This window comes from Scleropages formosus, chromosome 1 (assembly GCF_900964775.1).
Source record: "Scleropages formosus chromosome 1, fSclFor1.1, whole genome shotgun sequence".
NCBI classification, from domain to species: Eukaryota; Metazoa; Chordata; class Actinopteri; order Osteoglossiformes; family Osteoglossidae; genus Scleropages; species Scleropages formosus.
This window is the reverse complement of record NC_041806.1, coordinates 24,866,618-24,936,044: the sequence shown is the minus strand read 5'-3', so window position 1 is coordinate 24,936,044 and position 69,427 is coordinate 24,866,618. Positions and strand designations below refer to the sequence as shown.

Here is a 69,427-nt window from a genome sequence, read left to right as displayed (position 1 = left end):
ACCTTGCTATCTCCTGAGCTGAGAAGAACAGAGTGACATCTGCACTCTCAGTGAAACAGATGTGGCTGAAGATGCCATGGAGGCATTAAAGCCAATGAAAGATGCCACGACTTAGTCTGAGGAAAGCAACCCAACTGTGAGTCTCACTGCTCCTTTGATTACACAACTCCTCCAGAACATGACGGACAGCACCGGAGACTCACCAGTGATCCAAGACATTAAGCATGTCATCAAAGCTGACCTCCAGAAGAGGCACACAAGTGAAGGCGAAAAGAGCATTCTTTACACAGCCTCTGCACTTGATCCTCAGTTTAAGGGACTACCTTTCCTCACAGAAGATCAGAGACTGGAGACATACAGACAAGTGACTCCTGAGGCTGCATTACTAGAGGTGATTGCTCCATGCTTCATTTTAAATCTTATTTAAAAGTTACTAAAATGCTGTGTAATTAAGGTTTAAGTTAATATATGCTTGTTTAAGGGGGATTGGTAGATAACTGAAAATGTGCTTACTGCTTAACTGGTTGTTTAAGTTATTCTCTCTTGTGTTCAGCCACAGAGTGTGAGTGCAGAAGGTGGTGAAGAGCCTGGAAGAAAGTTGGTTACAAGTGAAAGAAGGTCTCAGCCTGAGGAGCAATTCCTGTCTGGCCCCCGAAAAAGGGCCTCATCTTTGCTTGCGAGTCTGCTGGGCCAAGCATTCTCTGATGGTCAAGTACAGGACAGGGAGGTCAAGGACATCCTATGATAGGGCAGAGGATGAAATGAAAAGGTACTGTACGGCACCATCCCTGTCTCTCACTGAGGACCCTCTGAACTGGTGGCGTGTTCATGAGGCCATTTTCCCTCTCTTAGCCAAGCTAGCACGAAAATGTTTGAGTATCTCAGGAACCAGCATCTCTGCAGATAGAGTTTTCTCTACAGCCGGGGATGTAGTTAGAGCAAAAAGAAGCAGCTTGAAACCTGAACATGTGGATCACCTTGCGTTTTTGAGTAAGAACATAGACATTTCAAACTTCAGCAACTGAGTACTACCATTTGATACATTCTACTAAAAGTGAAAAGGCTTTATTTTTGCTGAATTTTGTTTTTCCACATAAGCAATACAATATGTCATACTACCGTGGGGTATGGATTATATTATTTGCATGAAAGGCAGCCTGCCACACCCTCGCCGCCAGAGCGCTGAGGCACACCTGAAGCCAGTCTCAGACAGACACATAAAAGGCTGAGGAAGGCAAGGAGCTAGTGCGGAACCTCGTTCAGCCTCCCGAACTCCTTACTCGACCTATGGTGCCCTCCTTACCTCTCCATCCCTTGCCCTGTTCTTTTGTCCCTTGTGATCATTTTTTGGATTATCGACCTCTCGCCTGTTTACTGACCTCATCTTTTGGATTCCCCTGTTATTGACGTTTGCCTATCGGAGACCGTTGCCTGTCTACTGACTACGAGGTTGGATTACACACACACACACATTATCTGAACTGCTTGCCCCATACGGGGTCGCAGGGAGCCGGAGCCTAACCCGGCAACACACGGCGTAAGGCTGGAGGGGGAGGGGACACACCCAGGACGGGGCGCCAGTCCATCGCAACGCACCCCAAGTGGGACTCAAACCCCAGACCCACCGGAGAGCAGGACCCAGTCCAACCCACTGCGCCCCCACGCCCCCCAAGTTTGGATTATCGAAATAAAAGTCCTGTGTGCTGCGCGCTTGAGTCTGGCTACTTCCTTCCGGAACCACACTATGGCACAGCCTTTTAAATTATATTTTTATATTTAAGACAGTGAATTTTCCTGTAATAGAGCTGCTACAGAATTTTGTTTATAATGTCAAAACTTCATTTTTGTTTATATTTACAGTGCACTACAAAAGAGTATTTTGTGTTTACACATACTGCTGAGTAACTTGAAAAATAGACAGGTTGTCATGCAATTTGACATGTTCTTTTGTTTGAAAATAGCTGGTTAATGAAAAATCTGAGAGTTTCAAGTTTGTGTATTATTAATGAAAGAATTGGAGGACAAGTTGCATTGTGAGGCATCGAGAATCGATTTATAATCAAATTGTTACCCTCTGAATCGTAAGGCAAGTGAAGATTCACACCTCCAATGGTAACTGTGACTCTGTCCACTTAAGAATTGTTTGTGGCGTCTTGCTGCCATGTATTGTTTTGGGGTTTTTTTTGTAAATTGGTAAATTAGACAAACATTTCAGTCAGTTGTCAACAATAAAATATCAGTTGTCACATGTTTATGGATATGTTAATGTAATAGTTTATAGTTTTTGTCTGACTCGCGTGTGTGGCCTGTACTTCAGTACCTGTATAGAGAGGGGGACCAATCAAACGTTCTGTTAAAGGAAAAGGTAAATGGAGGTATCTACAAGAGAACCTCAAATGGTTGCTCGGTTGTGCAATAGTGGATATGGAGCAGCTCACAGCTCTCTGTGAACTTCTATTTGGAAAAAATCTCCTGAAAGTCAGTCATTTGATTTCATAGTCACTTCGGCTTTTGGGATCTTACGCAAATAAATACACCCCACAACATAGCAAAGACAAAAAGAATGAATGAAAGCTTTGTCTCATAAAAAGGACAGGTTATTTACACTGAACTAAACTTCGGAACCCTGTCAAGGTCTCTACAGGGCAGCCTAGCGAGAAGCAATGCAGTGGTCAGTATGGTAAAAAGTGCCATCCTACCTCATCACAGTCACTGTTCCCAGAACTCATTTGCCATGCCCAAGAACCTAACAATGACACACTTGAATGACTGTGGCAAGAAAGTGAGAGCATATCCTTGTAATCATGAGGTACTTGGGGATGGTAAAACACCGCAAGAACAGAAATGTCCCCGGTTCATGACTTCCACCGGGTGGCATAAATACAGGGGGTTTTATTCCTTTGGATCAGACATTACAGCTGTGAAAGCTGGTGTATTTCAAGAGCTGCTCCTGAGGGCTGCCTGGTCGTGCTTCCTTGAGCCTTGTGTTTCATGTAGAAGCACCTTGGAAATCAAAAAAAAAAAAATCTTTACTGTATGGCATAAATACCTCTTGGAAGAAAAAGAGTTAATGAGTGAGATTTTGTGTCAGCCTGTTGGGATCTGTGGTTTCTCATAACTTCCAAAGTTGCTATGGAGAGCAAATCAATATTTATAGAATATTTCATGTCAACATATGTAGCACCACCCTCCGTTAACCTGACTATGAGGGCAGTGCCCTGGGTTCTGTTATAAGAACTAAAATGTTTTAAACCAAAACCCCAACAGATTTATTAATTTTCCCAAACTGGTAAATAGAGAAACCAAAGAAATATTCACCCTACAGGATTCCTGTACAATACACCAATGTTAACCCAAAGCACCTTCAACGGATTATTAAAATAAATGAATGCAAACAAGGACATGAAATTAAAAAAAAAAACTTTACAAGTACTTGAATGTTATAAACAAGTAACCCTACTTTTACACCTTCATGCAACAGACTCTGGAAGGTTCTTAGAGAACCTTCCCACTCTGAACCACAATAACGAGTGTCTAAATCACTGCAGAGCATTTTAACTTTAAATAAAACACCCCCCCGTTGCAGGCCTGAATGACGCTTGTGCCCGTTGTGACCATAAAATACAATGAAAGGTCGCTTCACTCTCATGAGCAAGGACAAGAAAAACCCGCAGTTTACCTTGTCCGCTGTCCACACAACAACCAGGAAAGTTGGGATCATCCAGTAGTGGTTCAAGAGCACATGAACACTCCCACGAGGCCTGAAGAACTTCGCGCATTGCCGGTTTCTGGTTCTCCTCCTCGGCTCCATGGCTGCTCAACATGACAGGCTGAAAACTTGCAGTTTCCTAACACAGTTTGTCTCGTTGGACACAACGAGTACAAACAGAAATGTATCTTCCCCAACTCTCCAAACAAAAACACATCAGAATAAAACTATAGTTTCTCTCTTTGGTTATTTCAGAGCAACCACAAAACATGAACTCCCTTCTCCTCGAACACTCAAAAAACTCTTCCAGAAACATCTAAGCTTCTCCAGGTGCAGTCCACCCATCTTCTCTCTTACTGGTTTCCCTCAAGCCAAAACCCAAATGAGTTCGCAATCAACGCAAGACTGACAATATCACACATAGGTTGTACTGTCCCAGTGTAGTGTTCTTGGGGTTTCATATTTAAGCTCCGACACACACGTCTTTAACACTGCTTTATTTTATTGTGTGGGCGCCACCATGTTAGTTTTCTTTATTATACCAGAACGAGGCAAAATAAAAGAAGCACCTCCCATCACATCCCCCTCATTATACAAAGAAAATAAATATCATATTAAACAAGGTTACCTACAAACTTTGAAAAGATCTTTCAATTGAAATATACAGCTGCAAGGTCCGTTAATAATATCCCTCGACATAACGATGCTTCCACAAAAAGTATGTACAAACTTACTCTCCCCCAAGTTACACTGCAAAATGAAAAGCATGAAAATAAACTAATACACATAACATAAGACAAAGCTGTTTCAAAGCTCTGTGAGTTTTTTAGGCCATCGCTGGTACACCACCTCAGCAAATGCATTGAGGACGGGACACCGTCGCATCTCGACCTTCAAATCATTCTGTTTCTCAAGGCTGAAGTTTATGAGGTCAAAGGTGATTGCATGGACGATTGGTTCCATCTCCATGGCGGTGTTGTCCTCTGGATTTGGCAGTCGTGATAGCGTGTCGGTCAGAACCATATGATGCCCTGTCTTATATGTGATGGTGAAGTCATATCCTTGGATTCAGAAGAGCATGCACTGCAGTCTTGGCGGGGCTGTTATTATTGGTTTCTTGCAGATCATCTCCAAGGGCTTATGATCTGTGTTGATGTAGAAATGCCGGCTATAGAGGTAAGTATGGAACCTCTCTATTCCATGTACAAGCATTTCTCGTTCGATGTTGCTATAATTTGCTTGAGTAGGAGTTAGAGTCTTTGACACGAATGCCACTGGACGTCCATTTTGTAAGAGTGCCGCACCCAGTCCTTTCAGTGAGGCGTCAACTTCAAGTGTTACTGGAGTCGTGGTGTCGAAGTATGCCATGCTAGAGTACTCTGATATTGCATCTTTGAGCATATAGTAGGCTCGTTGGTGATCTTCTGACCAGTTGTATGGCGTTTCCCTTTTCAGTAACTCACGCAGGCTTGCAGATTTCTGGCTCAAGTTTGGTATCATAGAACCCATGTATGTCAGTAGTCCTAGAAAGCATTGGAGATATTCCTTGTCCTGTGGGCTAGGCATGTTTTTTTTTATATCTTTTACCTTGTCTGGGTCTGGTGAGATTCCATTTTTGCTGTAAACATTCCCGAAGAATACAATTCATCTCTGCTTTATGCAGCATTTGTCCAAGTTGAACACCAGCCCTGTCTCCTTCGCCCTTTCAAGGAGTGACAATAAGTTTGTCATGCTCTTCTCATGTCTTGCCAAATATGCAAATGTCATCTGCAATTCCAACATAGGCTTCCCGTGAAGCAATAACGCCCTAGGGGTGTGCAGAATGTAGTAAACACCTGTGATTGTTCATCGAGTTGTACACTCCAGTACCTAGCTTTAGCATCGAGCTTGCTGAACCATCTTGGCCCATGCAATTATGGATTTATCTCTTCTAGTGTAGGGGTTTTGTGGGGACACTTTGTTAAGTCTGTTAGGGTCCAGACACAAACGGAGTGACCCATCTTTCTTGAGGCTAGATACCATACTGGAACACCAGTCTGTGTGTTCTCTCACTTTCTTGATGACCCCTAGTTTCACCATGCGTGTCACAGTGTCCCCCCGGAGCAGAAGCGCCGGACCCAAGTGTGGAGCATAGAAAGGTTTCTCAAGGGGCAATCCAAAAGACATAGTCGAATAAACAGGGAAATGGTCACCGATGTGCGAACGAAAGCCGAAGGGAGAATCCGAGAGTCGTAATCCAGTAAACAAGTGAGAAGTTGTGGTAAACCAGGAAGTCGTGGAGATACAGGAGTGGGCACAGGAAAACAAGGAAGAAGGCGAGGGTGAGAACGAGGAGTACAAGGATGAGGAATCAGGGAAGTCAGGAGAGCTAAGGCAAGAAACGAGAGTGGGTAACTAGGCTGAACATTTTTTTTTTTTTCAGAACTGCTTGTCCCAGATGGGGTCACGGGGAACCGGAGCCTACCCGGCAACACAGGGCGCAAGGCCGGAGGGGGAAGGGGACACACCCAGGACGGGACGCCAGTCCGCCGCAAGGCACCCCAAGCGGGATTCGAACCCCAGACCCACTGGAGAGCAGGACTGTGGTCCAACCCACTGCGCCACCGCACCCCCTAGGCTGAACAAGGTTCCACAATTGTGTGCACTCCGCACTTTCCTTTTATACACTCATACCCTGATCTGCCACAGGTGTTCCTCGTTGCGCCAAAGTGGAGGGCGTGACAGTAACCCCCCCTCCACGAGTGGCTCTCGCCACTCAGCAACGACCCTGGGGGTGCCTGGGCGCGGGACAGTCTGGATGGTCTCTGTGGAAAGCTGCGAGCAGGTCAGGGTCCAGGATGTCTTTAGCGGCCACCCAGCATCGTTCCTCTGGCCCATAGCCCTCCCAGTCGACAAGGTACTGTAGGACGCCCCTTTGACAGCCCTAACCTCTTCTAAGAAGGCCAAACTCATCTGGACTGATGAGGTGGAACGTGTCTTCAACACCCTAAAAAAAAGGTTCACGACAGCATCCATCTTCCGCCATCCAGATCCTGATGCTCCGTTTGTGGTGGAGGTGGATGCTTCAGAAACAAGGGTAGGGGCCGTACTGTCACAATGCCAGGGAGACCCCCCTAAATTATACCCATGCACCTTCTTCTCGAAGAAGATGTCCCAGGCTGAGAGGAACTATGACATAGGGAATCAAGAGCTCCTGGCGGTGAAGATGGCGCTCAAAGAATGGAGACAATGGCTGGAGGGGGCTCGTCGTCCTTTCATCGTCCTCGCGGATCATAAGAACCTGGAGTATCTGCAGAAGGCAAAGCGCCTTAACCCCCGACAAGCCAGGTGGGCTCTCTTTTTTTATCCGTTTTAACTTTACTGTTACCTATCAGCTTGGTAGTAAGAATACTAAGGGTGATGCCCTCTCGCACATGCATGACCGAGAGCCCCTAGAGCAAGACCCCGAATACATCCTGCCCCAGTCCTGCTTCGTGGTGCCAGTGCAGTGAGATTTCAGCCCAGACCTCGCCAGAGCCCAGGCCACAAAACCAGAACCACCAGATAAGCCCGCTGGCAAACAATACGTGCCCCCCCGGGATGAGAGCCACAATCCTGCACTAGGCGCATGGCCAGTCACCCAGAGTACAGCAAGACCCAAGCCCTCCTCCTGAAGCATTTCTGGTGGCCATCACTGCCAGAGGACACACAAAACTACATTCGGGCATGCCAGGTATGTGCTCAAGTCAAGCCCTCGAACCAGAAGCCTGCAGGACTCCTGGAACCCCTGCCGGTACCAAACCACCCCGGTCCCACATAGCACTGGATTTCTTAGTGGATCTGACAGCCTCAGATGGTAAGACCCCCATAATGACTGTTGTCGATCATTTTTCTAAAGCTTTCCGTCTGGTACCTCTCACCAAGCTCCCAACAGCCCTAGAAACCACAGAGTTCCTATTCCTCCACGTGTTTCACCTCTTAGATTTATGAGAAGGCATTGTGTCGGACTGGGGGGGCCCAGTTCACATCTAGGCTGTGGAAGGCATTCTGGCAGAAGCTGGGCATGTCAGTCAGTCTGATGTCAGGGTACCATCCGCAGACGAATGGACAAGTGGAGAGACTCCAGCAGGATGTAAGCCGATTCCTACGCAGTTACTGCATGGAGAAGCCTTGGCAGTGGGTAAAGTACTTACCATGGGCCGAATACGCACATAACTCCCTGCCTAACAAGTCCACCGGATGCTCTCTATTTGAGTGTATGTTGGGGTACCAGCCCCATTGTTCCCCTGGCAACCTGCCTCCAGTGACGTGCCGGCGGTGGAAGCGTCATACCAGGCCAGCGCCGAAGTCTGGCGGAACCTTCTGTCACGGTGTCCCCCCAGAGTGGAAGCGCCGGACCCAAGTGTGGAGCACAGGAAGGTTTCTCAAGGAGCAATCCAAAAGACATATTCAAATAAACAAGCAAATGGTCACCGATGTGCGAACGAAATCCGAAAGGAGAATCCGAGAGTCGGAATCCAGTAAATGGACGAGAAGTCATGGTAAACCAGTAAGTTGTGGAGATACAATAGTGGGCACAGGGAAACAAGGAAGAAGGCGAGGGTGAGGACACGGGCGAGGAGGAGGAGGACAAGAATGAGGAATCAGGAAAGTCAGGAGAGCTAAAGCAAGAAACACGAGTGAGTAACTAGACTGAACAAGGTTCCGCAATTGTGCGCTCTGCGCTTTCCTTTTATACACTCGTCCCCTGATCTGCCGCAGGTGTTCCTCGTTGCACCGAGGTGGAGGGCGTGACAATGTGACAGAGCTCACCCTTGATTTTTGGTTTAAGGTTGTTGTTGAATTTTCTTTGGCAATCAAGGTGTGGCTCTGCGTCTTCCTTCAAAATGATTCGTGCTGGGCCTTCTAATTTACCAATCGTGTCAAACTGCGTTGGGTATAATTTTACTAGATCCTCTGTAGCACTTACCTTGATTGGAGCCTTTTCTGTGGCTTCGAGATGGCAATTGAAAGTGAGCAAATTCAGGGCAGTGCACATGGGTGACCCAAGTAACACTGGGCCATTAGCATCTACAACATTGAATTCTGTAAAAAAACAGGGAAAAAAATGCCATACTCACAGACTACAGCTGCCACATCTGCTGGGACTGTATGTTCAGTGGTCCTTTCTATCACCGCTGCCACCATGTAGTGTTCTTGGGGTTTCAAGACGCTTCATATTTAAGCTCCGACACACACATTTCTTTAACACCGTTTTATTGTGTGGGCGCCACCATATGAGTTTTCTTTATTATACCAGAATGAGGTAAAATAGAAGAAGCACCTCCTACCACACCGGCACGTGTTGGCATGCTTCGAACAAACTGTTGAAACCATGAAACTTTATTTAAACCCTCAAAAAAATAAACGAATAAACTAGTAGCACTACGGGCTACACATATATAAACATGTGACTGAAAATTACACATTACTGTAGAATTAATTGGACAGCTGGTTATGTTAGTAAGCTACACTCTTCCCCTTTTAATAGTTTGATGCCCTCATCAAATGTATATGGTGGCTTTATAAAGAGTGGACTATCACACACACACACATTTTCAGAACCGCTTGTCCCATACGGGGTCACGGGGAGCCGGAGCCTACCCGGCAACACAGGGCATAAGGCTGGAGGGGGAGGGGACACACCCAGGACGGGACGCCAGTCCATCGCAAGGCACCCCAAGCGGGACTCGAACCCGGACCAACCCACTGCACCACTGCGCCCCTCTCAGTGGACTATCATCTCAAGTTAAATGTACCACAGCAAGAGCACAGTGCCATAGGGTGACACCACACAGTATGGCTGGAACAGCGTCTGTGATCTCCGTAAGCGCCACAACCAACAAGTACTCCTCTGCTCAGAATGACTAGTGGTCCAACTGAAGGTTTTCCAAGCTCCTCACATGTAAAAGGCATCTAGCTCTGTGAAGTTGGTCCGCCTACAAACAGCACAAATGAAGAAAACATTCTAATTCGTTAGCGCTACATTTGTGCTGTTGTAGTTTTTGAGATATTAACATTTATTTATTTCGGAAGTGACGTCACTCCAGCCCCCCCACAATGCCGCATGAACTCAAATTTGGGCTCATTCGCTTGTGCTATGTTTGTGCCGATTTTTACCGTTCAAACCGCGGTTCTACAGTATCTCTTACTTTTGGAGATAGTAGGAGTTGTTTACATAGCATGTGACATTACCAGCTCCCCCCCCCCCCCCCCCCCCCCACAATACCTGGAGAAACTCAGATTCGTGCTCATTTGTTACTGCTGCGTTTGTGCCAATTTGTGCCATTTAAACCGCCATCTCTTTTACTTTTTTAAATAAAAAAGGATAGTATTTCTCGTGACGTCACCCACATCTGTGAAGTTGGCCCCCCTGCCCCCACAAACGGCACAAATGAAGACAAACACAAATTTCGTCAGTGCTACGTTTGTGCCGATTTGTGGCGTTTGAACCGCAGTCCTACCTCTTTACTTTTGGAGACAATGGAGGTTGTTTAGACTGGAAGTGATGTCACTAGCCCCCCTACAAGGCCGCACACGCTCGAATTCGGGCTCATTCATTAGTGCTACGCTTGTGCCGATTTCTGCTGTTCGAACCACGGTTCCATTTCTTTTACTTTTTAAATAAAAAGGGATACATTGGCGATATTCATAACATGTACATTATGACTTGCAGTCTGTATAATACTACTGCCTTTTGCCTGATCCTGTCCCCCCCCGTTTACTCGCCGGTCCGTGTTGTGGTCGAACACGACGGAAAAACTGCTGCGGTTCAATCAACAGTATTGATTCACCCAGGTCGGCACAACGAGTGAAAAAAACAGCACTGTATAGTTAACTTCGACTGCAATGTGGAGAGGCAAAGCACTCATTTATTAATTTTCTCATTTTGTTTAATCATACAAAGTGTAGAAATAAAAATTTCACAATAACAAATATGATGAATGCCCTAAAGTGAGTAATATTTCCAATCTAACAGCACGCTGGCACAGCAAAGTAATGCTACAATCTCACCTGGGTGGTGAGGACGTGGCTTCGATCCCCACTCAGTTTATGTGGACTTTGCACATTCTCCCGTGTCTGTGTGGGTTTCCTCTGGATGCTCTGGTTTCCTCCCACAGTCCAAAGACATGCTATTCAAGTTCCTCCCTAGTGTGTGAGTGACACAGAGTGTGTTCCACTGATGTATGGATGAGTGACCCATTGTAAGTAGTATATCTAGCAGTGTAAGTCACCTTGGTGAATAAGGTGTGTGGGCTGATAACACTAGAGTTAATTGGAAGTCACTTTGGAGAAAGTGTCTGCTAAAAAGATCAATGTAAATGTTTAACAAGTAGCCTAACTTGGATGTAAAAGTGAGCTTCACTTGCAGTCTTTTCTTCAGAAAAAATGTCCACTCTGGAGCCATTTGTGCAAATTATAAGTAATATGATAGAAACCAGAGCAACATATTCAGTGATTGCAGACAATCTAGTACAACATGGTCCGGTGTGGGGTTGTTCTACGATGAGCGTCCGAAGATTTTGTGTGCGGCACAACATTGTCAGAAGGGGACACTCTCCTGTTGCTTTTGAAAAGCACCTAGTGATCCATTTAATTGTTGCTGTTAACTTGTGAATAACTCGGAGCAAAGCCAACATGTTTGATGAAGCCACTGATGGATTATGTGCGGTTTCAAATTGTTTACATGAGGGTTTTTCAGGAATACCACAAAACGAAATAACTCAAAGTCGAAAAACAAGACAGCAAGAAAGTATAAATGAGGCATATTTTAAATAATTAACATTTTGAGCAAAAAATGGTTTGTAAACATAGCTAATTCATAATTTGTTTTCATTTTCAAATAAAAAAAAACTATTTTTTTGAACTTGGCTACGATGTCCCATCTTATCTGTTTATATTATAGCCTATGTATAGGCTGGCTGTTGTCAGTATATGCATTCAGTTTGAGAATACAGATTGTCAGTTGTTGCAAAGCATTCCCTTCTCCTGTGTTTTTATTAATGACGTCATGAGCGATTAGTCGACGTCAACTCAACTTTCATCACATAACTTTCGACTTTAAAAAATCTGAAGTCGTGCAATCCCTAGGATGCATAAGGACTTCTGGATTCCCTTATGATGCCTGCTGCTAACAGTCCCTGTAGATGACACTGCAAATCATCCAGATCAGCAGGTGCCAAACTACGGGATCTCTTTTGAAATGGCCTATCATCGGTAAGTCTGATCCCATGTTCCACCCCCTTTGCCAAACCAACATCCTACTCATTCAGCAAAACACACTAGCTCATTCAGCTAATTTATTCTTCCACTCTTCAGGAATAGGTGAATTCCCAAAGTCAAACAACGCTGGATCAATCCTTGTGGACTTCTTGACATCATTACTCTTTGCAACAGTCACTGTGTCTGTGACATACAAGTGTGCAGTAATGGTGCCGGCTGGAATGGAAGCATCTTTGCAGAAATCATTGCGCAACATGACCAGAAAGTTGTCTTTGTCCACAGCTGATGAAAATAATACAGTGGACTGTACCAGCACACCGGAAGGAAGCGCAAAAGTGGGAGTTCGCTCTGTAATAAAAATGCTTTTTCCCTATAGATTGGGTTTCTTGAATTTTACAGACTGCAACGTCCTCACCAGCAGCAGTAATGATCAAAGGGCCAGGACCCACCCATCTGACATCAGCCACTTTGTCTCCAGCATCGGGGGGGATATTCCCCATGTGGGCTGGCATCTTCAAGAGCACATGAACACTCCCACGAGGCCCGAGGAACTTCGTGTGTTGCCAGTATTGGGTTCTCCTCCTTGGCTCCGTGGCTGCTCGACATGACGGGCTGAAAACTTGCAGTTTCCTAACACAATTTGTCTCGTTGGACACAAACGAGTAAAACAGGGAAACGTATCTTCCTCAACTCTCTGAACAAAAACACATCAAAAAATAAAACTATATTGTGGCGCGCAGTGCTCTGGTTTGGAGGGACGAAGAAATGATGCAGAGGCAGCGTTCATTTTGAACATTTATTTGAACACCGGCACACAGGGAAATAATTCTCTCGGTCTGAGGACCCCGTGTCTCAAGCCTCAAGCTAGCCTTCCCAGCCTGCTTAGCGCCCCCAGCCTTTCTCCTCTTTCTCCTCGTGACAGACCCAATCACCCCTTGATAGTCCCCGTACATCACCCAAATCCAGCCAATTACAAGGTACGTAGGAAAAGATGTTATACCCCGTGTGTATTTTCCAGCAGCTGTACGCAAGGAGCCAGTCCAACCACCAACCTGAAGTCACAGAGAACAACACCCAGGATAGCCAACATACATCTTCATGCCCTGAAACCAAGATGCTTAACTAACCCTAACCCACCCACAAAACCGAAACTAATCCCGCCAACAAAGACCAAACCAACAAACCAGATCAAACCCACCAACAAATAACCAAACCAAGTCTAACCTACCAATACAAAACACCTAAAGCAAGCCTAACTCAACAAACCAGCCATCCAGCCAACCCACTAACAATAACCAACCACACTCAACAAAGCCAAACCTATAGACAGTCACAACCACCAACAGAAACCAACCAAGCCTACTCCCACCACCACAAAAACTAACCCTCAAACCAAACAAACGAAGTCTAACACATCAACTCAGCACCATCAACCCATACCACCAGCAAAACCAAGTCAACAAACCGAGCCTAACAACCAACCATCGAACCACAGCCACCAAAGTCAAACCAACAAATCAAGTCTAACCACATTTCCCGCTCAAACACAGTAACGCGAATTGTTACAATATTCAACGGCAAAATATGAACCCCCCTTCTCCTCACACCTCGAACACTACAAAAAAACTCACTTCCAGAAATGTCTAAGCTTCTCCAAGTGCGGTCCACCCTCTTCTCTCTAATTAGTTTCCCTCAGACCAAAACCCAAATCAGTTCACAATCAACGCAAGACTGACAATATCACACATAGGTTGTACTGTCCCGACACGTGTTGGCACGGCTTCGAACAAACCGTGTTGAAATCATGAAACTTTATTTAAACCCTCAAAAAAATAAACTAACAAACCAGCAGCACGTCTACGGGGCTACACACATAGAAACATGTGACAGTGAAAATTACACATTACTGCAGAATTAATCGAACAACTGGTTATATTTAGTAAGTTAGAATCATTAACATGATATAAAAAGTGTTTTGAGCTTTTCCACACTTATCCTTGGTGCTTTTGTGAACTCTGGACATATGTTTACGCTTGTGTACATGGTGTTCTCATTCATTGGGCATGTGATGGTGAAAGACTGGCAGGTTGTGTTGTGAACATGATGTTCATATGTGTGCTGTGACTGGGAGTTGGGTTCTTTGTGTCTCATAAAAAACGGCATAAAATATTTTGGTTTGATGCCCAGTTTGCAGGAAGGTGCTGTCTCATTTGCTAAAGGGCAAATACTTAGTTTGGCAAATGTCTTATCTGAGAGCTGCACTTAGTCCGTTGAATATTTCACAATAATAAAAACGGAAGCGATGATGAAATCCGACTTAGTCCCAAGTGCGAACTCTGGCGTCTCTCTCCGAAATTCTCCAGAAAGTGACCGCGACCGTTTCCTCGGATTATTCGCAGAGCGCCCCCACGCTCGAGTGTCCTGTTGGAACCGGTTCGGGTGTCACTGTAAACAGGGCACCAGCGGCGGAGCTTCGGGAGCGTCCCGCCTCGCGGGGGCGGGGGGTGGTTACGGGCACCGCGCCCTATAAATAGAACGTTGCGCCGCGAGCCGCCCGGCTCGCCGCGTGCCACACAGCGCGGGAAGCGCGGGAGTCATGAGGACGCGAGGTGTTTGTCGGGGCTGAAGACGCCGGCAGCCGCTCGCTCTCCGCTCCGCTCCGCTCCGAAAGGTGACGTCCCCGACGCGGAGACTGAAGGCTGCGTTTCTGTGACGCGCATCTCGCTCCCGAGCGAAGTGTCTCTGCGCAAAACCATTTGTCGCCGTAACGAACACAAATCGTCAAATGGAAATGCCCTCGATCTCTTCTATGAGACGTGGAAATTTAATTCATCGTAAATTATTAACGGGGAACGGGAGCAAACGAGAATCGGTGTTTTTCGTGTTGTTTCTGAATGATTTTTCTAATTATTTTGTGACATAGATCATGTTCTTATTACTACTACTAGTTTTCCTTACGCTCGAATTAACTGTAAAATGCCAGAACTAAATAGAAAGGTGGGACACTGTTTTTGTCAGAATTTGAAACTACAAAATACTTTGCTATCCTTTCTGTTCAAAACACTTTAATTATGATATAATAATAATAATAATAATAATAATAATAATTTCTGGGCGCAGCCAGGGAACGAGGCCGAGGGTGTCTGTTTTGGTGGCCGCAGGATCTCGTCTCTGCTTTTTGCGGACGATGTGGTCCTGTTGGCTTCATCGAATCAAGACTTGCAGCGTGCACTGGAGAGGTTTGCAACCGAGTGCGAAGTGGCGGGGGTGAGAATCAGCACCTCCAAATCCGAGGCCATGGTTCTCAGTTGGAAAAAGGTGGATTGCTCCCTCCGGGTTAGGGGGGAGTTGCTCCCTCAAGTGGAGGAGTTTAAGTATCTCGGGGTCTTGTTCACGAGTGAGGGAAAAATGGAGCGGCAGGTTGACAGATGGATCGGTGCGGCGTCTGCAGTAATGGGGTCGTTGTACCGGTCTGTTGTGGTGAAGAAGGAGCTGAGTCGTAAGGCGAAGCTCTCAATTTACCGGTCGATCTACGTTCCTACCCTCACTTATGGTCATGAACTCTGGACCGAAAGAATGAGCTTGCGGATACAAGCGGCAGAAATGAGTTTCCTCCGCAGAGTGGCTGGGCGCACCCTTAGGGATAGGGTGAGGAGCTCAGTCACCCGGGAGGAGCTCGGAGTAGAGCCGCTGCTCTTCCGCATCGAGAGGAGCCAGTTGAGGTGGCTCGGGCATCTGTTCCGGATGCCTCCTGGACGCCTCCCTGGGGAGGTGTTCCGGGCATGTCCCACTGGGAGGAGGCCTCGGGGCAGACCCAGGACATGTTGGAGAGACTATGTCTCCCGGCTGGCCTGGAAACGCCTTGGGGTTCCCCCAGAGGAGCTGGAGGTGGTGTGTGGGGAAAGGGAAGTCTGGGGGGCTCTGCTTGGACTACTGCCCCCGCGACCCGGTCCCGGATAAGCGGAGGAAGATGGATGGATGGATAATAATAATACACACACACACACACACACACACACACACATTTTCAGAACCGCTTGTCCCATACGGGGTCGTGGGGAACCGGAGCCTACCCGGTAACACAGGGCGTAAGGCCGGAGGGGGAGGGGACACTCCTAGGACGGGACGCCAGTCTGCCGCAAGGCACCCCAAGCGGGACTCAAACCCCAGACCCACTGGAGAGCAGGACCCGGGGTCGGTCCAACCCACTGCGCCACCGCGCCCCCAGCTGATAATAATAATAATAATAATAATAATGTTTTTAAAAAACTGGACCATCATATCAGTGGTGTGTGATACTGAAATTTATACTAATTATTGCTTAAGAATAAGTTTTCGTTATATGTGGCTTTGCGTTCCTGTGTCACATGACCTTGAACGATTGCACACCCATACCTCACATTGCGGGATTAATTTGTTCAGTGAAATCCTCCCACTTGGGAATCCCCAATTTTAGGGAGGCGAATTGCCTTTATTTCTCGTGAGGGAAAATCTTTTCTCAGATGGAAAATTGATCAAAATGCAAAACTAAAAGCTATTATATACATGGCAGTGATGAGACCAGCAAATTTGTTTAACAAAAAATTAGCAGAAATATTTCCGTCTGGTCTTTTAATGTTATATTTTGCCTCATTTATTCTTTATCAGTATCTCCTCATGCAGTGTATCTGCTCTTGCAGTGGTCTTCTTTACCCCATCAGCACAGGATATGAGACAGGGTCCACCCTTGACCTCACTGGTATTGATGAAAAGGAAGAAAGTTCACAAGATCTTTTTGCTGTACGGCCTTACGAACAAATGAATGACCTTAGATGACCTTCATCTGACCATGGTATGAGGACTTTATTTATGGAAGTGTCAGGCTATTCATGTTATTTGAACTGCCTGTATGACTTCAATAACTGAGTTGATAGTCACATGTTTCTACACTAGTACCTGAGTTTATAAATGCATTTGGGACCAGAAGTGGGTCCATAACGTCACGGGCAACAAAATCTTAGTAATACACCTCAATGTTGTCGATGTATTCTCGGGGGCAGCTGCTGTTAGAAACATTGGTTTGAGCTGAAATCAACAGGAAATTCCTTGTAAGACTTTAGTGTGTTTTCATCAACGGCGCACACAGTGGGCAGTGCAGCGGAGAGTGTGCCGTCTCTGTGGAGCTTGCATGTTTTCCCTGAGCAGGGCGAGCAGAGAGTGTGTGAGCTCAGAGGATTCGGAGTCTCGGTGTCCGTCCGCCACGAAACACTGGGCTGTGTCTGATGTTTTTAATAGAAACTAACCTGTGAATAAAGTTATGCGTTCAGTCGTGTTATCAAGCTTTCATGGAATGTGCCATAGAGACTGGATTTATGAACATTTACAGTTACAAACTTCTGGTCTCAGTCAACTACATGCGTTGAGGTAAAGTGTAGTACAAAGAATGAAGTACGTGTATGGAAGTAGAATGACGATGTAACGGGTGAAATGCCGCTGTGTTCATTAATAAGCTCATTGTATGAAACATGGATATATGTTTTTGTTCATCGTACAGGACCCTGTTTTTTTTGAGGGCTACAGGTTATAACTTTGCTTCATGCTCTATGAACAGCAGTAGCTGAGGATGGATGGATGGATGGATGGATGGATGGATCAATAAATTGACTCATACTGTTCTTATAAGGATGGGGGTGTGGTGGCGCAGTGGGTTGGACTGGGTCCTGCTCTCCGGTGGGTCTGGGGTTCAAGTCCTGCTTGGGGTGTCTTGTGGTGGACTGGTGTCCTGTCCTGGGTGTGTCCCCCTCCCCCTCCGGCCTTATGCCCTGAGTTGCTGGGTGGGCTCCTGTATGGAACAAGGGGTTCAGAGAATGTGTTTGTTCTTATAAGTAACCCTCATAAAATTCTACCTCGTTAGTAGCTTTCTTCTGACAGCGGCCAATGAAAATTCCCATCCGGGCTGAATTAGCAAGGATTTTTGCTGGGATGTCGAGTCCGATCAGCGTTCGTGTCATGGAAGCTGTGAGCGTCCAACACGTCCAACAGTTTTCTTCAGAGATGTTACAGTTTCAAGTTTATTGTCATAGATACAAGTACCATTTACGTGTATCATGAAAATCTTCCCGAATGCTTCTCCACAGACTATGGGCAAGGACAATAGGAATACTGCACAAACAAACAAAACAGTGTCAATGAGAGTAAATAACTAGCAGCATTGCCTTTTGCCGCATTCCTTCAGGTGCTGCTTTGTACCTTCAGTTTCCCTAGAATAATGAGTCGTTTGCTGCATTTCACTCGTACTCTTATTAACTGTACGCTCTCTGCGCTGGTGTCCTGGATTTCATGATAGGCGAGGGACACGTCGAGTGTGTCGCTGTGTGTTTCGTCTGCCGAGGTGCCCTTGGGCACAGCTGGCCCGTTGAACCTTGGAGAGGGGTCTGAAGGTTTTGCTGTGAGTGGAAAAACAGGCGTTTACACATACGCGCACCTAAAGTGTGTGTTCAGTCAGTGTAACTGAACAATTGTACAAAGTGTGTTGTCACTAGGGGGCGTGATGGCGCAGCGGGTTTACTGGGTCCTGCTCTCTGGCGGCCGCGTCTGGGGTTCAAGTCCCACTTGGGGTGCCTTGTGACAGACTGGCGTCCCATCCTGGGTGCGTCCTCTTCCCCTCCAGCCTTACGCCTTGCGTTGCCGTGTTAGGCTCCGGCTTGCCACGACCCTGCTCGGGATGAGTGGCTTCAGCCAGTGTGTGTGTGTGTGTTGTCACTAACATGACTGTCATTTACCATTTCAACAGTGTTCCTCAGAACATCAGTGAATAGGCGGAACATTTATGAATTACTGCGGCCCTGGCATTTTCAACATCTTCAATAAAGTGTATTGCGTTATGTTTATAATTGTCTAATTTTTGAACTGAGGGGTCACTGTTCTGATATTGAGGTGTATGGTTGCATCTTTAAAATACGCTTAAAAATATTGTTGCTGCATAGAGTAAATAGCATGAAAACCCTGAATAGTTTGCAGTTTATATTTTTATCTAGCAGGAACAGGGGTCTTATATGAGTTTTTATCAGTTGCTGTCCGGACCAGTTAACTCACCTGCAGTGCTTTTAGATGGTTTCTTACGAGACCTGACAGCTTTCAGCTTTTCCTTTATCACCTGGTCTGCCTCCAGATGTTTTTTTTTTCTATTGCTGTGCATCTTCAGCATAGTAACAACAAAAACACAAATCACTGCCTTTTCACATCTTTAGCCTTTGTTTACGCTGCTGTTTGTCACATGCCTTTTAAATGTGACACAGGTCACACACACTACTCAGTCTAAATAAAAAGTCCTTGAAAAAAGAGTATTTTAGGAGATAAAAATTAATCTGTGCATTTATCTTGTGTTATTGCAATCCAGTCTGTCTCAAACACAAGCACGATGGGAAATTATGGCACACATTTGCTCCTTGCATCACAAATGGTGCAGTTGCATTTCTGAAGACACACCTTTTTTTCTGTATATATTTTCCAAAAGCTGCATCATTTCTGTTTTCTCTCATTTCTGTAGTAGAGCGAACACAATCCAGGCAACAGAAGTCAGTAAAACACACCAGAGGGGGGTATGGGACCCCATCAATTCAACTATGCTTCTGAGGTGTTTACTGCTCCTGTCTGCTGTTCCTGAGTTTGCGATTCTATAATAACGCCACTGAGAAGTGAACTGTTTCCATGGAGATCATAGTGCAGATAATAAACAAAGCTGGACGCACTTTGTGTGTCAATCAATCAGTCATTAGCTCACATTGATCAGGAGGCTGTTTTTGATAACTTTTTTCAATAATTTTGATTTAACTGTACTGCAGCTCAAAGCAGATGAAAATTGCTGACTTTTTGATTTATTATACATTTTTACAGAATGTAACCCACAAATAAATTGAGACATCTGTATTATTGAGTGTTTATTGGTTGAGTTACTGGTAAAAGTGGCTTTGGAGTTATAGAACAAGTTATAATCTTCTGGTTCAACTTGTGTTCCTAACCTCAGAAATTTTTGTGTGTGTGAAAAGATTCAGCTAATGAAAAATGTGTCACTGCCTGTAAACACATATCTTGCAGTGTGTGCTTGATTGATTGATAGATTTTTTTCATTGACTAATTTATTTATTTATTCCGTTCGCAGGGTTAAGACTGATGAAGGACTCCGGGGTTAAGCCCCCAGATGGGGGCTACGGTTGGGTGGTTGTGGCCTCTGCCTTCACCGCCATGGGCCTCACAGCAGCTGTTCTAAAGAACTTTGGCCTTTTCTTTTTGGACATCCAGAGGTCCTTCGGTGTTCTGACAAGCACCACATCCTGGGTCACTTCTATTGCCATTGCCATGTTCCATCTGGGAGGTACTTATTGTCATACTGGTTCACAGGATCCGTGACTAGAATATCACGCTGTGCTGGAGTCTTGTCTTGGGCTGGTGGTCCCTGCTCTCGTTTTGTCCCTCGATATACGTTTTCACTACTTGTCCTGTTGAACCTTTACTATGGTATGATTGGTATCCCTCAATCACTGCCTGCATAGAGATGCTCCAGTTCTGCTGACCAGCTGTAGCCGTCTCTCCTTCCAGCCCCAGGTGCCAGCGTGTTGAGCATGCGCTTCTCCCAGCGTGCCGTCATCATGGTGGGGGGGTGTCTGTCTGCCTTGGGAATGGTGCTTGCCTCACTGGGACTGAGCCTTCCCTGGATCTACCTGACTATGGGCCTTCTGCAAGGTAGGTATACTTGTAGCTCTATAATAAGTTCTTCATTATGGTAGCCATTAGTTGACTGTCTTGTTTGTATCAATTTTTCTTGCTGTATGCCTGTGTTAAAGCGCTCTATGTCACTACGTGAGAAGAGCGCTCTATAAAAAATAAAAATAATAATAAATAATAAAATAACTCCACGGCTCCGGAGCTCCGGTTTTAAAATCATTTTATCTTCATTTAAAACCATCATTTAAAAATCTGTTGATCAGGCTGCAGTTTGGTTCTGAGCTGTGCTCTCTACTGCCAACGCTGACGCCCCCAAGCACTGTGGAAATGGGCAACATCACATTTTTGTCCAAGGCGGAATAGTTGAACTGACAACAGTATCTTGGCAGGTCGCTAAATACGCAACTCCTTCCCACCTCTTAGAACCTGCTGATGGGCAGACAGCATCTCTTCCATTTTACTGTCTTGTGTGCAATGGGTTGGCAACACTTGCTGCTCAAGTCCAAGCAGCAGTACTGACTACTGATGTTCTACGTTCAGAGGTTTAGCAGGACGTTTCTTCTGTTTAGGATTGGAGGATTGCTGCTATCCTTACTCCTGGAACTCTGAGACAAGGCAGGATTAATGAAATTAGAACCGTGTTTCATGAAAGGTTCCTGCTTTGTTTCAGGCCATTCAGTCAGGAGCAATTGGTCCAACAATTGGTCAATGACAGGCAATGGCTCGTACTGTTTTTGAGCTGCTGCTCTTCGCTGAACTGTACATTTTCCCTCTGCTTCTCATGTCTTCAGGCTTGGGAATATCGTTGTCGTGGATATCAGCGAACAGCATGGTGAGCCACTACTTCTCCCGGTGGCGCTCCATAGCGTACGCCATAGCCAGCTCTGGAGAGTGCATCTTCGCCATTGCCTTCAGCCCCCTCTTTCAGTGGTTCATCGACACCTTCACCTGGCAGGGGGCGCTCCTGCTTATTGGGGGCCTCCAGCTCAATCTATGTGTGTGTGGGGCCCTCATGAGGCCCCTGAAGCATCCCCTGACCCGGAGCCGGAGCCCTGCGCTCGATACGACGGACGTTCCTGAGCTTGGGGATTCTGACGTGCGTGAGCAGGAGGAGGTGAAACTGAACTTTCAGTGGTCTCTGCTGAAGAAACGGGAGATGGAACTCTACATACTCTTTGCTGTCTTCGCAGCTGTTGGCTTCTTCATTCTCCCCTTGTACCTGGTCCCTTACGCCAGCAGCCTTGGCCTAGAACCGTACTGGGCCACCTCGCTGTTGTCGGTGATGGCGCTGGGAGACCTGATGGGCAGGCTGACCTGCGGCTTTCTGGCCAACGCCCGGTTGATACGCAACCTGCAGCTCCTGGTGGTGGTGGTGACACTGCTGGGGGTGGTCCAACTTCTGCTCCCCACTGCAAGGAGCTACGCTGCCTTGCTGGTATTCTCCTCTTTCAGTGGCCTCCTCTTTGGAGGCATCGTGGCTATTCACGTCACGTCTATCATTGACGTGGTCGGGGTGGATGCGTTTGACAGTGGCCTGGGCCTTTTCATGCTCTTGCGCAGCACTGGCGGCTTCATCGGTCCACCAGCTGCAGGTGAGAAGCTGATGAATCATTGTGAGCATTTCGGCACCTCTGTAAGACCTGCAATACCTTGGATGGTTATGTGCTTTACTGTACAACGTATCGCTTATCCCTACAAGTGGTTCTTCATATACACATGTAGAAAAAAACAAAAATGTGAGCATAAGCTCTGTGAGCGTGATGCCGGTGCCTAACAGCAGCTTCGGTGTTAAGTTCACTTTTAACCTTGACCTTCCCCATGTGTGTGTTTACTCTGTCACAGGCTGGCTGGTGGACAGGTTTGGTGACTTCAGTTCCAGCTTCTACCTTTCTGGAGTCTGTTTCATTGTATCTGGCATTTTTGTGGTGCTCGTGGACCTGCTGCTGCAGAGAAAAAAGGCAGCTGGAAGAGAGCAGGGACTCAACCCTGAGCTGCATGGCTGCCCGTCCACAAAAGGAGACACCGGGGGTTTGTGCAACAGTGGACCAAATAGCAGCTCGGAGGTGGTTGTAAGCCCAGGAAATGCCGCGGACCTGGGGCGTAAGGGGATGTATAGTGCATGAAGCTGCAAGAACCTGCGAGCCCCAGCAACTGTATTTCTTCTAAGGCAGGTTATGTCTGCGTTTTCTGTTTTTATGGTTTCTAATGAGACGGCTTGCTTTGAGGTGAACAGAATGAAATTAGACACCAGCATATTGTAGATTCCTGATAATACTGTAGTACAGGTCAGTACGGGTCATACTTGTCTAGTTCACTTGAATAAAAGAACCCCACAGCAGCCCCACCCTGCCTGCAGGCACGTGTGTGTACCCTCATGGATCCTCAGCAGTGTTCACTGGTTTTATCACAGCCACCGCAGAGCTCAAGTCTCAGGACGTAGATCATCAGTGGCAAGGAAGTTCACGAACTTTCTTTACTTTGTCTTTCAAGCCTCCTATGACTGGCTGCCGTTGGACGGCTGTTTTCTCTCTGACTTTCTGGGTGTGCATCACCATTGGCATGTTTGGTGGGATCTTTGAACGTTCACTTTGTACGAATCATGATTTACTTTTACATTAGTAGCAGGTAGTGCAGTGGTCAGGACTGTCACCTTGCCACCAACGCCAACGTGTTCGAGTGGCAAATTCCACTGTAGCTCTTCCGGGCAAAGTACGTACCCTGACCTGACGGGGTTAAAATTATCTGGCTGTATACACTGGTAAGTAATTCTAAATTGATGAGCACAGTATACAGACCTTCCACTGCAGGTGGCTAAATGGTAGTGGTACTTATTCAGAAAACACACACACACACACACATTTTCTGAACCGCTTGTCCCATACGGGGTCGCGGGGAACCGGAGCCTAACCCGGCAACTCAGGGCGTAAGGCCGGAGGGGGAGGGGACACACCCAGGACGGGACGCCAGTCCGTCGCAAGCCACCCCAAGCGGGACTCGAACCCCAGACCCCCTGGAAAGCAGGACCCGGTCCAACCCACTGCACCACCACGCCCCCCTGTTCAGGGAACATAGTCTTTAAACACTCTTTTAAATTCTCTTTCTCCTTTATTCTGTTTTTTTTATTTCATCCGTTTCTTTTTTTTACCTTTCGGCTAAACTCAGGGTTGAGAAATTGCTCTTTTATTTGGAAGGATAATTCCCATGATTACTCGAGCAGTTAGACAGTACCATGGAGTTGTTGTTGTTATTATAAAATTGGGATGTGCGGTCAGTTGTAGGTTCAATCCCTGTTCAGTCTGTGTGGAGTTTGCATGTTCTCACCATGTTCATTGGAGCTTTTTGTCAGTGCTCTGGTTTCCTCACGCAGTCTAAACACATGTGGCTCTAAATTTCCCATTGTGTGTGAATACTTTGCAGTGGACTGGTATCATGCTTAGCTTATTGCCCTATGGTTGTGGAATAAGCTCCAGACAACTGCGACCTTGTCTTACGATAAGAACTTATCAACAAAGAGTGCGAGTGATGATACTCAGCTGATGCCAAACAACCTCATTCTTCCTTCCTTCCTTCCTTCCTTCCATTTTGGCTTTGACATTGAATATCTTTCATTGCAGGTGAAAGCTTAACTGCTCAGGAAATTGATTCTTATGTTTGCTGAAGGTCTAGAGCATTAGAGACTCAAGCAGGCTTAGAAAGTGCAGGAGAAGATTTATAGATTCTCAGACACATCTTTACTGATGCACATGTCAGCTTATGTAAACGGAGCGAGAAATGTGAAGCTGCTCTGCTGTGAAACGCCAAACAGCAGCACCTTGAACCTTACTGAAGCAATCGTTGGTTGTTGCGATTTCCATATTTATGTATAATTTTCTTAACTGTCAAAGCTGAACAGAATCCATGTTGCAGTGCCTGGAGGGATGGTCGCCAAGGACTTGAGCGGGTTTTCTCTTCGCAGATATCCTGAAATCCAAATTTTAACTTTTATGCTGTGTGAATTTGTGCATGTTTGTCTTATCTTGAGGATATTTTCAAAAAGTTCCAAAAATTCTTGCTGTCAAATTTCATTTTTCAAGTTCTGCTGGGGTGGGATTAGATCTAATTTACTTCATTACAGCTAATCAGTGTGAAGCCTTTAACATAACAGTCTAGTAAATGTGTGTGTCCCTAGGTTAGTTACTACTACCTAATAACAGATAATGATTTATTATAATAGTTCTTAGTCTATTGACTAACATAAAAATAAGTATCACACATGAGATAGAATGAATATGCAAATGAGTTAATAAAACATGCACAATTACTATTAGTGTCTATATCCTCTAACATTTTTACTTTCCAGCAGTGGAGAGATGCGTGTGATTTGAATTATCCTCAGATGTAAGAATTCATTGTTAGAATGAGTCAGTTACAGCACATACAGTTACGTGCCGTTTTGAAGATAGAGGACGGTAAAGGGGTAGTTACCATGGAGCGCAGTGGGAGGAATGTGGTGCAGTAATGGACCGAGGACACCTGGCAGCCGGTGGGGACGGTGGTGGTGTCGGCAATGAAGACGTGCACCTCACCTACTGCTGATGGACTTGCCAGCGGCGATCTCATGCAAACTGCTTGAGAAAATAATTTGTTGAATTATTCTTCAAAGGCATGGAGCTCCTGAGAACACAGGGGCGGATTAAGTGTTCTGCACTTTAAAGCCAGATGGGCAGATTATTCGCATTCCTTAAATGCCAAATATGCGCAGAAACCCCTTACAGAGCGCTCACCAAAAATAACCTGACATTTCTGAACATTTTTGTTTTGCATGGAACCAATGCATTAAATCTCAGTAATATGGAGTCATTTCATTAACTGATACTCCGGATAGTGATCTCTCCAAAGTGTGCCGATGGGAAAAAATAAGAATAAGACAACGCACAGATTTATTTCTGGAGACTATCGGAGCTGCAGCTTCTGACGCTACAGGTCTGAGAGGTGGTCTTAGCAAATGCCTGGGGAGAGCAGTGACCCGAATAAACATGCTGTCCCAGTCAGTCAGCAGGAGCTGAGGATGGTGGGTGGAGGTCCAAGCAGACCAGAGCCCTTGTGATCAGGTCTAAGGGGTGGCCTTCTAGTCCTGAAGCCCCGGCTCTGTTGCTCCCCGGTACCACTGGGGCCCAACAAAGGGCTCGATGAACTCGGGTCTTTTACCGGTTCATGAGATCTAAGATACTGGGAAATCGAGCTCTTTGACATTCACCTGTAGCTGGGACTTAAAAATAAGTCTCTAAATTAGGGCATTAACAGTACGAAAAAGTCCACAACATATCTTGGTTTGTCTGGATCTGAGGGCTTCTTTTATGGCAAGAAAAAGTCCTGAAGATGTATGTAATAAATGAATAAGATGTAATAAGATTTTAAGTCCATATTAACATTAAAAAAGTCCCAGCAGTAAATACTATGGCAACACTCGTTCATTGCTTTGACAAACCAAATGCTGCCATAATCTGGGAGACCAGCGTGTACAGTTGGCCAAATAGGAGTCGGCTCGTTTTGTACCGCAGCGAACGGAGTGAAATAGCTTGGAGAAAAGCATCGGTTACTCAAACAGCTTTGCTCATTCTGGGAACATGTGAGAAATTCCACCACTATAAAGCAGCATCTCTCCACACGATGGCCACCTTCCCTCACAAGTTGAGGCAAACTTTTACTCCTTAGTCACGTGACTCTCAGAGGCACTTCTACTGCATATTTAGTCATTTGATTAAAGTCCAAGATCTTTCTGCAAAGCCCGGAATCTTCCGTGCAGTAACTTTACCATCATACTGTGGTCTTTCAGCTGATCCCAACACAGTAAAAACTGCATAATGCTGTTTATTTCCTGTAAATCATAAAGGGTCCTATCAGTTTTTCACCAAACCATACCAAGGCCTTTTCACTATGGCTTCAGTTCAGTCAAGCCCATCGCTCTCCTTACACACCTTCACCGCAGAGCTGGAAGAGACAGGATGGGACCCAGAGCAGCAATAGGCTTTACAAAGACTTCCAGAAATGTAAGATTTAGTATGTAAGGCTACAGGAGTGAAAAGTGAACACAATGCCAGTCCATGGAACAACCATCACACACACTCGTTCGCTCTACTTCACGCTTTCGCACACTGCAGGCAATTTAGCCACCGGTTTATCGTCAACGTCTTCGCGCTGTGTGAGAACACCCATGTAAACAGTGGAGAACGTGTTTTGTCTTGAGAAATTATTACATTTTCATTTTAAATTAAAAATCGGCACCGTTTAGGTAGACTTTAAATTGTCATGAAATTATCACTGATCATTCTAACAGTAAATCTGATCATTTGTCATACACATAAACAGATAACAGTTTGTAGATAATTTATACATGAATAAAAATTAACCTTTCCTTATTTTACCAGTGATCCCTGGGTTGAACATGAAGTTGTTTAACAAATGTGGCTATATAAAATTTATTTTAATAGCAAAATGCATTTTTTTTTTCTGTTCTTGAGGTTTATTGACTTCAACACCTTTTTCATGTCTAGTATATTTGTTTACTGGGGAATTTATTCAGTTGTTTCTATGGTTACCATGACTTGAGGATACAGTAGTTAATTAGTGTCAAGACTAAATTTACATAATAAAATATTTTTTTAAGTCCATTTTTTTGTGAAACAGTACTAGTTACACTTTGTTTAGGGTTTTTTGCATCGTGTACCATTTTATTCCTCTCCATTAATGAATAACTTCATCCTCTGTGCAGGATCCCAGTGGAATGACACTGCCTTTAATGACTTGTCTATGATTTCTGTTGCATGTTTATAAAAATGAGAAAAAAAAAAAATGTCCAGCCACAGAAACACAGAAGTCATAGATAGTCATGGTAGTGGGGTCTACAGACTCAGTTAAAATGTTAATTCCAGATTCAAGCAAATCATTCATAGTATAAATCAAACAATTAGCTGTAGATTCGGTATTCCAGCAAGATTAATTTTTTATACGACAGCTCACAATTTTCAGGGTGTCCTTTGCCTGTGAGGACAGAAGAGCTACTATACACCCAGCATCATAGATTCACTTGAAAATGTTGCTGTGAGAAACTGATTTAGTCTTATTTCAATCGTTTTCTGTGTCAAGAATCATAAAGCAAATGGCTTCATATTCATTGATGGCTGAAATGAGCTCCTACAAACTCAGTGAATGTTTCTGGGTTCTTCATAAAACGATACAAGAAGGCCCAGCGCTTGGTGTTTGGAACTTTTCTCTTTCATTAACAAAACAATACTTTGGGCAGAATGGAGTCAACAAGTCCCTCCTTGTTCCCTTCTGTGCGCCGCTTTCAGTTCAGACGTCGGAAGTGTCACAATCAATCACTTCAAAAAGGCTGATCCCGGTGGTTTTTGTCCTACAAATATGATTTTAGTAATGGTCAGCGGAACCCTCCGCCTGAAGTGACCTTCCCTGCTTACAGTCTAATAGTCAGGCGGTGGGGCTCCTCCAGACTCCTTGTGAACTGACTTGCACCCACAGCCGTGACCCTGGTGCCGCAGACTTTCCAAAACGTGCTCTACACAAGGGCAGCTCACAAACATTTAGACTAAAGTTTTAACTTTTTTGTAGCTTTGTGTACACTGGTATGACACAGGTCCAAACAAGTCTGGTTAATTGCTGGTGTGTTTCACTGTTGTTCACAAGGCCGCTCCCCTTTCCATTTGCGCCACACAAGGGCAGCGTGCCGTTACTCGTTCATTGTGGACTCATTGCGGATTAGAAGCGCGGATCCAGCGTCAACTCTTGGCACAGTACGGAATCGTTTTGCCCCAACAAAACCTTTAGAAATGTGTAGGTATATTTTGAATTGCTTTTGTGACATAGGTGATACCTTTGAGACACATCTTTACTGGACAGAAAACAAGGATCCAGCCGTACAAGCCAGAGAGCAAAGAGCAAAGGCTGGAATGGAAAGATCTGCCATTGCCGTCAAAAAGAAATTCAGCACCTGGCCCAGGCAATGGAGGAAGCGGTTCATGGGGGGGCTTGTTGCGCAGCAGAAACCCTTTTCCTGAGGACATTCAGAAGCTTGTCCAACATTTGAAAAAGTGTGTTTACTGAATTGTTTTTGACAGTTTGCCAGGTTAACTGTATTTTCTGAACTTTTTTAAAATCAACATATTGTGCATACTTTCACTTACATGACTTCCGATCTCAGTAACAAACTTCCTTTACTGCACTTTTTTTTCCCCAATTTAATTCCTCATCCTTACTTTTTAATTTATCTCATGCTTACAACTTACCTTATCTAAAAACAAAGCTAAACTTGGATGAGTGGTGAAACATCTGCAAGAAAACTCATCCAAGTCCAGTTGCCTTTATTTTAGCTTTGTTTTTAGATATACCATGACCTGGATAATTGACAATCTTCACAGACATAAAACTTACCCTGTTAAGCTACTTACAATTATTTACCTATTTCTACAGCTAGGTAATTTTACTGGAGTAATTTAGGGCAAGTACCTTGCTCAGGGGTGCAACAGCTAGAGATACGATTCAAATCTGCAACCTTTGAGCAGTAGCACAAGGAAGACCAAAAGAAAGGGCATTCCTGTCTCTCGTTTCTGGGAAGGGGGTCTGGTACAGGCAGTTTGACTCAGCTGTGCGCTGCATACCCCTTCAAATCAGAATGGAAGACTTGAGATAAGCAACACGTGTCACACATCTCCTCAGCTGAACAGGAACCATAGACCTCAAACCCTGTTCTGCAACAGGAGCATGTGGTATAAATCAGTGAAGTGCTGAGACTGGAAAACTGATATGAGTTTTGTGATCTGCACCGTATATTGCATTTGTGCCCCATTCCAGTTTAAGTCCACCTTACCTCTGAGTTTAACCTGAGCTGAGATTTACCACACCTCCCAGACAACACAGGAAGCGTAGCGGTTGTCTTTAAAGCTGTGACAAACATTCCTGATACTTTACAGCTTTTGCCCTGAAAATGCTCTAGCGGCTCTCACACCAGTGTTGTGCTCCAGTTAATACACTTCATGGGGCAATTGGGGGGGGGTCATTGCATATGTCTTACGAAATTTGGCTACAGGGTAGAGGAACTGGTCATTCAAGGCTTGCATTTGAATCTTTCCACTTATGCTCCTAACAGCTCCACAGACTCCCATAATGGTTTTCTGGAGAAACCACAGCCTGTACTTAAAGAGGATGTCTGTTCTTACAAAGTGGTTTCCATAGCAATAGCAAATAAGGGTAAAGTCAAAACTGAGGTTAAGTGCTGATGCTGGAGGGAGGTGTTCAGTTCATCTCCATATCGTACAGTGAATCCATGGGCCTGTTCTCAATAATTTAGGATTTGATCTGTCTGCCAAAAGACCCACCTCAGTGTTAACCCCACTGTAGTAGAAAGTCAGTATTTTCAAAACATTTTATTCTTTTATAATCAATTGCTTAAAGTTAATTAGAAAAGATTACCCCTGTGACTATTTCAAAGAACCATCATTGATGTTTTGGTGAAACAGATGAAGGTTAAGGGAACCACACTTTTCAAGAACAAAAAAAAAAAAAAATCTATACATACAAAGTAAGTCAATCAGTCCATGTGTAACTGATGATTCTAGTACAGAGACCAGAAGTTAAAATGCAAAAGTTATTTTTAAATCTGAAAGTGATGATCTTAGGCACTTGCAGTGCACCAAGTGGGAGACAAAACAAATATACAGTGTTGATTTGAATGCACTGTGAGATGACTGGTGCAATCAGTGGCCCTGCTGTCAAGACGAGGCCCTTTCCTGTTCGAAAGGCGACTCATAAATGTCCATGGGTGGGCAGGTGCACACCAGGTGCTGGTCGCCATAAATGTCATCGATTCTGGAGATGGACGGCCAGAATTTGGTCTCTGGTTTCACAAATGGCTGAGGATTTGAGGAGAAAGGGAGGGGGAAGTTACACAGAACCAAAAGAATGTACTGAGATGGAGATAAAAATCCACACATAGGTCAGCATGAACACAACATCCACAAAACGGCACAAACACGGATAACAAAGGAATTTACTGAGTTGCGGTCACTCACCATGGGGAAGGCGGCACTCTCTCGTGTATATGGTCGGTCCCATGTGGACGAGGAGATGCAGGCCAGGGAGTGGGGAGCCATCTGTAGCAGAGGGAAACCAAAGAGCCAGTCAGCTCTAGCAAAGCCTCTGTACCCCCCCATCCAGACACCTAAACATTTTAATAACCAGCTATTTAACCCACTTAATTCCTCCAGAGCTCTGGACTCACCTTCAGGGGGTTTATGCGCGAGTCCATCCTGCCCTCCTCAATTTCAGCGATCTCGTGTCTGATGCCCACAAGGGCATCACAGAAGCGATCCATCTCTGCCTTGTCCTCAGACTCTGTGGGTTCAATCATCAGGGTCCCAGCCACAGGCCATGACATGGTGGGGGCATGGAACCCTGTCCATTGTGGAGCAAGAAAGTGAAATGGGAGGAATTACAGTGATTAAAAAAAGTTTTTAAAAAAAAAAATGAAAATGAAATGCACGGAAACTCTCTGCAAAGGACTACAAAGCAACTCAGGACATGGGTAGCTTCAGTACACCACAATGTGGTGTTCAGCAGACCACCAGCAAGCCCTCCTAGTAGGGCCACTTACCATAGTCCTGCAGCCTCTTTGCAACATCCACAGCCTCGATGTTTGCAGTCTTTTTAAATGGCCTCACATCCAGGATAAACTCGTGAGCCACAAACCCTGAGAATTGCAGGAAGTCATGAAAAACACTGGCGCACCCACTCTAAGTGACCGCACACTGTACATGGAGGCTCCTGCCACAAGGGAGCATCCTGCTTGCCTTAACCCTTGGGTTCTCCATTAGTCTTAAGACTTTATTGCTCACAAATGCATGCTCCTGAGAAACGTAGTACAGGTGTATCCCGAGACACGACAGTTCAAGTTACGAGAATTTGACTTTATAAATTTCCTTTCATATGAATAAATTAGCTTGCAAGGCATTTCATCACTTGTACGAAACTCAGATTTAGGTTTCACGCGCCTCCCTGCATCTGAGTGGCATGAAATCTTGGGAGTTATTGTTTGGATCCTGCTGCATTAAGTTCTCAACCTACATAACCCCTTTTTGTTAGTTTCACCTTTTATAATCTTGGTTCTGTGAATGTGAATTCATTTCCAAAGAAATTTCTAATTTTTGTCTTTACTGTTCCATTGCACAATCCATAAACAGCAAGTTCCACTTTGTGGTGCCTCGCTTTGGCGCTCCTGCAAGTTCGTTTCAGTGACAGCAGTCTTTGGAAATGCTCTGTATTAACACCGTGCATGTCTGAAATGACAGACATTATAGGATTTCTATTATTTAAAAAAAAAAAAAAAAAAAAAAAAAAATTGAAATCTGTGCAAACTACTCCCAACACCACAACTCCCATCCACAGTTGCCTGCCCTGAAAGGACATTAATTAGAGCCGATAAACTCACTGAACTGTCATGCAAAATAGCTGTAATGCAAGGTGCCACAAGGGAACTAATTTACAGATTTCTCCCTCAGTACCATTGTAATCTGTCTGCATTTTTTGTTTGAGCATCTGTTTAAATATTTGCTATACTGAGTTATAACTTGCTTAAGCTATCCATTTTTATGGGATTTGGTGATATTTTAGCATAAATGTATCACTTTTGGAGTTCAGCAATGCATTAAAATTTTGGCCATAGAAATGAACAGTAATGTCTTGCGACAACATGATTTGTGAGAACTCACGTTACTATTTTTTTTTTCCAGGAATGAATTACCATTGTAAGACAGGGGAAAACGACTGTATACAGAGTATCAACATGAAGCAAAATGCTGTACAGTACAAGTAAGTTTAAATGTGACCATTTAACCGTAACACTAAGTATCACATACATTTTCCTAAATGTCACAGAGTATGACAAAGTTTTGATATGGTATGGTTCCGATCATAATTTGCACAGTATTCTGAACACAGCATTAAATACACAGAACTGCTGAGATCCAGCCCCACCTCTCACACCCCTGTAGAGGATCTTGTAGTGCTTCTCCAGCCGCTTAGCCATGTAGTTGGCATTGAGGATGGCCACTTCTGTGGCATGCTTCAGGCCCTTTGCACCCATCATCTACAATCAGACAAGGGAGCAAAGTCAGCGGTGCTTTCTGACTGGATTTTCTCCCTTGTAGTAACAGCACGTCCCACATTCAAGTTTACTATTATTCTTAACTTGGTTGACAGCAGGCCACATGTACACTATGCTACTTAGCTAGTTACTCATTTATAAAGTTGAATATTTTTACTGGAGCAGTTCATCGTAAGTACATTGCCTAAGCATATTGTAACAGAAGATAGATTTGGGTCCTTGACCACCACACTATACTACACAGATAGCACCCCCATGCTACATACTGCATATGAAACTGCTTCTTTTCAAGAACTTGCTATTCTGCTGAATTTCCTAACAACCACTGAATGAGCACTCAAGGAGGTCTTTACCTTGATGTATGCCCATGAGATGGGTAGAATGGCACTGGAGCCCCAAGGGGCAGCACTGATGGTACCCAAAGAACTGAGTGTGTTATCAGACTTCAGAGTCACCACTGGGTGGCTGGGCAGAAACGGGGCCAAGTGCTGCTTTCTAAAAGGGAAGGATAGGTTAAAAAAAAGTCTTAAAATAGGTCATTCATAATCATCTAATTTAATGTTTTCCATTGTTTTAATTTTAATGGTTTTTAGCTGTTTGAGTTCAGCCCTGCATATGGAAATTAACCAAATTATAGATTTTTACTAATCCCAAAAATAACTAATGTGAAACAGCAATTTTCTACCAGACCATCAGATCATAATTTTGCTGAACTCAGTCCATAGCTCAGCTCCACCGCTATGTTCATCTCCTGATATGATCTAAAGTCAGATTTCAGGTTTATTAAAAAAAAAAAAAAAATTATTATTATATATGGCAAAACATCACAGATTGAAAAATAGTCATTTGGAATCTGCCAATTTCCATAGATGTGTTGAGTCATTATGGTAATGCAGGAACTCTTCTCATTGACACAATATTTAAAGCTTTTTCTCCCTATAAGAATTCACTTTTTTGCTTAGTGACATGTTGCAACACTGTAATACAGTATCATAAAGCAATAACACTTTCCATTTGGTATCACTGGTTCCTTTCATAATCCATCATGCAACACCGCAGTTGCTGATTGTCTACATGCAGTAACTGGAGGACAAATTGTCAACTGTGGCATTAGGAAGGGGGGGACTTACACTCCAATTGGACCCATTCCTGGGCCTCCACCTCCATGTGGAATGCAGAAGGTTTTGTGGAGATTTAGATGGGAGACATCAGATCCATAATCACCAGGACGACACAAGCCTACCTGTTAAATAAAATAGGGCAAAAAATTACATACACATTTAAAAAAAAAAAGACATTGTTTGCACTGCATTTGGCAAACATTGCTTTTGTTTTGTAGTTTTCCCCTCCATTAGGAAAAATAATAGAAATCATGTAAGTCAAGTAGTAAGTACATCATTTTTAGGGTGTTACCACTGATCCATTCATCCCTCACCTGTGCGTTCATGTTGGCCCCATCTAGGTACACCTGACCTCCATGCTGGTGGATGAGCTCACACACCTCACTGATGTTCTCCTCAAACACTCCATTGGTGGAAGGGTATGTAATCATTATGGCAGCCAGGTTGGTCTTGTGCTTATCCACCTGGGTGACAAAGCATTGAGAGGTGAATAATATCCGAAGTTTCCGTGCATCTCAGCCAAGGAAATCATTTTAAGTCAGGAGAAATTGAAATAAGACTCAATGCTGAATAACATGGAATGAGTATTCAAACAACCAAACAACAGAAGCAATGCCTTAAACAAGTGATAGGAAATCGAGAGTAAAATACATCTCAAAACAATCACCGCCGCAGGTACAAAATTAAACTACAAAATAACCTACCATAGCCTTCAGATGTGCAATATCAATGTTCCCATCTCGATCCACCTCCACTACCTGGACCTTCATCCCTGCCATCTGGGCGCTGGCAGGATTTGTGCCATGGGCTGACTTGGGAATCAAACATACCTGGGAGATAAGAAATAAATCAGTTGACCCAACAAGCAGAATCTGGAAGAGGATGACTACACAAAGGACATGCAAGTCAAGATCTTGTACTTTGAAACACAATCCCAAAAAAATGCTACCAGTAAAAATGTTTACTCAGTAGTAATGCCAAGGTGAATGAACTTTAAACTAGCCTACCAGCTGAGGGCTGTTTCAAACTGAGCAATGAAGTCTCCAAATATGGCATCTTCTCCTAACCTACAGCCTTCAGAAATCTGATGTCCTCCTTTATTTGCACAACACAGGCAATTTGGACCTTGACTCTTTCAGAAGGTCATGCTACTATCAAAATTTTGCTTATGAAGTACTCAGTAAACAAAGAGCAAGTTACAAAATAGGCCAATCTCACCATGAACTTCTAAAACGTATTGGAGGATTTGTCATTACTTAAACATAGAAGTAACTCCCAACTTCTGCATTTATCCAGATTAAAACAAGTCTAGCCACAGAACTCCAACAAAATCCTTCAAACATCAAATTTAAGCCAAGTTTTGCTAGCAATATGTAATTTGGATGGATTCAGGCCAGCCCATACCAATCTGTGAGTCTCTCCTTTGGAGTTGAGATAAGCTTTGATGGCAGCCAGACCAGCATACTCCCCCTGAGCACCACTGGAAAGGAACAGGAAACATCTGTGATCGCACATCGAACAACACTCATGCCCTCGCTCCAACCACACCCAACAACCCACCCACAGAAATCTCACATACTCCTGTCCCTGGGAGGATGCACTTTTAAATTTTATATCCACAAAGCCTACTGTATTTTTCAGGGTTTACCATCTTTCTGGGGAGTTTGACATGCAGATAGCAAACAGGCTGAGACAGTCAGTTGGGACATAAAAATACCATGAGTCCACAAATTAAATAATTTTAAGCAGTAGCACTGTGTGTAAACTAAACACAGGAACTGCTGTACCAGTGGGGAAAAAAAAAAAAAAAAAAAACACAAGATGGTGGTGCGCACGGATGCAGCTGCTTGGTACTCCAGTCTATAATTTTGTTGTTGTCACCACTGACAAAGTCTTCAAATCAATTCAAAACCCTCTAATCTTAAAAAATTTGCATTGTCAATTTCCTATTCAAGAGTATTTAACCTTGCCAAGCCTTAAAATATGATTATTTTGTATCCAATTACATTTTGGATAGTGTATTTGCAAGATGAATGCCTTTGGCAATGACAGAGGTGTAAGCATTCAAACTTGTCTCCAAACCATCCAAATGAGAACAATGCTGTAGAGTCGTTTTAGTGCATGATGTTGTATCACATGGTTAAACGTTAACCTTTCCCATCCAATCAAAAGAACATGGAAACTAACCAGATACCACAATACAGCACTAATAAGAGGGCAAAGTCGCCTTCTTAAGCCATCAAAAGACCATAAATTTCCCACCTAATACATTCACTTCCTTTGAAATCGTACACAGCTGATCAAACCCTATGAAAAGTGCGATTCTCATCCATGTGCAAATCTTGTCATACTCGTACCCTTCCTTAAAACACCAAAACAATTATCTGAATGAATATATTTAAGCAACCAAACTCAAACATCTTGGATATGCCAACTAAACTATTTACACAATTTAGCCATTTAGTCTAAACAAAGACAACTTTGGGAAGTGAAAATATGGCTAGTGTTCGAACTCAAAAAACGTGTGATTATGTGTCTGCTATGAACCTGTTGGGCTGGAAGGAGATCTTGTCGTATCCAGTGAGCTCACATAAGTCCCTCTCCAGCTGCCAGAAGAGCTGCTGGTAGCCCTCAGCTTGGGCCAGTGGCACAAAGGGGTGGATATTTGCAAACTCCTTCCATGTAATCGGCTGTGGAGAAAGAAGCACTCTGGTGAGGAGATGCAGACACCGATGATGACAACTGCAAAGCACGCACACCTAGGAAATGTACCTCTAGAGATTTGCGCCCCCTGCTTTCAGAGGGACATAGATCAAGTTCAAGTTCTTAATGTTCCTGTGTTTAGTTTAGATAAAGTGAAGAAGGACCATTCACTTACCATGAGCTCAGAAGAACTGTTCAATTTCATTGTGCAGGAGCCCTGGAAAAGAAAGGGACATACATTTATTCGTTTAGCTGATGCTTTTCTTCAAAGCAACTTACAATGTTAGTCTGCCTACAATTCTTTACCCATTTATACAGCTGGGTTATTTTACTAGAGCAATTTAGGGCAAGTACGTTGTTCAAGGATTCTACAGCTAGAGGTGGGATTCAAACTTGTGACCTTAGGGTCCAACGGTAGTACCACTACCACTACGCTACCAACTGTCCCCACATACTGATGCATCATTTTTTTTTTTTTTTTTGGCCTCAAGTAAGAATGTACATTAGACATAATATTTGGCATGAAGCACTCCATTTGATGTTACTAGAGAAAGAAAAGGAACACATGGGAATGAAGGGTCAGCTGGAGTGAACTGAGACTCACCAAGGGGATCATGCTATGTACCAGGGAAAGGTCTTTGTTCTCCAGGCGCTTCATATAACGGATGAGGTTGGTCTCAGAATGATAACTCGAGAAATAAAAGTACAGGAAACAAAGAAAGAAACAAACAAACAAATAAACCAATGATCCACAGAAATTTACCTTATGTCTGCAGTCTTGAGCTCTTATTTACTTAAGGACCCAACACCACATACCTGAAGTACTACATATCACAGCTTGAAAAGTGAAAGTATGCTTCAAATCTTTCTTATGGATGTACAATGCTGATAAGTGCCTTGAACTAGTTTGACATTTAACTTAATTATGATGCTGTCTGTTTCAGGCAAAAGCTTCTACTCTATAAATAACCTGTAACCTCTGGCTGACCTCTTAAAAAAAAAAAAAAAAAAAAAAAAAAAAAAACCCTTTGCCATTATCTTCTGTGTTGACCTAAGCAGCAATTCCTTTTTGGCTTTTTATGACTGAAATAGCTAAGATACCTGTTCAGAAGTGCAACCCCAGCAATTTTCACACATACTGTATGAGAACGGATGAGAAAACATGCTCGTTAGAATCCATCCACCAGGAAGGGGGAAACTTGCTCCGATTAACTAAACCAAAGTGCATGGATTTTAAGATAAACAGAATGTTGAAATGAGTGGTACTGTGGTGCAGGTTGGTCTGTGTCAAGTTTGCACATTTGCATGGATTTCCTTCAGGTGCTCTGGTTTATACGCATAGTCAAAGACAACTGTTTCAGGTTAACTGGTGACTCTAAACTGCCTCTAAACTGCCTTTAGTGTGTGAATGTGTAATAGTGGTGTTTGTTGTTACCCTGTGGTGAGTCGATTTCCCACCGAGAGTGTACGCTACTTATCCTTGCGCCTCGTGACTGGCTCCAGACCACTCTGACCCTGACTTGAACATGCAATTATGTTAAATCACAAACTAGAGGGTCCCGTTCATTTAGATATATTCTGTAATGCCAACTGTAAAGGAGTTACTGATCGACCCATGTTGAACCTACCTATTGAACAATGGGTGAGTGAGGAATTTGCTGGTCCTTTTGAATGGTGTTGCCAGAATGCCTTTGGTCCTGTTACTCATTTTCTCTGCAATCAGCTCCTACAAAAATCCAGTACTGCTAGTTAGCAAACTAAACAGCACTGGTGCTTGACCACTAGGTCACACTAACTATAATAAGCTCATAAAGTATGAATGTTAGCTCACTGATGTGAATTCATGGGCTAGGCCATCGAATGAAAAAAAACAATAATCAAGTAACTTACGGCTGAGGATTCACATCCGAACACCCAGAGCAGATCATCCAGGTCTCTCTCAGTCACTGTTTCATCCAGAGAAACACCAAGCTTGAGAAACAGAAAAGGGAAAATGAGAACCACAGAAACGCAAAGTGCTGCTTACAGACCCCAAATGCGGCTGATACTGCAAATGGAAACTGTGCCTTCACACTTCTCCCTGGTGTCCAAAACTTTCAAACTGCTAAATAAGAACAAGCAGATACTTTGTCAACACTGATAGACTTTTAATCTGGTTAGTCACTAGTTAAACTCTTCACATGTTGCAGAACTGTACATTTTGTTGGGCACAACACAAATGGTTGGAAATCTAGTCAAATCAAAAGATCAAAGTATGAAAATATGCAACATAAAAGGAACTGTTCTCCATCGCAATTCCACTGACCTTTTTCTAGCCAAACAGGTTTGACTGTTTACCAACCCAGCATCCAACTGGAACAATGAAATCTAGGTGGTTTCACCTTACTAAAGAGAGCTGTACAGTAGCTGAAGCAGTACCTACCACTCCTTCACTGTAGACCCGCAGGTTGATCTGCCTTTGAGCAGCCCTCTCCAGGATGTCCTTGGCTGCCACACTGCAGTGGATCTTCAGGGTGTCAAAGAACATCTCATGCTGGAGCTTGTGGCCTGCTCGTCTCAACCCTGCCGACAGCGGAGGAAGGAGAAGGGGTTTAAAAAAAAAAAACACCCCTTAGATACAGGTACTGCAGCTGCTATAATACGACACCTTCAAACTAAACCCACATGCACACCTGTTTTACCATTTTAGACATAGGGCTTATATTAAATTAAAGTATTCCATGAGCTACTGAGATTTGTTATTGGTATTTTAAACGGAGGGGCTGCGGTGGTGCAGCAGGTTTGGCTGGGTCCTGCTCTCTGGTGGGTGTGGGGTTCAAGTCCTTCTTGGGGTGCCTTGCGACAGACTGGCGTCCCATCCTGGCTGTGTCCCCTCCCCCTCCAGCCTTACGCCATGTGTTGCCGGGTTAGTCTCCGGTTCACCGCAACCCCACTCAGGACAAGCGGTTTCAGACAGCGTGTGTGTATTTTAAATGGTTTATTATAGTGAACTTATGGAAACTAACCTCATCCAAAAGGTTTTTTGTTGAATCAGTCTAAACACCACAGAGAGGACCTACCCTCAGCCAGAATAAGAGTGGCATTGTGTGTCCTCTCAGCAATGTGCCTGAGGCCTTGCGGTCCATGGTAGACAGCAAACATAGCAGCCATGTTTGCCAGAAGAGCCTATAGGGAGGAAACAATCTGAGGACAGGTGGCAGGAAACTAACTGGGTTCATCACTTTCTACTCTATGCCAAAGTAAAGTGATCGCCCCTGTTCAGTCTCACCCGTCACGATGACTCACCTGAGCAGTACAGATGTTGCTGGTGGCCTTGTCCCTACGGATGTGCTGCTCTCTAGTTTGCAGTGCCAGGCGGTACACCTCCTTTCCAGCAGCATCTCTGGACAAGGGAAAAGCGACAGTGTCAGTGTGGACAGTTTTTAATAACATCCACTGTAATTATGTCTGCAATGTCTGGTCCTGTACAGTTCCCTTCCCCCCCACTGATTTTCAACCAGAATTTTGAGTTTTGGAATGAAGTTCAAAGAGTAAAGGGTATTAATATCCATATCAGTTGCAGTGTATTCCAATAACTATTACAGATAGCACATTGTGTTCCTATAAATCCTATATAAGGGAAAATATGGTATTTTTGTATAAATGCTAAGGTGAAATCACTGTAAATGAATGGCAATGATACAAAGTTTAGCCTTTTTGGTTGTTGGGTAATTATAAAATTTTACTAAGGATAAATGACAAAGCGGGGGGCGCAGTGGCTCAGTGGGTTGGACCAGGTCCTGCTGTCCGGTGGGTCTGAGGTTCGAGTCCCGCTTGGGGTGCCTTGCGGTGGACTGGCGTCCCATCCTGGGTGTGTGTCCCCCCCTCCAGCCTTATGCCCTGTGTTGCCGGGTTAGGCTCCGGCTCCCCGTGACCCCGTATGGGACAAGCGGTTCAGATGATGCATGCGTGCATAAATGACAAAGTTATGAACTAATATTTCAGATGTGCATTACTACAATAAGACCTGTAAGGAGAAGTCAGACATGCTTCCTTACCCTTTGTGCCAACCAAGGAAAGATGGCAGGTTTAATCACATGGCACTTTAAACCTTTGTTTCAATGGCACAAAGCCCCTATACTTCTATCTGAGATAAAGAGTTTAAGGCTCATTAACTCATGGGAAGGTTGGGATAGTGTACACTAGAAAATCTGAGCACAGCCAACACTACAGATCTTGGTCTCACATGGTGCTGCCAAACTGGCCATAGCTAAACTGCCTGCTGTTTCATACTCAATCTTTCTGATACGAAGACACACTTTGGTCTCATATGGAGCACTAGCCTGGTTTGTGCCTTTTGCTCTTTGCCCAGTCAGACATATTTAACCTCACAACACACACACACACTTTCAGAACCGCTTGTCCCAGACAGGGTTGCAGGGAACCAGAGCCTACCCGGCAACAAAGGGCATAGGGCCGGAGGGGGAGGGGACATACCCAGGACGGGACACCAATCCATCACAAGGCACCCCAAGCAGGACTCGAACCCCAGACCCACTGGAGAGCAGGACTGTGGTCCAACCCACTGCGCCACCGCACCCCCTATAACCTCACAACAGAGATTCATTATTTCAAAGAAGTCCACAGTTAAGGCTGACTGGCTGTACAAAGTTTTTCTTCCTGGGGCATGATAATAATTCTCATGAGAAATTGGTCTTCATTGTACCAATGCCAGTTCCAAGAAAACACACAGAACGCACATACCTCCGACCAGAATTATGCATCGGAATTTCCAAATGAATTAAGGCACTGATTCTACTCAAAGTGAAACGAAAGGAGGGATGCTCAGACATTCCATCAGTCCATAAACACTGGGAATGAGAGACTCACCGAGTGACTCCAACCATCCTCCCGGGCATCATGCGCACCAGATTTTCTTTGACTGAGAAGAAGGCTGCATGTGGCCCCCCATAGCAAAGGGGTACCCCAAATCTCTGGGAGCTCCCCAGAGCAATGTCCACCCCGAACTCGCCTGGTGGGTGCAAGATGCACAAGGCCAACAAGTCAGTGGCACAGCAGGCTAGTGCCTGTGGGGGAGGAAAGCAAACAACCATCTCAGCAAGCTGTGCTTTAAAATACAACAAAAAACCCCCCACACAATCTACACTTCACCTAAAACTTTGTTAAATGAAATCAAAGCTATGAGGTCATGTAACATGTCAGTTCCATCAAGCAAATAGGGTTCTGCCAGTGAATTATGATGAGGACCTCAACGCACCTTCTGACAGCTGACTAAATGGGAGAATATAACTGACTGTGTACAGGAAGCAGAACAAAAGAAGAAACACACACAATGTCAATAACTGACAGCTAGTCAGAAATTCCTCCTTTCATTTCAGTGGATTTGCCCATTAGAAGTAAATCGCTTCATGAAAGAGACATCTGCATTCCCAGGCAGCAAATAATGTCACCATGTTCAGAATCACAAGGCTCTCCTGGAGAGTCCTGCCACTGTGACTTGAGCACAGGGAACTGGGCCATGAAATGAGGGCTGCACGCCAGGACCAACCCCCAAGCCCAGTCATGCCACCACCACCATGCCTTTGTCCACTGTCAGGCACCCCTCCTGCAGAGCACAGCCAGGGGCCAGCCTGGCCAGTCCATCACTGCGAGGGCAGGACCCTGACAAGCCGTCCATCTCATGATAATAGAAACATCTCTTGTTTTACAGATATTAAGTACAGACCAATAAAACTGACTCACAGGCTCTCAGATAAGATTTGATTGTATCTAACAACCCTGTCTCTTATGCAATATTACAATAAGCTCAGGATGATTTAAAAATCACTGCTTGTGACAAACACCAAAACTTCTAATTTTAAAAGTGTTTTTTGTAATTGATATCATTTACTTTTTGGCACTTCACACCTTTATGAAATCAGTTTTGAACGCTGAGGGGGAAAAGGGGAAATGTTTATAACCTTTAAAAATAATACATTTCAGCAGCTGATCAGTCAGTCTTGGTCTTTAGAACTCTTCAAGATGTTAGGACCATTCTAGAGTAAATCCGGACATTTTGGAGAAGGTGGCTTAATGAACATTCTAAATGAAGGCCACCTAGGAACTTGAACCAGTAACTGTCTCCCTGTGCTTGACATGGCTTCTCCACGGCCTACCCCAGCTTTGTGGGCACGATCCACCAGCCCCGTGAAGTCCTCCACTCGGCCTTCGGTGTCCGGGTACTGGAACAGCACGCCGCTGACATCCTTCCCGCTGAAGTCCATCTCATGAGGTAGCTTCAGCACAGCCTTCACACCAATGTAGCTGTCATTGACAGCATAAAAATGTCCATCATCAGAAGTGTGGTTAAAGTCAAACATGGTGTAAGCAAAAAACATTCCCCTAGAACAACCTTGCTGTTGTTCATTCATACAACCATTCAGTTTACTTCTGAATTTAATGTTAAACAGAACTCAGAACATGTTTTACACCTGGTTGAAACCCTAAACAAAACAGGATGTCAACAGCAATTCAGGTAGACTACATAAGCTGCCCAGCTCAAGGAACCACCAGAAGACTAACAGCCTGGTGTAAAACCACAATCCAACGCATTAATTCAAGGCTTGGCCTGCTTCGGCCTGGAGACATCACAAAGCAAGGTGGCATTCCTAGAGACCCTATTTTTTTTAACCATTTGTCACATACCAGTGAAAGCAAGTAACTGACAGGAGACTAAACATTTAATGAGGAATGCAGCCACTTGTGAGCAAGAGGAACCCAGACATATGATGAGGAATGCCATCACTCAGTTCCCTGCCCCTTGTTACCACATCTAGATTTTAACAAGGGAAGCAAAGGGTAAGTCACAAAGATGGAATGAAAGAATAAACTTTTTTATAAATGTAACTGCTTAAAAGGGGGAAACTGTGAAACGAGAAACATTGTTTGCAAAAACATACAACAGATTCTGTCCAGAAACATTTATTTAAAAACTTACTTGGCCCTCGTCTGGACCACAGCAATAGTCTGGGGGTGACACCGTGGGTCAATGTAAAACGTCCTTCTCTTGTTCTGCCTGTGAAAATGCGTAGAAAGAACAACTTGAGTTTAGGTAATGAAAATCAGCTGTTAAAGTATTATGTTTGTAACCGGAGAGCTGCAGGTTTACCTTGGACAAAGGGCACTACAATAGGTACTCTTGAACAAATTTAATAAAACATCTAGAAGACTCACCTGTGGCACAGTTGCATGGCCTCTGCGGCTGCTGTGCCTTCATCCAGTAGCGAGGCATTGGCCACTGCCATGCCTGTGAGATCACACACCATGGTCTGGTAGTTGAGCAGGCTCTCCAGACGCCCTTGAGCCACCTCAGGCTGGTAGGGGGTGTACTGGGTCACCCTGCATGATTGAAATGTGACGCTTTATGGACTGGACAAATGATGCATAAAAACGGTCACACGCTCACTGAATACCTTGTTTTTTTGTTATTCGTTCTTTTCATTCACCGTATAACCACTATAGGAAGACATTCAGGATGTGAGTCATATGTTGCACAAAACCTGCACAGCAGGTCTTCTTTAAGCCTAAACCAACATACTCGATGCATGTTGCCTACCTGTATCTACTATAAATTGGGTATTTGTCAAGTGAGGACATTGTGCTGAGTCTTAATCGCAATAAAAGTCCTCAAAGTGAAAGCTCGTACCTTGACTGACAGGATGTACAACGTTCGTAGTACATTTAGCAGATGCTTCTCTCCAAAGCAACATACAACTTAGGAAACAATAATATTTCACTGGGAGACAGAGAAATACAGATGCAAATATGTGATTCTCCAAGTGGAATTTGTCCAAAACCGAAGTTTTTACCAATTTACACTACAGGATTAGCTGCATAGGAATTGACAGAGTGCAAACTTTTTTTTTTTTTTTTTTTATTATTATTTAAAAAAAAAAAAAAAACACGTAATGTAGTGAAACTTTATTAAGCAGATAAGCGATCAAAAGAGAAGTGGGTTCACAAGAGATGCGTTTTGAGATTCGTCGTGTTCGCCTCGAGTGATTCAGCATTTCAGTAACCTTGCCAGAGTCACATTTTTCTCCAATGTGGAGAGTAAAACTTTAACTGCCTAACAAAGTAGTCATGTGCAGCACAACCACACTTTAATGAGTTCAGCTTATGTAACAGCCTCAGAGACCAAAAAAGACCAAACTCAAAACTGCAGCCTTTCTTTTGGCCATTCATGTAGAAATGTGCACAACTGTAACAAGCCCTACCGGCTATGAAAAAGTCCAGAGTTTAATGGGCGATCGACATGTGACCAACAGAAAGGACAGGGACACCCACCACCCAGAGTTCTCCAACAGGTTCCTCTGTATGGCAGGTGGTACAGAGCAGTTGTAATAGCCCATTCCAATGAAGGACCTCCATATCTTGTTCTTGCTTGCAATCTTTTGCAAGGACTCCAGAATTTCATTCTCACCTGCAGAAGAGAGACCACATGGATGTCGGCATCTACGTTGGCTCTGCAACAAAAACATGGACTGAGCATCAATGGAACAATGTTTGGATGGAACAAGGGACGCAGCTCAGGGAAAGAGGCTTGCAAAATTAGCAGCAAGGCACATTGAGTCACGTGAAATTAAGGGACTGCACCACCACTATAATCTCATAAGCAAACCTCGTGCACATCTAGTTTAGCCCATTAGGCTGTAAATGACAAACCGCAACTCCCTCACATGCACACGGAGGTAAAAATGCAATTGGACAGCAATCAAAAATAAAAACTGGGAAAAGTATCCATCTCAGAACAGTAACAGAATTGGTTCTTTAACTATAGCTCTTCCTTGAAAATATTTAGTTGCTTTAAGTTATAGAAAAGTGAGTCTGTTATGACCAACAGAACAACTACATTCACCAGTAAACAGGGACTGCCAAAATGTAACCTATGATATGAAATCTGCGAATCCAGAAACATTCCCTTATATATTTCGGAATTGTACACACAAATTGAATGCCATACTCTTGCAACATGGCTAGCAGAATCTATCCGTTCACTTCTTACAATTTTGCAATGAATCCAGCAGAGTAATATTATTGGCAAATCTGGCAGCATCGCCTAAAAGCAAATTGATTTCATACTATTTTTGACATACCAAACATAGTCCAATAACAGAAAGAAGTAAAAACAAATCAACATTTAGCTGGTATGGCATACACTGTCTGTAAAAACTGTTTTTTCTAACCATGTTTTTTATCTGTTCATTAAACGCTGTGTGTTAACAAAGTGAGTGTTCAGAGATTTGACCAAACACCATTCTTTTTCAGTTACATCAAAGCACTACTTGTATTAAGGAGAAGACACCAAACTTAATTTTGGGATCTACCACTATTTATGTGAAGCACTTTGACCTCTGACAAGTAAACTGAATGAGGTGTCTGCTTGGGCAAATTTGGGTTTTTTACTGCAAGAATGAGTTGGTCACATCTTCCAAGACTCCACAGCTAAGGTAACTGCCAACCAAGAGGGTATGTCATAGTGGGAAGCAGCCCAGATGCAGTCAACCAAACATTCCTATAAAGAGCCAATGTGAAGCCTTCCAGAGCATCCATTGTCCAAGAGAATCCCCTGCTGAATGGGCAGAATCCAGAGTGCTCCCCTCAAGCCGACCCTTTTGCATAATGCAACCTGACAGACGCAAAGACTGAAAGGAGTGAAACACTGGACTATTTTACTGCATTCCCTACCCCCCAACCTAAATGTCATGTCTCCATACACCACACCCCTTCAACTTTGACCCTAAACAAGAAGACAAGGAAGAATTAGTTTGAGAGAGGCAGGAGTAGAGTGATTGCACTAAGAAGGAAAATAACCAACAAATATAGAAATGAGCATTAAAAATGGAAATATTTCATTCTTTCAATTGGTAAAGGTTGAATTTTCACTAACAGGCTGGTGAAACATTTTCACAAACAGCATCTGATAGGCAGACCATGGGCCATGAAGCAGATTTGTTAATTTACACTAGATTAAGAAGAAACTTTTGATTTCTGAAGATATGAGCAAACTGTGTTGAAACACTGTTCCAGAACAAATATGCAAGACTGTTTTCACCAGTGCAGCTGATTCAAGTTTTCCCACCTGTCTGCATGCAAATATGGAATGCAGCTGGTATGTAGTAATTACATAGGCCAAGTTCAAACATGCACATGACCTGACCAGGTGGTAGTTGTATTCCAGCAGTCACTATTATCGTTCTCCCTGATGCACCGATCTGAAAAATCCCACTAAAGTACAGCAGCAACTGCTTACTCCAGTCTTTGAGAATGCCACTTGCCTCCAAATGGCAAGGCACTACATGCAGGGCAAAATCTGATATTAACCTTTGTTGAAGAATGACCACTGAATCGCTTTAAATCTGTGCTCACAGCTTTCCTGTTTTATCAGAAGGTGAATGTCAACCGATAAATACATAAATTACCTGAATAACACAGCATTTACATTGAAGACTGTTCCACAATAGCATCTGTCTGCGATAGAGTAACAAAAATACTTTTGTAACTAGCCATGCAGTGGCTTTATGCTGGAATCTTAACCAGCGCAGCACTTCTAGCAAATCACACTCACCATCAAAATACTTTGAAAATAAATCATTAACAGACAGGAATATAAGCAACAGTCATTAAGTAACACTTGGTAAAGTTAACAAGAAATACTTGTGTGTCTGAGGGGGCGGTGCGGTGGTGCAGTAGGTTTGGCCTGTGCCTGGTTTGAGTCCTGCTTGGGGTACCTTGTGATGGACTGGCGTCCTGTCCTGGGCGTGTCCCCTCCCCCTCCAGTCTTGCACCCTGCGTTGCTGGGTTAGGGTCTGGCTCGCTGTGACCCTGCTTGGGTCAAGCAGTTTCATACAGAGAGTGTGTGTGTGTGTGTGTGTGTGTGTGTGTGTGTGTGTGTGTGTGTGTGTGTGTGTGTGTGTGTGTGTCCAAGTGGGGATTTTCATGCTCAGATGTCAGAGCTATCCAACCACCACTCTGAACCAAAACATGGTACTGTTTTGTAGCATCTCTCAACAGGACTGATATGGGCAGATTCTTAAATGCTGATTTTGCAGGCCTATTTACATTTACATTGCATTTATTCATTTATCAGATGCTTTTCTCCAAAACGATGTACATCTCATAATTTTTTCCATCTCATATAAACCTTACGAAATTATATGATATTGCACATGCTCTCTTTGAACTGATACTTATTTTCACCAGAATCTCTAAGCTTTTAACTAAAGTAAGAAGGGAGGCCCGAGCCTAAGCAAGGGGGGGGGGGGGGGCGTGTCCATCAATGTTCAGGTAAGTCTTAATACACACATATTGGGGGTGACATTAACTCCACCGAGTACTATTTGAAATGTAACACGAATTAAGCACTGGATCGTCTGCGCGGACCGCTGTTGTCATGCCGGTTTCCATGGTGACGCAAACCGTTAAGTCAGGCAGTCCTGGAAACATCCAATACACCGGATCGCATTATGTCACATCACTGTTGACCGACAGTACTGGAACAGCCTGTGCACTCTTAAGTATATTATTACTACTACTATTATTATTATTACTATTATTAATACATGGCTGACGTATTTGATGTTACATCAAGTCACACATTCCTTCCTGAGTACTTCATGACACACGAAACTAGACTCGTCCGGTATCACCTGGGCTTCTCGATCTCGTCTACGTCGTTTCATTTTACGGCTTGTACTTTAAACTAAAAATGATAAGAGTAGCGGGTATCTGCCGAGCTTTTTGATTTTTTGTACTCGTCAACCGCGCAGCCTTCAACTTCCGGTCTCTGCCCGAGCGCAGCGCAAAAGTAGCTCGTAAGTATTTGCGAATAATTATAAACCGCCCTTATGGTGTCAAAATGTGAGGTGACTGCGGGTTCTTTTCGCGAGCGAAAGTGTGCTGGATCCGTTTTCGCCGTCCGGACCCCTCTGAGCCCCTCTGCTCTGCGGAGAACCGCAGCGATTAAAGGCGTGGAATAAGTACGTGGGACGGAGCGGAGACAGCGCGAGCGAGCAGCTCGTTCCCGCCGGGCGCGCGAGGCCGCCCGCGCGAAGGAAGGGCGCCTCTGATGTGACGCCAGAGGGACAAACCAGATTGAACTGGCCCGGCACGGCGATCCAGCCTGAACTTTACACTCGAATGGCCGTCCTATTAGCACATCGGTGCTGCTCGGTGGGCTTCACAAAAACAACTCCAAATATGTGCAAAGGAAGAGCGAAAAGTCCGCTGGACGCACAGATGCCCCTCGCCGACTCGCTGGCTCTCTGCAACCTACATTTCAACTTCCACTTCAACTCCTTTTGCAGGAGGGAGGATTTTTATCCGCCTTCAGCATCACTCACTGTGAAAATGCATCCCCCCCCCCCCATTCTCAGCCTGCGGTATTCGACACAATAAATATAATCAAAATTAATATTGTCGAAAAAAATTACGTGGGAAATACGCCCAGATTGTATGAAGTCAAGACTTATCGGAAAACGAAAAATGTTCACTTACAAACAGGGTCATCCATTTTTAAACTTCTCTGCAAACGAATAGTGGATGGGATCGTCTTTTCAATCAGCTCGTCGATCGTCTGAAATAATAAAGCGCAGAAACATTAGAATATAAGTAGACCTGACATCACCGACACTTGTGTTAGTCAGGATCATCTGATTTCGGGAAAAAAAATAACATTTTATTCGTTTACTTCGAGGCAATGCCAGATTTTTCCACTCTTTTATGGCTAAGCTATCAATTTATAATGAATACAAAAATATGAAGACAACCGTTCATGTTTTCGCTATTAACTGCACAAGTTACTACTAAAAAAAACATGGGAAATCGGTCTTGCTCCCGTTTCACAAAGAATTCCTGCATTTCATAATTAAGCATTAAAAACAGGACCATCTGATCCATCTTACCCCAACACCCAGTGTGTCCAGCATCTCCTGCTTCTCTTTGTCACCTGGTCCTATATGTCTTTCTGAGAAATCATCGTGTCGTGGCATAATTCTCTCGATTTTCCTCGAGGAGAAAACTGCAGAGCCCCTCAAACCCCGGACAGCCACAAGAACTGGTTTATTCCCGGCGAGTTCCGCCCCAGGTTTGCCCAACGTGCGGCTTCTGCTGCACAGGCTCCTACCCGGCGCGCGAGCGCTCACCGACCTGGCCACGAGAGCCCAGGATTTTGTATAACTTTGCATTTTCAGCCTTAATTTGAAGTATGTGAAGCGTGTAAGACTGATCTGTATTTTTTTTTTTCCCTAGCCACCCCCCCCCCCACAAAAAAAAAAAAAAAAAAAAAAAAAAATTTTGCCGCGTCCCGCTTGTGGCAGGTGTCACGCAAAACTCTCAACAAAGAAGTGGACCAAGTTGTTAAAAGAGTGGTTTATGAATACGCCCCCTTATCACACGGGAAGCATCCAATAGCGAAGCGAGTCTCACTGACGTACCGTCAAGCCCCCATTGAGGGGCGGAGTCACGCGTCCCCACGTGCCCGCCGGGTATAAAAGCGATGGGCGTCGGCTTTCATGTTACAACTTTCCAGCGGGCGTAGGTGGTTTGTGCAGAGTTATCGGTCGGCAATCACAAAGTTTTCCCCCCTAACTACAGTTATTTGGTCTTGGCTGTGATGGAAAAACTTGCCATTTCCAAACGTACCTTTGAGTTCTTAAGAATAAAAGAAGCTGTTGGTCCAGTGTAAAGGGGACAGACAGCAATGTTACGCGGCGCGCATTCCTCCTCAGTCGCAGACTCGTAATTAGAAACACGTAAAACCGAGTATGTGTGTGAAAAAAGTCTGCTTCAGGACTTTTTTTTGCCTGTTGGTAAAGGGAGTCCCGTCCAGTAGCGCGATGGTTAAGGGAAATGATTCTGTAACGTGAAGGTTCGCGGCGCGAGACACTCCCGCCTCCCCCCAATGGACAGTACTAAGACTCTTGGGGAGTTACTCCTTAATCTGATGAAGGTGATGAGTGACAAGTTAGTAATTCTGATCACTGGCCCTTGTGGAGTGACGTGAAGGGTACTTCTTGTCCAAAACTACCTTGTACACAAAGAATAAACAGGAAAATGGTTTAAATGTAATGTAGTTAATTGCGGCAAAGTTCACATTTTTAAGTTGCCTATGCGGAAAGATGAATTACAAAAAATAAAAAACGCCCTAAGTTTTGCAACTGTTAAGGCATCAGATATTTTACATTTCTGGTAGCAGCAAATTCTGGCCTTTCAGTCCTTTTCCCCACAAGCAACCTTAACTAAAATAAACTAAAATAAAAGCTAAGCGAACATCCTATCTTCAAGGAAGGCCACCTAAGTAAAAGGCTGCAGCATTTTCTCTGGGTTTATGTTGCTTTACTCAGATATCCAATAAATTCTTAGTTATTGTACCATGCAGGGGTGTGTCCGACTATTAAAATCTCAGCAGGTAGAGTTACTGGTTTCTTGCTTTTGGTCTCATGCTAAATAATTTGTAGCATGTTTGAACAATTCAAGCTGTAACACAAAATGCTGTTCAGTACACAAAGGAAAGAAAAGGGAAACACCTTTCTAGTTATTACAAAACAGAGCTCTAGTTTGTCAAATTGAACCTAACCCTAAAACTGTCACATTGTCTTGTTTCACACTAATCTCCCAGTCTTGCATAGCAGAATGTGGGTTTCAATGCCCCCAACTTCTTACAGTTGCTATTTGTCTTTTTGTCAGTAGAGGACTAATCTTCACTTGTGTTGTTTTAGTCTTCATAGAATTTTATGAATGAGAACCTGACGACTGGGTTTAAATAGAAGCAGTAGACTCATCAGAACACATGCTCTTGTTTGTTTGCTTGTTTCTTCAGCACATTTAAAGTTAGGTAAAAATGATGTGCTGTGCCTGCCACTTAAATCAGAAAGGGTACTGGAGACCACTAGCTCTGGGCTAGTGAGGATGTTGAATTTGTCATGTTGTAGAGGCTTCTGAAGAATCTGTTCTGTGGGTTTGTTTGGTTTGACAGATGGAGTGAAAGTCTAGAACGCTCAATGTATCAAAGAGGGCTCTTCCCATACCAACCTGCCCCTGACAACCACTCTGGTCCTTGTTTGTGCTGGGCACAGCCATGCTGATTCCTTCCAAGCACCATCCTGTAGGACTTTTCAGTGAAGCTCTCCCAGGCAGGTGCTGTGTGCTCTTCCCGAGGGACACACCTGTGATCTTCCAGATCGGTTGCCCAGTTCCCATACCCACGAGGCTGCTAGATGGGCACGGTGCTTCTCTACCTCTTTCAGCTCCTGTAGTTGCTCTAAATATTCCTGCCTTGGTGCCTTTAGAAAGCAGTAACATCTCCTGGTCTGTAGTTACTCTCCAGGCTTCTGCTGTTGGTGGCACTGCACTGCTCTAAGGGGCAATCTTGTTTTGTAAATATCCGTTTACTGTACATGATGTTTTTGGTTTGCAGTTTGTACTTTGTAGCTCCTGCTGTAGCTGCTGGTGACTAAATTAAGTTGTTGAAGTTTGAGTGTTGGACAGTTCCAGCTAGAGAGCAGTTCAACCCATGCAGCTCCTACCAATGATAGGAGCATACTGACCGCGAGGCAGTCCCACACAAACAAGTAACGAAAAACCATAAACATCTCCAATCTGAGTCTGATGCAATCTCACCATGAGCCAACCTGTGTGGTATTATTGTACAGCAGTTTACATAACTATTTTGTGTAGGGGGTGTAGGTGGCAGTCTTACTGTCCAATCACCAGCACCCTGAGCAGTTAAGATATTCATTTGATAATTACAATTCAACAACATGTGGGAGTTAAAGATCATTCGGTGCTAATTTCAGATTAGCTGGCACCCCCTCACTGTGCAATAGGAAGGGCTTGGCTGTTCTGTAGTCTAGGAGTGAGGTGCAATAAAAGCTGGGGAAGGGAGTGCTGGATGGGCAGGATTCAAAGCATCCTATTGAAACTTGATATTTATTGAGGTCATGGTTTACACAGCAAAGTACCAGGACAAGCCAAGGTTTCTGAGAGCATGCTGTAAGTTACCAGGTATAAAAAAAACATGGTTGCATGTTCAAGTTGCCATAGGGACCGTGCTGTTGTACCCTTAGAGAAGGATCTTAAATTACTCAATGTATTCTGCCGCATGCATGAATAAAACAGTAAGTTCCTGTGGAATAAAAGAGGAAAGGCAGACAATGTCTTCACTTGGCTCCTGGGTGATGACAGGAACGGCCTCAGATGTGTTAGCAGGTGGCAATTATCTCTGCCAACGGGTTACCCTACCTGGATTGCTATTACCTATTCCGAGGCCTCACCCTTTATAAAGTGGGAATGGGTGCGGTGTTCAGTGCGCAGCTGCTGTCTGTTGAAGCCCACCCCACCCCACCCCGGGCGAGTGTGTTATGTTGGCTAAGTCATGCTGTTTGGGTTAAGCACGCATTAAAACAGTCATAAAAGCAACTGAATATTTCCATTGTTTCAGCCTTTGTTTTATTAGCTGTTTGCAATGCTGGTTCCAGTTACTGTGACTCCTAAGGCCTGTTTTCTTCAGAAAAAAATGCTTTTCTTCTTTTCGGGGCTGTGCTTGTATAACATTCTTGTATTCATATCTTTGTCTTTAAGATCAAAGTTTCTCTACCAAGCTGAGAACTAAAATGAAAATAAATGACAAAATTCGTTTGACTCTTAGGATCATGCAGGGCTGAGTGATTTGTAAGACAGAAATAAATGATCTTGAAACAATGGTATTTAGGCGAAAGAAAGGCATGGACTATAGTGTAAAATCATTTTGAAAAGTCATATGAAATTGTTACTGATTGTGCAACCATTGCCCAGAACAAGATTATTATACTTATTAATGTACCTGGACCTACAAAATGATACAGTAATAACCAGCTGAATACCATGAATTAATCACTCAGTTTGTGAAGGGGTCACACGATAACGTCACACAGATGAGTCCTCCTGCGCAAACCTCTATGCAAAATGTTAAGTCATAGTGAGCTGGATTAATTTTACTTTCCTAAATTGAAAAAATGGACCCTAAGATGCAATGGTGTACTTAGCTAAAAAAGAAGTTAATTTCACGGCGATTATACTGGTAAAAATATCAATTATTTTATAATCCTAAATGGAGCAGTTAAATATGGGTTAGAGAAACTATACTGAAATTGAAACTGCCTTGGATTCAACTTTCTTAGGTTTGATTGTAATATACACACACTGTCTGAAGCCGCTTATCTTGAGCAGGTTCACGGCAAACCGGAGCCTAACCTGGCAACACAGGGCACGGGGCTGGAAGGGGAGGGGACACACCCAGGGCAGGACGCCAGTCCATCGGAGGGCACCGCAAGCAGGACTCAAACCCCAAACCCACCACAGAGCAGGACCTGTCCAAACCTGCTGCGCCACCACATCCCCCTTGACTCTAACAGGCAAGAGCAAAAATAAACATCACGGATATATGTTTGTTCATCAGTGTTAACATTAAACAGACAATACAATGGTAATTTCACTGTTAACTAGAGTATCAGGAATTCTCAATAGCAAATATTGCAACAGAAAAGGAGGCAAAAACAGAGTATACATATTATGTTGCTGGAGCAGTCAAAGTAAAAAAAAAAAATTACTCAAATGGTAGGCAAAAATGTTTGTTGTGTTCTTAGCAAACATGATAAATGGTCTTTCTTTGGTCCCACAGGAATTTAAATGAAGCCGTGATACACAGTGCCATTTCTTCCCTGGTAATATTATAAATAGCCCCCTCGTCCACATCCTCCTCCCATTTGAGATATGGCAGTAGACACACCAACCGTTTCATCCAAATAGCGAGACCCGATTCCTGCGGCAGACTTCAAGCCAGACACCTCAGTATGTCATCACAGAAATAAAGAAATTATCATAACATATGACCATATATGAGGATGAAATGGATTTTATTCGGTGGCTTTTTCGACAATCCCCGCATTTGCTGTACCAGTTCTTTTCGATCCCTTTTGCCTTACTATTTTACATCCTGGCCAGACTGGACTGCCTCACCTTGACCCACAGGTAAGTGTCACTTCCACTTCCATTAAACATGTTCCTCTGTCTGTATAAACATTGTTGTTAGTTACAGGTTACCGTAATTTAAACTCATGTTTGGACTCAGAATAAGATAAAACAGTCATTGTTAATTGTAGGCAGTAATTGAAAGTGTTATATCTGCTGTTTAGAATTAATTGCATAATACTGATGTATTTATGTATTTATGAAATACTGATTAACATCAGTTAATTTGATGTTTTAAGCCATCAGAGGCGCTACTTTAGATACAGTGTCAGTGTCCCCTACGGTAAACCCCCGTCTCCTGCATAATGATCGGACAGATATGTCTACCTGATGTCGGGGGGGTGTGTACTGGCTGCCGTCACCATGGGCCCTTACGCCTGTCTGCTGCTGGTCCCTGCGTTCTGGGCTGTGCTGCTTTTCTGCTCCTTACGGCCCTGGAACGTCCACCCCTGGGTGCTGGGCACTCTCATGTGCTGGCAGACCTTCTGGCATTTCCTAATCCAGTACCAGGAGTACTGGCTCCTGCAGCCGTCCAACACCAGGTACCGCATTCACCACTCGCCGTTCGCTCTGAGATCTCCCATTAGGAGTGGGAGGGGCTTCTGATGTTCTTCACCTCCCTGTCTACAACTGAGCCACGGTTATGCCGATCAGACATCACCAGAATCAGAGACAAACCTTTTACTGGTGCCTTGCAGTTATTTAATATCTGTGTCACTGCAATTGTGTGTCATGAAACAGTGTGTTCAGACTGTGTGTATGGTTGCACACACATGCTGCCGGCACAGTCCCCTAGGAGGTCATACCAAAAATAACAGAAAATGTAGTGTAGCATTGCTCAGAGGACAGGTTAGGCTTTCAGGCGTGAACAATCATGTCTGAGCTACACATCAGCGCTGCGATGAGGCACATGGCCATGTAGGCTGTGAACACCTAACCAGAAAGGAGTTGAGTGCTGGGCCACGCTAACAGGGTGCCGTCACTCCCTTGCCCCCCAGGCTGCTCCTCACAATGTCAGCCATGATGCTGCTCACCCAGAGGGCCACTTCTGTGTCCATGGATCTTCAGGAAGGCAAGGCTGTGCCGCCGACGTGCGTGGCAGGAGCGTTGCCGTATCTCAGCTACACCCTCTACTTCCCAGGCCTGCTGGGTGGACCACTGTGCTCCTTCTCTCAGTTTGTGCGCTTTGTGGAGAAAAGTGGCAGCGTCCCCCCTCCCCCTCCATCTCCTCTGCGGCCTGTCCTGCTCAAATGTCTCATGGCTTTTTCTTTGGAATGGGCCAGACGCATCCTCACAGGGTTCCTTGTGTCTCACCCACCGGGCCTGGCCCCCTTCTGGGCCCCCACTCAGGTGCTATGGGTGTGGGCCATGTCTGTGGCTCTGAGGATGAGGTACTACTCCCACTGGGCCCTGAGTGATGCTCTCAACAATGCAGCCGGTTTGGGGTTCGGAGGCCACGGCCACAGCGGAGCTCCGCTCTGGGACAGCATGTCTGACGGTGAGCCCTGGACAGTGGAGAGGTCCAGCCGGCTGTCTGAGTATGCCCGGCGCTGGAACGGGACCACGGCTGCGTGGCTGCGCAGACTGGTGTTTCAGAGGTGCAAAGTGGCACGTCTAGCCCTGACCTTTGGGTTTTCTGCCTGGTGGCACGGCCTCCATCCAGGCCAGGTGCTGGGCTTCTTGGTCTGGGCTGCAGCGGTGCAGGCGGATTACCGAGTGCATCGCCGACTGCGCCCTCTGGCATCCTCCCCAGGGAAGAGACTGGTGTACACATGCCTCAGCTGGGCACAAACACAGTTGGTTATCACGTGGGTTGTGGTTGCCGTGGAGCTGCGCAACATCTCTTCTGTGTGGTTGCTGTGTCGATCGCGTGCGAGCTGGTTTCCTGTGCTCCACATACTGCTGACATTTTTCATGATGTGCCTGGTATAAAAATGTAAGGTCAATTTGCCCCACTTATGACACAATACACAAACACATCCTGCTCCTTGTACCCATTTTCATTGGTGTGTCTCTCTTGGTGGAAAGTTATTCTGGTGCTGTCTTCAGCCCTAGTGTGGTGAAATTACTGGGTCTGTGGAGCAACATGTTTTCTTCTGGTTTTCAAGCCCTCGGAGAAGAGCCAGAACTTCTCCTTGAGGTAACAGACACAGTCCTAGCGGGCACCTCTCCCAGCTCCACTGCAGATGTGACATGACACCTGGGCTATTTTCGGTACATCAACTGCACATAAAATCCATCCAGTTTGTGCTGGGAGTGCAGAGACAGACACCCAGTCAACACACATAGTAGAAATATGTTTAGGTGAATTTACAAGGGAGGGAGTGATCAGACAAACATCAGCAATTAGATACTACTGAATTTTCTGTGACACATGACAGTTCACCGTCCAACAAAGAAGTGTGCCAGTGTAGTGATCAAAAATATTATGTGGTCAATAGAGATTATGTGGCTCCACCTGCTGGCACACATCATGCTGTAAGAAACCTGCTCTTAAATGAGAATGTCATAATACAGAGAATTTATTGACAAGATATTACAATAAGGGAAAACAATAAATATTTGAATTTAATAATTATATTTATTTTTCACTCTGTGCATTTTCTAATGTGTTGTCAATCCTTTTCTTCCATAAATTTCCAGTAACTATTCCTAAGAATAAGAGGAGTCCAAGACTGCGATTAGATGCAAACTTCTTCCAGCAGTCCTCTGGCTTACTGATATTCACTGTGTAAATCTGAGAGAGGAAAAGAGAAGGAATATAAAGGTTATTTAAGAAGGACTGAAAAAGTACCCTTCCTTGATAAGGCAAAATGCATTTATTAGTGGTACTCAAAGTCTTGGGCCCAAGAGTGCATAATACCTGATTTGGAGGTTTAAAGCATAACCAGTGTGGCTGCAGAGGTCACATTTATGATTGAGAGCAGGTTTATCATTTTAGCCCCCCCTTTTTTTTTTTTAAAATTTCTATTTTTTGACTCCACCCAGAGCTGCTCCCACCTGATGTGCCAGATGTACGGCCACAGCAGACACAGCCACGTAGTATGGTAGGGTTTGCTGGGCATTGATCCCAGTCAGGGTCAGCCCTGCTAACATCGCCACACTGAAGGTGCTCAGCCATGGTTTGGTCCACTCCTGAAAGCGCAGCGCTGTGGATCGTACCCCCACAAGGATATCATCCACTTTGTCCTGGAGAATGAGATGCCATGCTTGCCAGTTCTGTCTGTGTTGGCGGCAAAGCATCACAATGGTTCTAGCAGAGCAGTCAAACTCTTGCTGCCTGCTTTACCTGATGGGCATAGATGGTGTCGTAGATCAGCGTCCACATCACACCAGAGAAGTACAGCGGCAGGCATACTGACCAGTCACAGGAACCCATGACTGCAGACCATCCCAGCAGGGCTCCCCAGTTAAAGGCAAGACCTAAGAAACAAAACTGCATGGATTACCATATAACTAATGCTGCCATTTTCAAATTATATTTTTTTGAAGCACACACAATTAATAAATAAAATGACGAATTTAAAAGCTCAGGCGTCAAAATTTCACACTGAAGGACATACCCAGTACAAGCTGAGGCCAGTATGTGATCCTTTTCATCAGGGGGTAAGTGACAACCAGTGACAACGAAGCAGCACCAAGAATTATGCTGCAAAGAAATTATTTTAAGTGTTCAACTATATTGCACACAACCTTTCAAACCCACAGTATGTAAAACAGCAAAAGTTAAGCATCATAGGACCGGTACCTGTAATTATTAAAGCAGAGCAAAACTCCGAGTGCTGCAGTCAGTTGACCTCCCAGGAAGACAAGAGCATGAAACTGGGAGACTTGTCCAGCGGCAATCGGGCGGCTGACTGTTCTGGACACCTGCACATATTAGAACCATTATTGGGTGATGAACACACACAACACACCTCCCCGAGTTGCTGCAGTACCAACATGGCAGAAGAGGCACCTTTTTATCAAAGTCTTTATCCCACATGTCATTAATGGTGCAGCCGGCCCCTCTCATGAGCACGGCTCCTGTACCGAAGAGCGTGAGCATGGCCAGGTCTGGGAGGCATCCAGGTTCTGCAGCCAGTCCGATGCTCCATGTGCACGGCAAATAGAGCAGCCATGTGCCTGTGCCACACATACACAATGTTTTCTGTCCTCACTGCATAACTTCTGTTTTACATCATTTCAGAGATTTTCTGCTCCATTATTTAGGTTTTCCCATTTTCCACCAATTATACAAATCAGCTGAAATATGTGTGATAGCTGACTGAATATAAGAGGGAGAGGAGTCACTCACCAATGGGTTTATCCAGCCTCATGAGTCTGAGGTAGGGCTGAACTGCTGAAGGGGCAGAGTTTACAATCGCTGTTGCTGAGAAGCTTAATCTTCTCCCACCGGGTCCTGAACGCAGTCCAACCAGCCGCCGTTGCCAACTTTGGCTACGGAAGCCTGTACTGGGCCGCAATGTGCCACATGTGAAACCGAGAAGTTCAGTTCCTGTCTCCCATCTCTGCCGCCTGCGTCCCAGAGAGCAGGAAGGGAGGGAGGCTGCTGGCTGAACATGTTTCCAGCAGAGGAGGAGGGACTGGGAAGCTGACCTGGGGAGGATACTCATGTTTGCTCTCCTCAAACAGCCTTTCTTTAGACCACCTGTCCTACCTGGAATGAGGAGAGAATCACAAAACATCCTGTTACCACCTGCTATACAAATGCAGGTTCTATCCAGAACAAAACAAAGTGACTATGCAGGCCGTGCTTAGTGTGTCATTTCTTTCTGTGTGCCTCCTGAAAGGCACGACCATGTGACTGTTCACGGTTCATTCAACACCTGTAGCACCAGCATGATTTTACAACAGGACTTGTTTCTTTACATCTCATTATGTTGACACATACAGTCTATTTCTTTTCTCCAAGCCTTCACACATATTATCGGATGAGATTTCGACGCATTAACTTCCGCAGATTTTACAGATCAAGCCTGCTCTTCCCAGTCGGCTTTCCCAGTCTGAGTCAGTAATAAATCAGATGATGTTTTTTAAGAGGGTGTGAACATACATGAAGTGCCTTTTACACCACAGGTTTACATTACATTCATCCACCTAGCTGATGCTTTTCTGCAAAGAAACTCAATTATTTACCCATCTATACAGGGTAATTTTACTGTAGTACCATGCTTCAGGGTACTATAGCTAGGATTAAACCCTAGAACCTTTAGGGCCAAAGGCAGCAGCTCTAACTATTGTGCTACCTGGTACTTTTTGATGGTCCTAGGCAAACAAGCAGAGAGACAAGACAGGCACATGGTCAAGGGAGAGGGGACAGACAGACAGACAGACAGACAGACAGACAGGGGGCTCAGATCCCTTCAGAACTGCGTTACTGTGCTTTGATAACAAGGAATTTCAAATGGTTCAAGAAATCAGCAGCAAATGCTGCATATGTACTTGGGAGATCAGCGAAATTAGTTCTCGTTTTTCTTTTGTTACTCCTCGCTTCTGTAGGGACGTGCAAATTACGACAGAAACATCAACATGTATTTGTTTTTTTAATTTAAATGACATCCCGTTGAAATCATCACTGTGTGGATTGGGGAATATCAATATGACGAATCGAATGTGGAGCTCGAAACGACTGTAGTGTTTCCGATATTTAATCATCGGAAATAACAGAAAAGAAGAGCAAATTAAAGAAATCTGTCAAGCAAAAGTAACACGTGTTATAATGTTTATTTCCATCAGGAAGTAACGTGATCAACTGAGTCCAGGAACAAGGACAAACATGTACTGAAGGACAATAACTCTCCGAGACGGTGAAGTGAAAGTAAACACTCGGACACGCAGATTAGCTCGTGGTTTTTTTTTTTTAAATAAAATGTTAAAAGTATACTGTAGTTACGGTAAACTCACAGCGTTGTTACGGAAGCAACGCGTTCCTCTTCGCAACAGCGAGCTGTACAGCAACTGTACAGCAAGCAGCATCGCTTGTCCATCTCCTGATCCCAGATCAGCTCATACACCTCCGCCTTTCGTTGAATTATTCATTTCCACACAACACCACCGGTCCCAGAACAGCTGTCAAATTGACATCATACCTTGTTCGTCTGTTTCAAGGATCCCTGAGGAAACAAGTGAAAGAAACCTGGTTCCTTATGAAAATATCCCAGTTCTTTTAAGCTTTAAATTTAATGATGACTTTATCATTTTTAATTATTAGATTTTTTTAAAAGTGGGTCAAAACATGTTTTTAATACGATTATTGTAATTCTCAAATATAAGAATTTTAAAATGTAAACACTGGATCTCTCCACAGGAGACTCTTAAAGGGAAGTACCAATAGACAGCTGGTAGTATAGCAGTTAGAGTTACTGCCTTTGGGTAAAAAAAATTGTCGGTTCAATTCCCACCTCTGTTTGTAGTACCCTTGAGCAAGGTACTTACCCTAAATTGCTCCAGTAAAATTACCCAGCTGTATAAATGGGTAAATAATTGTAAACTGCTCTAGAAAAAGTGTCATAAGCAGTGGAGAGAAGGACTCAAACTCCTATTTGTCCTAGACAATCACTCTGCAGCCAAAGTGATGGGTACCTTCATCATTGGGCTCTTCTAGGAAGAAGTACCTGCGATTTGATACACCAGCATCTACAAGGCTCCATGAGGAGACCTCAGGCTGTTTGGTCCTATTGTCTCAGTAGTACTGAGCTGCCAGCACTTCTGTCTTTGTCTCAGTATCATATTTATTTATTTATTTATTTATTTGAGGGGGTGCGGTAGCGCAGTGGGTTGGACCACAGTCTTGCTCTCCAGAGGGTCTGGGGTTCGAGTCCCGCTTGGGGTGCCTTGTGATGGACTGGCGTCCCGTCCTGGGTGTGTCCCCTCCCCCTCCGGCCTTACGCCCTGTGTTGCTGGGTAGGCTCCGGTTCCCCGCGACCCCGTATGGGACAAGCGGTTCTGAAAATGTGTGTGTGTGTGTGTGTGTGTGTGTGTGTGTGTGTGTGTGTGTGTGTGTGTATGTATTTATTTATTCATTCATTTATTCATTCTAGGGTTTTTGTTGTGTATATACACTGCAGTATTTTGGTGCCTTTTCCTTTGGGATTAAGAGTTGTTTGCCACCCGTTTATGTGATTAAGCACATACGATCCTGCAAAAACACACCTGCTTGCGATAATCAGCAGTACACCAGGCCAATGTTAAGTAATGTTACTGATTCAAGGAAAATTTGTTTAATTGCTTAAATAGTTAATGGGCAGCATACCTACCTTTGCAAAATGACTCACAAAAGCTACATCTTACGTTGGACAAATGTATGTGTATTGCTTAGAATTATTAAAAGTGTTTTCATAATTAGGGGGCACGGTGGTGCAGCGGGTTTGGCTGGGTCCCGCTCTCTGGTGGGACTGGGGTTCGAGTCCTGCTTGGGGTGTCTTGTTACGGACGGGCATCCCATGTTCTTGGTGTGTCCCCCCCCCTCCAGCCTTACGCCTTATGCTGCCGGGTTCAGCTCCGGTTCGCCGCGACCCTGCTTGGGATAAGCGGTTTCAGACAGCGTGTGTGTTTTCACAATTTCTCCCAGAGCAATACTGCCTTTTGTGATTATCCCTACTTTACTTTCTTCTGTTCACTCTGCAGCCCTGCAAGGCCTCCAAAACAGCAACTACAGGTTTTAGTCACTTAATCTTGTCTTCATACTTTCATTGATTTACATCACGTTTTCGCGCACCACCCAGGCGTTGTGAGACAGCAGCGCTACTCGCAATGCGCACTTTTACAACGAAGAATCATGTATATAACTTGCCAAAAGAGCGTGACCTGCCGCATTTCCACAGCCAATTTACTAACCGCCGCCGACCGTCAACGACAGCGGTGATCGACACGCGCCCCGGGCGCGCTCATTGGTTCCTGCGCTTAGCACCACGTGACCCGCGGCGCGAGTCTCTGTACAAAAGCGCATTCCAGCGGAAACAACAAAGAGCGCGACTTAACGTAAGGGGGAAGGAAGTGAGGAGGAGTGTGTTTGAAAACTGTTCTCAAGTTAAAGTTAGCCTACGTGGCGGAGGGGGCGAGAAAGACTTTGTGGAGAAGCACCTGCTGAGCGCATTCTGTGAGTCGTCCAGCTGATGCGCGCGCGGCTCCCGCGAGGACCATGGAAGTGCTGCTGCGCCTCGAGGCGCTCTCGCGTGCAGTGAGCGCGCTGCCCATGTTCCCGCTCTTCGACGCGGCGCACTACGTCGCGTCCACGGTGGCGCTCAGGGAGCAGCCAGGTAACCCGCTCGCGGCGCGTGCTGTGGCGTTTCCCCGTTGCTATGGTTTCGGGAGGCGCGCCGCCTGGCGCTGCTGCTTCGTTCACGGCTCGCCTCCGGCTGAGGCGAAGCAAGGAAGGATGTGAAGGACGCTCATATTTCATAACGACGTCGTCTCGGAGCGCCTGGAGTGGGGCTGCAGGGCACTCCAGCTTCGCCGGCCACGGTCCTTCTTCGAAGTATTAATGTTCCACGTGATTCGAATCCCATCCGATCGGTCCTGCTGTAGCGCCCTGGCAGGGTAACCGTACCGTACGGTACTTAGCTGTGTAAATGGTCGAGTAACACCAGTAAATCTGCTCTTAAAACTTCTGTGCCTGAACTTGACCGCGTTTCATTATAACATGGTAAAGTTGCTTTGCCTCATGGTGACATTAAAACTATAATTTCATCAGGTTATGTGCAGAAAATCCAATTTGTGTGTTAATAATCACTTTCTTGGGACAAGTACAAATTGTTACTCTTCATTTACCTGAAGCTTCCCCTTTGCTGTATGCTTCAACATGTGGGTAATTTTGTTGTGGTGCTAATCAGGGTGGACACCTTGCTCAAGCAGGATGATGGGGATTTGAACCTCTGACCTTCTGATCCACAGGTTGCATCCATAACTGCTAGGCTCCTCGCTGCTTTGAGAAACACAACTGCGGTGTTGAACAGAACTTGCGATGTTGACACATGTCGGTGTTTATTGTGCCCCGTTTGCCCATTTGTGTTCGGCTGTAATTGGACTCTGCTGGTGGAGACAGATGGTGCCCTATTGTTTTGCTGTGCCATTGAACCTGGTCTATTTTGAGATCTAGAAGAGCTTTGCCTTGTTTGGTTTGCCTGCCACTTGGTCTGTCAGCCTCTCTTGTTGAACATGTTCTTTCACTGGACTGACCTTAAAAACGTGCGTAGGGGGGTTAGAGATCTTCTGTAAGATGACGCTTCCTGTGTCTGAAGATCCTCATTGAGTAGCTGGGAGGGGCCACTAACTGAGCATAGCTGAACCCTTAAAGGACATTTAACCACATCTTACATTGTTCTTCCAGGCAATGTTCATCACTAATTTAATTTTATGGTTTCCATGTAGCTGTACTCTCTTCCCTCTGATCTTCAGGACAGTTTTTCATCATCTGGTCTTGGGGCTTGGCTGTCTTTCCTTCTGCTTAATGTACATTTTACTAGCAAATAAATGTGTTCAGTTGTCAATGTTGCTGGCCACCTCTTGAGCTTAAATTTAGCACTGGATAAAGAATAGCCAAGGGTAGAAGTGCTTAGGAGACTGTCCTGAACTCTAGAGCGGTAACGCCTCCAGTGGGCCCCAGATGTCAAGAACATACATCCAGTCTGTAGGTTTGTTCCCACACCCACCATACAGATGGAAGAACGGTCTTTGTTCATCGGTGTCTACTTCAAGATGCAGTTAAACACGCTGCAATGTTCTTGTCAAAGATGACATGCTCCGCGGATGGGTCAGATGGGTTTGCTCTCAAATGGGGCGAGAGCCTGTAGGCTCAGCTCTTTGGACATGGTTTCTTTGAGGGCTCTGGGAGGAATGTCAAGAGGCTGAGAAGCACTCATGCTCTTCCACTCCAAAAAAGGAAGGAAACTCAGTCTTCAGTGCCATTTAGTTCCCATTCATTTCTTTGTAGAAAACGGTAAAAGCATATTAGGTTTGCTCAGTAGTTTCTATTGAGTCAGAACTAACCTGCAGGTTTGGAGTTGATGAAGCGTTGAAGAAAACGCCTTAATGACATCGGGCGTGGACTGAGTTTCACTTGGGGAATCTCCTGCTTCATTGGCGTGTTTCACTACAGTACATCTACATTAGTACTTGGTGTAGTACACAGCAGTACTCAACCTTCAAACTGCCTGCAATAGATCCTTTGTTAGGATGGTGACGTATAAAGATATTTACCATACTTCTTGGAAAGTGCTGCATGATCACATGTGTGGGGAATTGTAACCCCTTGACCCTAAGCACACTTGGGTTTTTTTGTGTGTAGTTGTACACTGTTTTGACCCTGTGCTGTGCATAAAAGCAATTTAAAAAAAAAAAAAAAAACTGGTATATAGAAACGCTGAAGCAGTGGCCATGTATATTTCCCCCACCTGACTGGAAATAATGTATCTTGCCATACTATGAGTACTCTTTGTGACCAGTCATTTTAAAATAAGCACTTCCTCTTTATGAATTTGTCTTCAAATCAATCTCTGTATTATATAGTCCTTATCTGCTGTATGGATACTTCACTCATATTATATATGGGGGAAACTGACTCAACTGAGTGCATAAACCCAACATACACAGTTCAGCTGGCACTTTTCACAAACCTGTGGGTGAGAGAGATCCACTGCAGTGTCTTTTCAGGAGAAGTAACCCCTTTTAAATTGTTTATACCAGTAAGGTTTTATTAGTTTATAGGCAATGCTCAGTGACAGATGGTGAGATGCCGTACATGGAGACATTTCTCATTTGTCCAAACAATATTTCAGTATTTCACAGGTGTGATCATGTGGTGCTATTCAATAAGGTCTAGAAGGATGTTTAGATGTTCCAGAATTCCTTTGAGTTGTCATGCAGATGGAATGTTGAGAATGGAACACTTTCCATTTTCATCCATATATTTAGAGGGAACTTCTGGTGTGGCTCTTAGAATTACAATATTTACTCTTCTGTTATGTAGAAGTAATGAGCCCAGGTTCCAGAACTAGATCAAAAAAGGAATTTTTGTGGTTCAAGAGGACAGAAGTGTCTTGTCCAACTTGGAACTATTCCAAGAACCTTTAACAGTAGACCCCATTGCAGATTTATTTTTCATAATTATCTTTAATATTAGAATACAATATTTAAACTGCTGACATAAAATATTGATTGTAAACTGGTGTTGTCCATTTATATTTAGTATAATTGTGCTACTTGGTGGCAGAGGAGAATGTTCTATAGCAGCAGGCTATCTTTCATTCTTTGGCCAGAATGAAATGTGCAATAGTTTGAGGCTTTACTGCTTCCCTTTTGGGGTTCTGTTTTGTGCCTTTGTTATGAGCAGACCGGCTGTGCAGGACTGAACTCATGTTGGGGCGCTCTGGTTGCAGGTGCAGTGGGCGTGGCCCGGCATAGCCCGTTTGCCTGCTGGTTCAGTGCTATGCTGCACTGCTTCGGAGGGGCTGTTCTCTCAGGTCTCATGCTGGCTCAGCCCTCCGTGGCCCCCCTCTCCAACACTGGCAGTGTGCTCTTGGCTTCTCTTGTCTGGTGGGTGATCTGGAATGTTCAGTGCAAACTTCTTGCTGTTTATGGCCTTGTATGCATCGTGTCACACTGACAAGTGTACACGGCACACATGTTTCCTAGGTACCTGGTGTTCTACTGCCCCCTGGACTTGGTCTACAGGTGTGCTGCCTTCCTGCCCATCAGGCTGGTTCTGTCTTCCATGAAGGAAGTGTCCCGCACCTGGAAAGTTCTAGGAGGGGTCACACAAGCCCGCAGTCAGTACAAGGATGGGCTACTGGTCATGGTTGCTGTCGGTTGGGCAAGAGGTGATCGTCTCTGAAGTGTGTGAAGGGGAGGACTGCAAAGCACTTTTTCAGCTACTTTGTCTTGTCTTCAGGAAAAATTCTTGCCAGTTTCATGTCTTTTCTGGGCTTGTGATTTCAGCCTTAAATTAGTTATGCTTAACACCAGGTAGGAATACTCTAGTACACATGGAATGCAAAGCTCACCTGGATCAAGTGAACTGTTGCGCTCTCCTTTCAGGTGCTGGGAGCGGCCTCATCGGGAATTTTGAGCAGCTGGTTCGGGGAGTCTGGAAGCCAGAGACCAACGAGCTTTTGAAAATGTCCTAGTAAGTGTTCTAGAGAATCTTGGCTTGGGTCCTTTGGAAACTCACTGGTCTGGGGGGGTGAAGGCTGCATGAAGCCCTGACCACATGTGTTAATGGTCCTAGGCCAGAGGTTTCCTGTTGTCTGTCTCCTGATATTTTAAAAAAAAAAAAAAAAAAAAAACTAATCATAGTTCTGAAAAAGTAAACGGAATGCAATTTGAAGTGAATTAGTGCCATGAAGGTTCTCTCGCCTCACTTTGACCTGTTTTTGCAGTCCCACAAAGGTCACCCTGATGGGAGCGGTGCTCTTCACACTGCAGCAGGCTGGGAGACTCCCAATTGAAGAGCACCACCTCGTGTTTGTGTACACAGTCTTCCTTGTCTACAGCAAGGTATTATGGGCTTTCCAACACTCGTCTTTGCCAGGTATCTCTGGAAGCCACTTGATCCCCTTGTTCTCTCCAGTTGTTTCTAGGTAGTTGATACAAGCTTCTATAATTCAGTAATGTAAAACAAACCTAGTAAATTTAACTGGGAGGGGATGAGACTTTTCTGTGAAAAGGTCGACCCTTCCCACCACCAAACTTGCAAAATTTCTTACACTTCCTAAACACAGAAAAAGTAATGGCAAAATAGCTCTGGACCTTTAAATCCAGGATTCATGCCCAATGTTCAAAATTGCTCAAATAACCTTCCCCATTTCCTTTGCTGTTGCTTCTCATTTTGTTTTATGCTGTTTGTTGGCAGCACTGTGGCACAGAAGGTAGTGCTGGTGCCCTGTAGCACCAGGCATCTTTTCATTCCCATTTACTCATATCTGACACTTCTACAAAACAACTTGCACTGTTAAGCTACTTAATTATTTCTGTTTATACACTTCTAAATGAATAAATGTGTCATGCTGAACACAATTGTTCAGAAAATGCTGGCACACATTGAATAGCAAAGTCTAGTCTGGCTGACATAGTTGCTTTTCCTCTGCTTTTTTAGTGTTTTTAAAAGGTCTGGAAACCACTTATTGGGGAATTGTGTGGTACATCAGTCTAGTTCATTGACTGGAGAGCTACTCTCATGGAGTCAGTCCCATGTTTTTTACCATATCTTCACAAAAACTTCTTTCAATGAAGGGAAGAAAAATGGTGGCGTTCAGCAGCATTGCATTTGAGCTGAAGTGAGTGTTTTGGGAAAGCAGTGTTAGTTTTTCCAGACCCTTCACTACAATTGTAAGCCCTTACTTCCATGATGTAGGAGAGGCAGAACTTTTTAAGCTTTTGAAATGGCTTTTCCTGCTCTCTACAATTAGAGTATGATTTTGGTTTTGAGGGACCTATCAAGGGTCCATAGGTCTTTAAACTACCATGAGGTTTTAAGTAAAGCAAGAATCTGTTTTTATAGGAATGGGATTTTTTGCTGCTTACATTGATAAGTCTTCCTCTGGTTTCCTCCTGTTGGTTCACAGGTCTGGATGATGCTGACTGGTTCTGCCTCTTCTCCCTTGGCACCCCTTGAAGCAGCTATGTACCGCGTTTTCTTTGCTTTGCAGCCCCAAGAACCAACCTGCACGATGCAGACATGCGATCAGCTCAGTGAACCAGGGAACCCCACCCGTTCCACATCTGAGAATTCCAGCACTGCTGGTTCAGTGGGCCTTGGCAGCAAAGTGAACAGCAGTGATTGTGTTGAAACCCAAGAACACTGTTTGGCAAAAACAGAGGAGATTTTGGCACAGAGCACAGAACATAGAACACACCTTCAAAAGAGGAAGTAGCACTGACTGTCTTAGACATCCTCTGTTTTCTAATTGTACCAGAAGTGCTTTTCTACATTCCATTCTACATCATCCATAACATATTTACTTGACAGTGGAACATAGAGCAGTTGGTCACATGACATTAGCACTTGCTTCCTGTGACTGCTCAAGGTGTTAAGTATGTCCTTTTGCTTTATTGTTGCAGTGCAGTATTAAATACACTGGAATGCAAAGATCTCTTGTAGTTCATTTTTGGGATTTTGCAGATTACCTGTAGATGCTCTTTAGTACTACTTATAGAAGGGGCAACATTCAGTTAAAGTTCTTTTAACACTCCTAGGAATATCAATAGGCTGAGATGTATGGTATTTGTATTTGACACCCCCCAAGAAAGTGTAGGTTGGTTCTGTCTGGATTTTAAAGTATAAATGTATAGCATTCTAGAAAATAATATATTTTGAAATTCAAATTTAATGTGCTTTTTTGAGATGTTAAATTTTCTGCACTGTTCACCTTTGTCAACTGTTTATTCAACTAGCGGTTGTATTTCTCTAAAGCAATGAACATGTTTTCTAGGGTTGAGCTGATGCCTTTGTCCATGGTAAATTAAAGCACTGGATACATTGCACTGAACTCCATGCAGTCGTTCATCCATGGATACACTAGAACAATGTAACGCACCCGCTCACTTGAGTACATATACACACATTGGGAGCAGTTTAGGTTCTTGGATTTATCGCAAACCTTTCTTGGTAAGAAAGAAGCCAACTGGAATATGGGAGAATATGCAAAATTCACACAGATGGGTAGGATTGGAACCCAAGTTCAAATGCACAGCTCAGTCAGTGGGAGGCACTAGTACAACTTGGTGCACTGTATACCGGGAATGCTAGAACAG

General features: G+C 44.4%; 5 protein-coding genes across 10 annotated transcripts; 3 read left to right on the top strand and 2 right to left on the bottom strand.

Annotated features, from left to right (window-relative positions):
- Positions 1 to 14,335: 14,335 nt before the first annotated feature.
- LOC108930973 (monocarboxylate transporter 13) lies at positions 14,336 to 34,338 on the top strand. Of its 3 annotated transcripts, XR_001965879.2 has the most exons (7): positions 14,336 to 14,621; positions 20,091 to 20,303; positions 20,528 to 20,671; positions 21,445 to 22,245; positions 22,496 to 22,820; positions 32,434 to 32,512; positions 34,270 to 34,338. XR_001965879.2 is itself a non-coding variant. In XM_018746481.2 (5 exons), exons 2-5 carry the CDS (start codon positions 20,102 to 20,104, stop codon positions 22,774 to 22,776), a joined length of 1,428 nt encoding a protein of 475 aa, XP_018601997.1. In that variant the 5' UTR covers positions 14,336 to 14,621; positions 20,091 to 20,101; the 3' UTR covers positions 22,777 to 23,550. The 3 variants fall into 3 exon arrangements, 2 of the variants coding, with proteins under 2 accessions (XP_018601997.1, XP_018601999.1); XM_018746481.2 differs by lacking the exons at positions 32,434 to 32,512; positions 34,270 to 34,338 and having other exon boundaries at positions 22,496 to 23,550; XM_018746483.2 differs by lacking the exons at positions 14,336 to 14,621; positions 32,434 to 32,512; positions 34,270 to 34,338 and having other exon boundaries at positions 18,633 to 20,303; positions 22,496 to 23,550.
- On the bottom strand, positions 29,156 to 49,973 carry gldc (glycine dehydrogenase (decarboxylating)). 2 transcript variants are annotated; one of them, XM_018746479.2, is made up of 25 exons: positions 49,573 to 49,973; positions 49,166 to 49,244; positions 44,957 to 45,092; positions 43,844 to 44,008; positions 43,608 to 43,685; positions 42,787 to 42,934; positions 41,501 to 41,697; positions 39,917 to 40,013; positions 39,691 to 39,796; positions 39,054 to 39,193; positions 38,522 to 38,602; positions 38,260 to 38,357; positions 37,236 to 37,320; positions 36,807 to 36,848; positions 36,476 to 36,618; positions 35,333 to 35,408; positions 34,633 to 34,758; positions 34,243 to 34,392; positions 33,938 to 34,050; positions 33,161 to 33,302; positions 32,678 to 32,789; positions 31,299 to 31,394; positions 30,927 to 31,099; positions 30,718 to 30,798; positions 29,156 to 30,558 (listed from the first exon to the last, which is right to left on the bottom strand). In XM_018746479.2, the coding sequence occupies exons 1-25, from the start codon at positions 49,852 to 49,854 to the stop codon at positions 30,418 to 30,420; spliced, it is 3,087 nt and encodes a 1,028-aa protein (XP_018601995.1). In that variant the 5' UTR covers positions 49,855 to 49,973; the 3' UTR covers positions 29,156 to 30,417. The 2 variants fall into 2 exon arrangements, with proteins under 2 accessions (XP_018601995.1, XP_018601996.1); XM_018746480.1 differs by lacking the exon at positions 49,573 to 49,973 and having other exon boundaries at positions 44,957 to 45,135; positions 49,166 to 49,239.
- Positions 49,974 to 54,533: 4,560 nt separating this feature from the next.
- Positions 54,534 to 56,608, top strand: mboat4 (membrane bound O-acyltransferase domain containing 4). The gene is made up of 3 exons (XM_018746459.2): positions 54,534 to 54,676; positions 54,994 to 55,218; positions 55,675 to 56,608. Exons 1-3 carry the CDS (start codon positions 54,534 to 54,536, stop codon positions 56,606 to 56,608), a joined length of 1,302 nt encoding a protein of 433 aa, XP_018601975.1.
- A 629-nt stretch (positions 56,609 to 57,237) lies between these two features.
- On the bottom strand, positions 57,238 to 60,658 carry coq2 (coenzyme Q2 4-hydroxybenzoate polyprenyltransferase). Its single transcript, XM_018746474.2, has 8 exons — positions 60,584 to 60,658; positions 58,974 to 59,336; positions 58,635 to 58,801; positions 58,425 to 58,546; positions 58,240 to 58,325; positions 57,966 to 58,099; positions 57,677 to 57,865; positions 57,238 to 57,413 (listed from the first exon to the last, which is right to left on the bottom strand). Exons 2-8 carry the CDS (start codon positions 59,290 to 59,292, stop codon positions 57,258 to 57,260), a joined length of 1,173 nt encoding a protein of 390 aa, XP_018601990.2. The 5' UTR covers positions 59,293 to 59,336; positions 60,584 to 60,658; the 3' UTR covers positions 57,238 to 57,257.
- A 1,979-nt stretch (positions 60,659 to 62,637) lies between these two features.
- LOC108930941 (trimeric intracellular cation channel type B-like) lies at positions 62,638 to 69,157 on the top strand. Of its 3 annotated transcripts, none has more exons than XM_018746437.2 (6): positions 62,638 to 62,937; positions 66,055 to 66,211; positions 66,311 to 66,495; positions 66,713 to 66,800; positions 67,054 to 67,171; positions 68,239 to 69,157. In XM_018746437.2, exons 1-6 carry the CDS (start codon positions 62,820 to 62,822, stop codon positions 68,545 to 68,547), a joined length of 975 nt encoding a protein of 324 aa, XP_018601953.1. In that variant the 5' UTR covers positions 62,638 to 62,819; the 3' UTR covers positions 68,548 to 69,157. The 3 variants fall into 3 exon arrangements, with proteins under 3 accessions (XP_018601953.1, XP_018601954.1, XP_018601955.1); XM_018746438.2 differs by lacking the exon at positions 62,638 to 62,937 and adding an exon at positions 62,992 to 63,217; XM_018746439.2 differs by lacking the exon at positions 62,638 to 62,937 and adding an exon at positions 63,251 to 63,323.
- The last annotated feature ends 270 nt before the right edge of the window (positions 69,158 to 69,427 follow it).

Excerpts from the sequence above, each read along its gene's own strand:
- LOC108930973 (XM_018746481.2), top strand. The coding sequence starts at position 20,102 with ATGAAGGACTCCGGGGTTAAGCCCCCAGATGGGGGCTACGGTTGGGTG. Across the intron at positions 20,672-21,444 it reads GACTATGGGCCTTCTGCAAG|GCTTGGGAATATCGTTGTCG; the intron begins GTAGGTATACTT and ends TCATGTCTTCAG. Across the intron at positions 22,246-22,495 it reads CATCGGTCCACCAGCTGCAG|GCTGGCTGGTGGACAGGTTT; the intron begins GTGAGAAGCTGA and ends ACTCTGTCACAG.
- gldc (XM_018746479.2), bottom strand. The coding sequence starts at position 49,854 with ATGCAAAGTTATACAAAATCCTGGGCTCTCGTGGCCAGGTCGGTGAGC. Across the intron at positions 43,686-43,843 it reads GCCATGCAACTGTGCCACAG|GCAGAACAAGAGAAGGACGT; the intron begins GTGAGTCTTCTA and ends GCATTTTCACAG. Across the intron at positions 41,698-42,786 it reads ATCGTGCCCACAAAGCTGGG|GCACTAGCCTGCTGTGCCAC; the intron begins GTAGGCCGTGGA and ends CCTCCCCCACAG.
- mboat4 (XM_018746459.2), top strand. The coding sequence starts at position 54,534 with ATGACCATATATGAGGATGAAATGGATTTTATTCGGTGGCTTTTTCGA. Across the intron at positions 54,677-54,993 it reads TGCCTCACCTTGACCCACAG|ATATGTCTACCTGATGTCGG; the intron begins GTAAGTGTCACT and ends ATGATCGGACAG. Across the intron at positions 55,219-55,674 it reads CTGCAGCCGTCCAACACCAG|GCTGCTCCTCACAATGTCAG; the intron begins GTACCGCATTCA and ends CTTGCCCCCCAG.
- coq2 (XM_018746474.2), bottom strand. The coding sequence starts at position 59,292 with ATGAGTATCCTCCCCAGGTCAGCTTCCCAGTCCCTCCTCCTCTGCTGG. Across the intron at positions 58,326-58,424 it reads CTCTGCTTTAATAATTACAG|CATAATTCTTGGTGCTGCTT; the intron begins GTACCGGTCCTA and ends ATTTCTTTGCAG. Across the intron at positions 57,414-57,676 it reads CCGTACATCTGGCACATCAG|ATTTACACAGTGAATATCAG; the intron begins GTGGGAGCAGCT and ends TTCCTCTCTCAG.
- LOC108930941 (XM_018746437.2), top strand. The coding sequence starts at position 62,820 with ATGGAAGTGCTGCTGCGCCTCGAGGCGCTCTCGCGTGCAGTGAGCGCG. Across the intron at positions 62,938-66,054 it reads GGCGCTCAGGGAGCAGCCAG|GTGCAGTGGGCGTGGCCCGG; the intron begins GTAACCCGCTCG and ends CTCTGGTTGCAG. Across the intron at positions 66,212-66,310 it reads CTCTTGGCTTCTCTTGTCTG|GTACCTGGTGTTCTACTGCC; the intron begins GTGGGTGATCTG and ends CATGTTTCCTAG.